The 60,948-nt window shown below is 26.0% G+C and overlaps 3 protein-coding genes across 4 annotated transcripts; 1 reads left to right on the forward strand and 2 right to left on the reverse strand.

Annotated features, from left to right (window-relative positions):
* Positions 1-24,313: 24,313 nt before the first annotated feature.
* On the reverse strand, positions 24,314-27,714 carry LOC112599862 (eukaryotic translation initiation factor 2 subunit 2). Its single transcript, XM_025346941.1, has 7 exons — positions 27,657-27,714; positions 27,023-27,173; positions 26,476-26,618; positions 26,297-26,414; positions 25,477-25,684; positions 25,136-25,409; positions 24,314-24,441 (listed from the first exon to the last, which is right to left on the reverse strand). Exons 1-7 carry the CDS (start codon positions 27,672-27,674, stop codon positions 24,397-24,399), a joined length of 957 nt encoding a protein of 318 aa, XP_025202726.1. The 5' UTR covers positions 27,675-27,714; the 3' UTR covers positions 24,314-24,396.
* A 398-nt stretch (positions 27,715-28,112) lies between these two features.
* LOC112599847 (disintegrin and metalloproteinase domain-containing protein 10) lies at positions 28,113-39,624 on the forward strand. 2 transcript variants are annotated; one of them, XM_025346924.1, is made up of 16 exons: positions 28,113-28,368; positions 28,427-28,699; positions 35,061-35,261; positions 35,335-35,588; positions 35,655-35,801; positions 35,988-36,183; positions 36,303-36,487; positions 36,547-36,721; positions 36,780-36,957; positions 37,028-37,205; positions 37,275-37,508; positions 37,575-37,691; positions 37,818-37,982; positions 38,045-38,141; positions 38,198-38,279; positions 39,185-39,624. In XM_025346924.1, the coding sequence occupies exons 1-15, from the start codon at positions 28,311-28,313 to the stop codon at positions 38,275-38,277; spliced, it is 2,538 nt and encodes an 845-aa protein (XP_025202709.1). In that variant the 5' UTR covers positions 28,113-28,310; the 3' UTR covers positions 38,278-38,279; positions 39,185-39,624. The 2 variants fall into 2 exon arrangements, with proteins under 2 accessions (XP_025202709.1, XP_025202710.1); XM_025346925.1 differs by having other exon boundaries at positions 38,045-38,108.
* A 1,858-nt stretch (positions 39,625-41,482) lies between these two features.
* On the reverse strand, positions 41,483-60,014 carry LOC112599819 (collagen alpha-1(I) chain-like). Its single transcript, XM_025346880.1, has 55 exons — positions 59,921-60,014; positions 57,200-57,967; positions 57,068-57,108; positions 56,716-56,797; positions 56,385-56,587; positions 56,205-56,294; positions 55,907-56,005; positions 55,105-55,150; positions 54,471-54,532; positions 53,423-53,486; positions 52,929-53,005; positions 52,661-52,699; positions 52,447-52,510; positions 52,197-52,250; positions 51,904-52,001; positions 51,776-51,830; positions 51,574-51,636; positions 51,379-51,432; positions 51,236-51,280; positions 50,989-51,033; positions 50,888-50,923; positions 50,725-50,819; positions 50,445-50,519; positions 49,512-49,557; positions 48,685-48,729; positions 48,359-48,429; positions 48,209-48,263; positions 48,072-48,134; positions 47,782-47,861; positions 47,633-47,686; positions 47,342-47,396; positions 47,239-47,274; positions 46,786-46,902; positions 46,590-46,661; positions 46,481-46,516; positions 46,314-46,403; positions 45,856-45,935; positions 45,732-45,768; positions 45,559-45,648; positions 45,303-45,381; positions 45,091-45,154; positions 44,696-44,740; positions 44,588-44,633; positions 44,388-44,459; positions 43,540-43,592; positions 43,377-43,466; positions 43,214-43,295; positions 43,004-43,066; positions 42,840-42,893; positions 42,705-42,767; positions 42,507-42,640; positions 42,267-42,453; positions 42,021-42,208; positions 41,745-41,966; positions 41,483-41,659 (listed from the first exon to the last, which is right to left on the reverse strand). The coding sequence occupies exons 2-55, from the start codon at positions 57,957-57,959 to the stop codon at positions 41,513-41,515; spliced, it is 4,863 nt and encodes a 1,620-aa protein (XP_025202665.1). The 5' UTR covers positions 57,960-57,967; positions 59,921-60,014; the 3' UTR covers positions 41,483-41,512.
* Positions 60,015-60,948: the final 934 nt, after the last annotated feature.

Raw genomic sequence — 60,948 nt, forward strand, 5'->3', positions numbered from 1 at the left:
ACTGATAAATTATTAACACTTTTGTATTGAAACGAAAAAAATACAATTGTCAGAAGTACACATGGCGCGAGTGACACAGGTGAACTAAATAAATGTAGACTCGACTTATTTTTAATTACGATTATATTGAAAAACTTATAAGGGATTTCATATTAAATCTCCTTATATTAATGTTTTTAATTGAGTGTAAACGCTTATAGCTACGTCTATAGAAAATGTCCATATATCCAACAATATTTATAGACTATATTAAGATAATGTTAACATAAATATTTGGTGAACATTTTAAGAATTTATGGTTATTTATTGATTTGCGATCTATTTTTTCATATTTTATTTTATATTTCTAATTATTAAAATAAAAAAGAAAATACTTACTATATTTAATTTGGTATGAGAAATCACCTAAAAAATTAAAATTAAATGTCGTAACTGTTATTCATTATGATAATAAACTGACATATTGTCATAATATTTTAGACCACAATAGAAGTATGTATTTATAGTTTGTATCATTATATAAACGGTGGAAACATTTTGTCAAATATAGATTTATTTTGATTAGGTAGCCATAGTATTTACTCTTTAAACATATTTCGAATTCAAATATAAATTATTTATTTGGAATTCGGACACTGGTCGACTTTTAAATATACACTTGAACTTTGAAGTTTGAAGAAGTGCCTTATGTTTGACAAAATAAATTATAAGCTGGTAAAAACGTTGGTATTTAAATAACACAAATAATATAAGATACAAGTCCATCACGTATTTAATTTTTATATAAACCATATAAATAAATATAATTATTGTTATTTGTTTATCGGGGGGAAAAAATGTTTTTTTTCTTTAATTTAAATACCAGTATACAAATTGCACAGATTAGCAAAATAATTATAATGTGTCATGTCGATGAAATTTTTGTAATTCACACATTTCCAATATTTTTCTTGTTCCTAAATCCACCATTGCCTTTATTCTTACTAGTCAATATTTTTTAATATACAAAATGGTGAATGTTATATATTTATACTTATTTATTCATTTGACTAAATTATTATTTTTATTATCATTACATATATTAAAAAAATATTAATAATAATAACAAATATTGTGTATTACATCATATTTAAGTTTAATGACATAAATTTAATGCATGATTTTTATTTCATTCGTTACACGTAAATTAATAATTTGGAACAGGTTCAGTTTTTGCTGGTCCAGTTCATTCAAGCCTTAATGGCTTCTAAAACAAACAAATTAAAAATTAAATACTAATTTTTAGTATTTTTTAAAAAAAAAACCAAGTATCCTAAAATACATGTTAATACTAACAAAACAAACGTGGAACATGGTTTTAAATTTTTCTGTTGAAGTCCATTTTGGCTTGGTTTCAACTTCATAGAAATTCAACCCAGTCCGAATTTTATTATCAAATAAAAGGTCTTATCAACTTTGAATTTAGGAAATGTCCGAACCGTTCTTGACTCGTAACTTGTTTAAAAAAGGATCTGATCAGTGATTTTGCTTGGCTTGGATTTTATAGAATCTGACCCGGTGTATGTGTAGTTATATATGTTTTTCGTTTTAAATATTTTTTAATATTCCTTTAATATTATTAAAATAATATTCAACAGAAGCAATAAGTTCAATAACGATTCAATAAATTAATTTAAAATATAGATATATCTATATATTTTTTACTTATAAAAATGTAATGAATTTGAAATATTTATTATTTGTATTAAATATTATGTATATACAAATGTATATAGGTATGTTGACTTTTATAACCATAAAAGTATATGATAGGATAGGATCAACTATATTGAACGTGAGATGAAAATGTTCATACGTATAAGTTATAAATATAGAATTGTTTTATGAATAAGGCAGAAAAAATTATAGGTAATGAATAATTGTGGAAAATTATTTTTAAAAACGTTTGAATAAATTAAAAAAAATTAATTTATATAATGTTTTTATATAAAAAAAAAAACTAAAGTAATAATTTATTTATATTTGAATAGGGAACAATCCAATTATGCGTAATACATACATATATAACAATTTACACATTTCTTGTCGCGTGATATTATTTAGATAATTTATCTTAGATAACCCTTTATTATTCAAATAAAATAGAAACAAATATATAGTTTACAATATTTTAATCTAGATGATGAGCAATACTGCGGTGGAATAATATAATAATAACATAATTAGACGGGAAACTTTTCGAAATTATTTATTATTTTTTCTTCGTGTTTACTATATCATGTCCACGATCTATTACTCATATCTACTGTGGGGTTTTGAATAACATGTGCTTAAATAATAATATATCAATTTATTATGTATGATAAAGTATAAAATTCAAATAAATCATTAGTGCTTTATAGATACATACATCATAAAATTAACATATGTGAAAAAGATCAAAAAAAGTTTATTAATTACATAAAATACTAAAAAATGACGAATCCTCCTCCTCATTTCCCAATTCCACACCATTATAAAAATATAGAGCGATTAGTTGGTTGGTCAAATAATTACAATTTTTAAAATGAACATAGAACACGGGAAAAGGTTTTGGGAACTAAAAGCTGGAAGCCTAAATTTAACTTTAAAAATGGATGATTGAATTAAAATTTTAATAATATATTTAAAATAATTGATTATTGACTTATTAGGTCAAAGTAAGTATAAGTACGTAATATGCATATTATTATGATAATTTCTTGTGTAAAAAATAAAAAAACAACTGAGGTACCTATTATAATGTTTAGTTTAAAGTTTAAATAAATGAATTATATTATAATTTCATAATATTTTTTAAAAACTACATTCATACAAAAGTTTATTTTAAATTCTGAGTGGAGCGGAAATTATATCGAATTTTATAATGTGTGTTTTTTATTTCTCTAGACACTTTTATAACGATATCATTCTTCGATTTTCAACTTTAGGGGTATATTTCTAGTAAGTAGCAAATTAAATCTAGTTGATACTTCGTGGAGTTAAAAGTAAAAAATTCCTAGTACTTTCTAAAATAACTGAGGAAAACTAACATAATATTAAAAAAAAAATGGAAAATTTTACTCAAAACCAGTTTTCAACATAATCGAATTTGTTTATTTGTATAACTCAAAAACGTATTACTGTTTCTACTTCAATTTACCCCAAATGTATACATTATCATTTTATACACGCAAAACAGTTATATTTAAATATTTTGACTCTTTGAAAATTATTTATAAACATGGTAAATATCGATTTTTTTTCATTTACCATCGCTTGAAATTTTCTAATAGTATAAATGTATACCATTCTAATAATTAAATATTAATTATTATACGATAAATGCAATGTTTTTGGAAAAATTAATTACATTTATTTATTTTAAAATTCAAATTTAACATCTAGTTTACAGCAAAGCGGTTTCATATTTTCTTCCTTTACAAAAATATCGAGTTACTACATTACTATAAAAAAAGGACAACTAAATAAAAATAAATAATAAATAATTGTAAAACTATAATAATTTTTTTATCTTTCTTAGACTTTCAAATTACTTATATAATTATGTATAAATACTATTTATATAATTTAATAATATGTATAGTACATATTTTATACAATATACGCATAATATATGTACCTCCGATATTTCTATGTGGCAGTATTATGTAGTATAATATGTTTGGTATGAACACGATAATCTTCAGTCAAATAGTATATAATACTGTAATGAGTTCAAAAAACACGATAAGCAAACACATAGTTTTATTTTTTTTACTACACTATCATATTTTACAAGATAGATCATCATAGTAAGACCTATTATAATATTATCGATAATAAATTACTATCATACTTTATTTTAAAACTACGATGCTCGACCCTCGGTCATCATAGGCTACAAAACAGACATGGCCCTTAAATATGGTCTTAAATAAAACCAATAATGTATTTTTAAATTAAACACAATATATAATATTTTTTTTTACGATATTTCATAAAATTAAAATTTGTTTTTTTTTTATTCAAGAATGTTGTTCATCAATTTAAAGATGGCATTTTTATCTACAAAATTATTTATAAGTACTTATTTTATAAGTGATCCGTGTAAAGATATATTTTTGCTTATTGAAAACACTAACTTAATTAATAAACGTATTTGTTATTCACTGAGTATAAAATTATGTATGTTTATTGATTGGCGCCAAAAATGATAAAATTATAATACTGTCTCTAAAAAAAATGTAAAATACCTATCGATTTTGGGCGGCCATTATTGTATTGGTACATTACCCATATAATATATTATACCTAGAAATGAAATTTATTTTATAGAAATTATTAACTAAAATACCAATTAATTATTATATTTATAATTGGTAACGACAATATGTATAACAAAAGATATGGTACATATTAGATTTCGATTTATTTAAGTTTCCGTATGAACAAATTTTGAGGAAGAACTTGTATACTTCTTTAATCGAAAATGTTGAATATATCTTTAAATGTCTCGAAAAACATTAAAGAATTTGCATAGCTTCATACTTTGAAAGACAATAAACTGATAAGCAGGCCTGTCGTTAGGGGGGAGGGAGGTAAGATTCCTCCCGGGCCCGAACGTTTTAAAGGGTTCGAAAAAAGATAACTAATAATATGTAATGTATGAATACATATAAAAGGTGTAAAATTATTTAAAAAGCAATTTAATTAAAAAACTAATATTGTTTACAAATATGTGCTTTTACTTTGTTACTTGAAATAGAAAAAGTATAAATATTTGAAATTTATTTGATCTTGTGAGAGGTTGCGGGAAAGAGAGTGACCGTGGTTCCTGAAACCACCACTAATAGGGGCCCTCAAGCATTTTCCTCTCGGACCTGAACTTTTCTCTCTACGGCCCTGCTGATAAGTGACACGTACAAAAAAAAAATCATTAATATAATATTATAATATAGTAAGGCTAGGATTAATATGTAACAATATGTTTTTTTTTGCAACTTCTGATTATTACTTTTGTCAGTTGTGTCCACAAATCACAGTGGTGTTTTTATTTTGCACATTTTTACACTTTTTGAACAAGATGCATATTATTCCATATTTTGAATAAAATTAATATTAGGTATTGCATATTTCAAAAATCTATAAAAATGCAAAAAAATGAATGTTTTATGGTATATTTTGTTATTAGACATTTTTATCGTGTGACACTTGTGACAGTATCTATGTATTTGACGGCATTAAAAATATCTGTATATAAGAACATATGAAAGTCTAACAGATGATCGTTCAGTTTTGAAAATTTAAAACACTATGTACGTTTTGTATAATATATTTGAATTGCGTAAGAAGTTACGAATATTATTTTATTAACTTTAAAAGTATTATTTTTTTTTTTTTTAATATATTTTTTATATTTTTAGCGTATAAAATATTAATTGCATATTTTTAATAAACCTTATGCATATTTTACAATTTTTATTGCATATAATTCCTAGCCCTAAATATAATCATAAAAACGTATCGTTGTAAAACCAATAATACATATTCCACTCAGAATTTAAAATATCTTTATACATTTATGAAGTATTAACAATCAAGAAAAATTTATAATATACTACAATTTTTTTTTTCTTGAAACCCACTCGTATTTATAAATAGTTTTAAAGTCGGCATATTTAATAATGTACAAACGTATAGTTTTTTTTTTTCATGTATATACTAATTTTTCAGAATCAGCATTATTAGATTTATAAAATTATCAGGTCATAGGTTACTTAATAAAATAAAAGATCGAGATTGCTGTTTGTTCAATGAATAAGTATGAATAAAATTAACGAAGAAATGTTTTTTCTATAAAGAGTGTTAGAAAAATAATCTTAAATATCAATAAAATACACATTTTCAATTCAAAATCTTTCTTACTATACTATTGCCAGTCGCCACATCTCCGTAAGTTTCCAATGACACGATTTTTCCGCACTATCGGTGAAATAGCCAAACATCATAGTCCGTAATGTGTAATAATATAATTATGTATTTATATATTTGTGCATATTATGTTTATTGACATTTCGTTCTATTCGATTCCAAGTTTGTTATTTTCCTTTTCATTTATACACTCACAGCCACATTACTAAAACATTTATTCAACTTTGGTAATGGAAAAGTATCAGTTAATTCAGCAACAGGTTGTATTTTGTTTTCGTTACATTTTTGTATAATTATTTCATCCATTAAATAATTAAAATAGAACATTTTTTTCCAAAAATTGTTATCAATTACAAAATTTACCAATGGTCTAGTGGGCGTGCTATTTTAGCACCAAAATAATACTAACTCTAATGCAAATAACTACGCAATTCAAGAACAAATAACCGGCATGTCTGTTATATAAAAATGGATTAATAGTATCATGAATCCCGAGAAAGTCCTGATGAATTACCTAACTAAATTTTTAAATTCTCTGAATCTTTCTAGAGTGGCACACTGCCACTCCATAGATTGATACTCAAAATCGGAGCGCCAAATTATTATTTGTACAACATTAATCCATCTCGATTGAGCAATGGAACTAAACTTTCTATTAAAAATTATAGCCAAATGTCATAGCCATTAGATTTCAAACGACTGCGATTTCTTATTTGTCTCTTTTTTATAATGACCATCAATTGGTCACAAATATATTCAATTATTTAAATTTTGATTGCATTTCCTATTACAAAATTACAATACGAAATCATAACTCTAAGTTATTTATTCTAATTATTATGTTCTAGGATAATAAAAGTTATTTTTATAAAGATGTACGTATGACACACTCAACATACAGTTTATAGTATTTGTATAAAATTGAAATTTCTAAGTATATATATTGCCTAAAATTAAAGTAATCATTAAATCAAATTAATAATTAAAACATATTTTTGATAAATTAATATTAAAGTTTGAATTTATTTCATTGTACTAAGAATTAAAATACCTATGTACGAGTATTTTATTTTTTTACTTATTTAAAGTAATTTTTCGTTCCTTTACATTGTTTTTATGATATATATTATATTAATTTTGTAAACTTAAGCTATAAAACTGGGTAAGTCACTTCTTATTCTGAATGTAAATACAGACATACTGTAGAATAGATAGAAATATGTGAATAAAACAAAATAACTACAGTTTTAATTTTTCATTTAAATGTCCAATTTCGTAAAAAATAATTAAAATATCTTTAAATAAAAATTATTCATTTGTATTTTTAGTGTTTTTAAGTACCTGTAAGAACAAAATTTTGTGTTGAAACCTAACTTTAACTAAATGTCTTTGTATTTAATTGAAAATTATATATCTTTTTAAATAGCTCAAAAGAAACAAAATATTTTTAAAACTATATCATTATTAATAGTAGTAACCATTAATATAATGCTAATATATAGATTATATAAATAGGCATTTTTAAAAATTTAAAGTATTTTTTATTACTTTCGATAAACTTTTTAATTAAAACAAAACAATACAATCAATTAATTTTAAAAACAATGTTAATATTTCAGGTTATTTTAAGTTAGGTACCTAATCAATACAACAATTTACTATATCTATAAATATTAAATATTTTTTAAATCTTGTTTAAACTTTTAATATTTATTTAATTATTCCTACAATATAAGTTGTATAAATCCTAACATTCTTTTACAAATCAGTCAATAATCAGTATTATAATCTTTAGGCAGCGACATTATAAATTTCTTCTATATTTCAATAATGAACTGAATGAACCCGTTTGACTTTACTCAATATTTTATGCTTTTTACTGTTCCCATAAACACTCACAATAACAAATGATGTATTGCTAATCAAACACAGTTGAATCAATAAAAAACAATATAAAGAATATAATAAATGAATACGTTTTTAAAAGCACGAGTCGCATTAAAAACATTAGCTATAATGCATAGAAAAAGATTTGCTTTAAAGTTTAATATACCGTTTTATAATTAAATGTATGTAAATACTTATATCTTTACACTATATATCTATATAATATAGATATAGTAGTTACTATTACCAATTATAATTTATAATAGATTATAGTTATTTATGATATTATAATGATAATATTTTATGAATTAAATTTTCCATTTTCATATAATCTATATTTTAATTCATAACTCGCAAAATGGTATTGTTACTGAAAATAGTATTACAATATTATTGACGATTAATTTATTTTTACAATCAGTATAATTAGGTATTTATTCAATATAAATTATTAACCGAGGTTAACCCAACTTAACCTTACTTATAAAATATTATGTTGCCAATAATTTGGTTGTATTAACTTTTTTTGTAATTTTAATCTTTTATTCTTACCATTAATTTATTGACAATTTATGCATATAATTATGAACCATAAGTTATAATTATACATAAAACTTATATTGTTTTAAATTTTAAAATTATATAAATAAGTGTAATAAGTAATGACTAATAATCGATGAAATGTTAAATAATGTTAAAGACATTAGCTAATTACATATTTATTAATTTATTCTTTTATTATTTTACGTCAATAAGACTTTTGTGTTTTATGTTATGAACGTCATTTAATATAAAAAAATAGGTTAAAAAATAAGAATTATTCCGGAATGAACATAAGGATTAAACTAGTACACACTGCAACTTATAATGTATAGATATAGATATTTTATGATTTAAAAAAAAAAATAAGTAAGTAAAATAAGTACAATATTTCTTAACATCTATTAAATGAGTTCACGTCATATTATATAAAAACTTATTACTAAAAATTATCAGCTATTTATTTGTTTACTTACTTAAATTATTGTCAATGTATGAAATAAACTATTATACATATTATATAATTATATTACTATGAACCAATAATTTGCTTTAATTTATAAATAATTGTAATAGCAATACATTATTACTAATATTCTAAAAGGAAATGCAAGATAATAATTTTTATAGTAATATTATTACTAAATATATTATTAATAATTTAATGATTACTAATTGCATTTATGATACTACAACTTCTAATAAAATATATTCTTCTACAGTACAAAACGAATGATCTTAATTCATATTCTAATAATTTATTTAATAATTAAATAGTATAAAATATATCATTATTATAGGTTGATAATAGGAGTACTGTAAAATTGCACACACTTTAAAAAAAACTTAAAATCGATCAAATTTGCTACCAAAAACCACTCTCATTATTAAAAATTGAAAAATTTTAACTCTAAAAATTAACGAAAAACTCACACACACAAATATTTAGGTATAAAAAGAAAAAATCTGTCATTATAAAATTAATCACTCCATTCGTTATTTTTAAAAGTCCTGATATTTTTTTTACACCTTCGAATTATCTACTAACTTGATCCAATTTGCTACCACAGACCATTTTTCAAGTTTAAAATTGAAGTATTTTGACTGTTTTAAAAGATGCAGGTAATAAACACAATATCACATTCATTAATTCACTCTGTTCGAAAACCCCCTTGCATATAACGATATAACTCTGGATAAAAGTACTCCGAAATTCTATGTAGGTTATTATAACTTTATTAAAAAATTGTATTCCTATTACCTTAAAGAAGTTAATTTTTTTCTTTACAAAAACTAAAACAGGCATTTGTTCAAATATACTTGAGGTTCCACGAAGGTTTCGACATAGATATACAAACATTGCGCATTATACCAGTTGCACAATCATAAAACGATACAACATATATGTTTAAAATATACCTATGCAAAGCTACATGAAAAGGTTATTGGTAACTATTAAAATATATGATAATATTATAACGAAATCGAGAAAAAACATTTTGATCACAAAGTTAATATTATTAACAGCGAATAATTTACTACAAATATTAAATATTATTTTTATAGTAAAAAAACTTTACTTTACTATCAATATAAAATATATAATAATTAATATGCATGTATAACTATTTTATAACGAAATACCACCAATTGAAGAACTTCAATACTTCTTATCAGTATTGTATATAATATTTTAAATCAATAAAGCTTTTTTTCAATGTGTGTAGTGTGTTACAGATATAAGATAGGTGGCTTGTAGTAAAAAATATGTTTAAAAAAATCTATGAGCAGACCTAACTACTACAAATATAACGTACATATTATTAATTAGCTAGTCATTTTTATTTTTTTGTAAAACTCAAATTCTGTAAGTTCTTAATCAATGATTATTAGAACCTATATGCATGATCATTGATCACAAATCATAGTAATTATACTAAACAATTAAAAAATTTAAATACTTTATAATTTATATTAATATTATTATTATTATTATTTTTATTAATTTTAATTTTATGTTTTTCATTTACATTGATGTAACGTTATTAAAATGGTATACTTATGATATGGGTGTGATGCTAATAATAGATCGATTATCTATAATTTTATTATTTACTATTTTAATTAAGTTTTTACAAAATAATTAGGAATTATAACATTTTAACAATATTAGTATTTTATCAGTTAATTAATAATTTAGGAGAAGTACTGGTACCATGGTTCCTCCTCCAGTCCTCGATATCATAATAATAATAAAAAAAAAAGTTAATTAATAATTTGACTAAATAATAGGCAAGATTATAATTTCTATATACATATTACATACTTATAGACACATATCATACTTAAAAAAATATTGCAATTCAATATTCTAATAAAAATAATTTTTAAGTAAATAAAATTCGGTTTTTCAATATATTATCTTCAAAAGTAAAACCACTAGAAACACTTATTAAAATTGATCTATATTAATAGGTAGTTTTAAATTTTAAGCAAAAAAGAAAAAAAACAGATTTTATCAAAATTTTAACAATAACTATAATAACGTCATTTTAATTTATAGTAGAAACTTTGTTGAAACTAATTCTTAAAAATCAATATTGATAATAAAACAGAGATAATGTCTTAAATTTACGACAAGGACGATTCAATGACAATTATGTATAATACACATGTTTTACACAAATCAAAAAAAATAATTTCATCAATAATTTCAACACTGAAAAATAATTGCAGAATTTTAACATTCAATTTAATAGTTGGTTCTTTAAGTAAATTTTTGAAATAAAATTAATTGTGGAAAGTATATAAATATAACCCTGCGATTAAATAATCTTAATCATAAACTGCACGTAGTAGTCATATTTGTCGGTAATATTTTAAGAAAATAGAAACATATACTAATATTTTATCTTGGCATATTTTATTTAATACCTCATAGATTATGATTTTGATATATTGTGTCAGCGTTGATCGTATATTTACACATAGTACCTAGATAATATACGTATCTAAATGTGACTATATAATAAAATAAAATAATTTTTTTCTTTGGAAAATTCTATAAAACGTTTAAAACTCTATAATGAAATCTATTAGTTTTTACTTAGTAAAGATAATTAACAAGTAAACACATTCACTCTTTAGATAAATCACTGATAAATGTTTGTATCGTCATGTTTAAAAATACTTATATTTTAATATTTAACATTTCAATTTTGCTTATCACTAGAGGTCGGAATAATAATATTCTTTTGCATACTTTTTTTAAGTCTGTGCAGTCAAATTTCGGTTTGAAATCTATAAAAAAATTACGAATTATACAATTCAATAGCAAAAGTATTTTATGCATATTTGAGAATATTTTAAGATAAAACAATGTTTCATACAAAAAAGAATATTAGAAAATATATCGATTAATTTTATAGAATTTGGATATTTTGTGTTGTAGGGACGAAAATTATAAATATTATTAAATAAGTTTTTAGTCTGTTATTATTGAGATAACTTTAAATGGAATAACGATATGGAATAAGTTAATAAAGAGTTAAGTTAAAATTGTTTTAAAGCTAAATTATAAGATATTATATAATTAAATAAATAATAATAACAATAAAAAAATATTTCAGTAAACATATAGAATAGTATCATAAATAATGACCTTTATATATCAATTAGATTATTTTTTTTTTTTAATATAAAAGCATATTTTTAATTTAGAAAAATATATTATTACTGTAAAAGCATATTTTTGCATATTTAACTACAGTTTTTAAAGAATATTATCAATTTTTTAGGGGAATATTAGAATTTAATTTTGTCTATTTTAAGAGAATATTATTCTGACCTCTACTTATTACAGTCATTTTGTATACCTACTATATTAGAAAAAACTGCATAACGAAATACAAAGTATAACTGTACAGCACAGAATTCGTATACCTACCTCGTCATTGAATAATAAGCCATTATTATTGTGAAGTCCATCATGGATGTGTTATATTTGAATTCAATCCTAAGTTATTGCATAGAAAAAATGATGCTGAGTGGAAACGACAATCTGTCAGCCTATTATCATATAAATGTATTAGTATTGATATTTTATTAATTAGTTATTATATTAATTTATTATATTACTAGTAATGCGATATAAATTATGATTAGGCAATAATATACAATTAATCTAAATGTTTTGAAAATGTCACTATGCATTAAAAATAAAATAATAGGCACATCTAAAAATTACATTCATTGTTCATTAAAAATATTTTTAAATTACAAATAAATAATTAGAATTGATAAATTTGTTTAAATAACAGATTTTATCCATAATTAAATTTCAAATGTATAGTATAAAGAAAAAAAATCATGAAAAATACTTTTTATATTTTTTGATTCCAATAAAAACTATAAACTATACGAAAAGAAAACTTGTATACAACTTTCAAGCTTTAGCTATAAAAATTGAACACTTTAACTACAAAACAATTTTAAAGTTATTGTGATATTAATAAATTTGGAAATTCAAATACTCATAAAAATAATCAAGCCTACGTACCTATCTTTAATATTTCTAAATATTAAAATAGATGAGCTTTTTATTATATTTTCAAAAATGTTGATCAAACATTTTAATAATTGAAAAAAAAGTTTTTCATCATGCTTATAAATAGCTTAAAAAAGTTAAAATATTTTTAAAATGTCATCATGTTATCAAATGTGATAATAAAAATATTTGGTGATAATTACACGTAGATACGATTATTTATTTTTGAGTTGCACCAAAAAAACGTAAAAATTATACATAAATATTTTTATTTATCCTTAATTTTTTATTTTTACCGGATACTAAAGAAAATCTTTAGAATTACTTATTTACATAATTATTTTAAGTTTTATATCATTTTTGTATTGTTTCTTTTCCGTATCACTTTTTGTCTCAGAATTTTTTCTAAACCTTTTTCAGTTTCTAAACATTCCCCAGTATGTCTGTAAATGAAATTAATCCCAACTAAATATAATAGCAAGTACTAGAACTCCTTGGGGGCCAAACTGAAGCCATTGTGCGCATCTATGTTATTATATAGGCTGTAGTGTTGTTCCAATGATGAAAAACAATATAATATGATAACAATGCGGTTCCTATTTTATATAGAACATACTTTTATTGAATTTTATGACAAGTTCTCCATCTTATACCACATGGTTTCCAAAATATTAATAGTCTAACAGATGGGACCAAAACTTTGTGAGATACATACTATGAGGTGTATTTAATATGTGTATAGCGTGTGCATATAATAGTGTAAAAAAATAGCATTTAAATTTTATTTATCTAAAACAAATTTATGAGATACCTAAATATGTGAATAATCCCAATTTCCTGAAATTAATAACACCACCCTGAAGTTAGTGCCAAAAATTAAATTAGAAGTAAATTTTTTCTGTGACAAAAAAACTTCCTAAATTATTAAACTGATGTCCTTCATTGGTTTTCTACAAGCATAATCATGTTTAGTGAGTGGCTTGGGTGGAAAATTAAGCCCAGGCTGATTACTTTTTAAGGGCGCCATAAAAATAGTAAAAATAAAATAAAATAATAAAACATAATTATTATTATTATAATTACATGCATGTCGGGTAATTTTCAAAATATTTTTCATACATATTGTATTTTATCACAGTTTATTTATTGTTTTACATTTACAATTAAAACTAAAACATAATAAAAGATATCCGTTCGTTCCGGAATATGTTGACAGCAGTTGTGTTGTTATAATCAATAAAATAATATATGAATATACAAATACTCGAAAATAATCTCTTGTTTATAAAAACAATTGAGTTATTATCAATACTCGTCACCATGTGGCTAGTTAAATATTGAATGTGAGTTAACACAAGTTAACTGTGCAGGCACTATCCATAATCCATATATTCGCCACTCATTTAGCAAGCAAGAAGAAAACATTTATAATTTTGTTTTTAACATTTAAATATTTAAATAAACTTTTATACCTAATATGTATAACTTACGATATATTATAAATATGAGTATATTATGCGTATGTTTGTCATTATATCAATGCAAACGTTTAACACTTTTTAAAGTTAAAAGTCAAAAAATGCAATGAAAAGAAAAGTATGTTTTTTTTAGTTGTAATGAGATAAAAATAATTTTGAAATGAGTCTTAACATAGATAGTGACGAAAAATGATAGTAATTAAGTAAATTTCTAGTTCTAGTGCCGCAAAATTGTTTTTGACAAGTCAATGTAAAAATAAAGGTGAAGGTGAGGGCACTAAAATAATTGTAGCCCTAGAGCAGTGGTCTCAAACATACGGCCCGCGGGCCAAAGTGGCCCGTGAACCCCTTCTATGTGGCCCGCAATAAAAATACATTTTGAACAAAAATATGAAAATAGAGCAGCTCAAAAATAAAAATTATCAAATAATCAAGCTATTTTTAAATTTTAATTATAATTTTTTTTTAAGTTAACGATCATTATATTTTTTCAATGATAATTTTGTAGTAATAAAAAGTAAATAAATGGATTTTGTATGTATTTTTGCCTTCATTTTGTCTTTAGTTTCTAGTGTATAAGTATAAAAGTGACACTTAAAATTTGGCCCGCGAATTTTTTTTGAAAAAATATATGGCCCGTAGGTAATTTGAGTTTGAGATCACTGCCCTAGAGCATCAAATCATTAATTACGGTCATGCCTACATGGTATATCGTCGCCATTCAAACCTCATAATAATTTCAAGTAAAAATATGATATTGTTAATTTTTTCAAATAAAAGCTTTGTACTTTTGTCTAAAACGTATTTATTAACACATTAAATAAACTTTAAAAAGACTAATATTGTTTTTATATTAAATCAATACTTAACTAATTAATAAGTGTAGTAATATTTAATTTAAACGTAAATACCTAGAATACCTATACAATACTATGTAGAATTCGTGAAGCTCACACAAATACAATACACCTACGTATTAACGTATTATATGTCCTCGTGTCATTATAAGTATCATGCTGCATGTGTGGAGACTGAAAGCTCAGCTACCATCTATACGGTTCTAAAATTATTACATGTCATTTAAAAGTGGAAAAATAATAACCTCAAAAATCATTAGGAAGTTTATTAAGTAGATTTGAAAACTCGTAGTGCTAGGCCCAGGTATTTCCTCCATTCATTTGCGTCAGAGTGCAAATTATACAATAATATTAATGTAATATCCATAAAAGATATCTGATGAATCATGAGAATGTATTATTTTAAATACTGAAATTTAATAATTGCTTTAACTAGTGCTAGTCTATCACTTTAAAAATCAATTTCAGTTGCATTATAGGGCACATTGTGGTTACAACGTGTAATCACGTATAGACTACATAATACGCAGTATAGAGTATAAACTTTTTTTATACTAGTTATTTTATATAAAAAAATTAAAATTTTTTTAATTATATTGCATAAGTAGAGATACTTAAAGAATGAAGACGCATAAAATTCTGACATATGCCATTAGTTATGAATACACAATATCAATTCAAATACCAAAGTAATAAATCGCTAATGAAATTGTTACATAAGCACCTTTAGAATTATATAGGCTAGTATAAATAATAAAAATCAAAATCATATAGGTATTTTTTCAACAAATCTTTATACTATCAATTAAAATCAACTACAATTTAAGTAATAAATAAAAGAATAGCGTGTTGGCAATGGAAAATACAAAAATAATGTCAATGAATAGTACATATAATATAATATATTAGTATAATACAGTAACAGACTTATCTATTAAGTAATAAAGCTCTGATTTATATATATTTGCATGTTTTTCTGGATGATTTATATGACCGAAAGGACATTATTCGTTTCATGAAGTCGCGTTTTCATTTAAAATACTACATTCTCTTAGTGCACATAAATATATATAATGTATAGATAATAAAATCAGTGGCACTGAATTGAATTTTTTAGGAGTGGCAAAAAAAATAACAAATGCCCACCAACCCATTAACCCTTAATTCGTAGCCCATAAGTGCCCTACCCATTATTATTCTAGACTTCTTAAACTAAAACAAGAAAGTACAAAAAAAGATTATTTTCACAAATTATGTGATTTATTAAATAACGGCTTATATATTTGAATTTTTAGTATTAAATTATATTTAAGTACCCATATAAGCACAATACGATTAGCATTGTAATTTCTGATAATACAATTATTGTATAACTATTATATATAATACCGTCTGCAAGGTTAAGTTATAGGACATTATGATAGTAATTTATATTTTTTTTTAATACTTAATCACCTTCATAAAGTAAAAATATCAATATTAATATCAAAATACCAAAAATCGTGAAAAATGTCAATTTTTTTCATTTAATATTTTTTGTAATTATTGACAGTCACATCGCTTGATTTATGTATTTTTTACATAAGTACATATTTATTATTTATTTAATTTCATGTATCATTATAATAATTTTAAAATGTATTAAAGTACTGCAGGTAATAGTACATCTATTATATACTACTCAACTATTGAAGAAACATTTTTAATAGGGTTGACATATTTTATTTTAATTAAACCAGAGCAAACAGTTTTGGTATAAGTTTTAAGGAAAATATCGTACCACCCTTTTGCAGTCATCCATCATTCGTTAAAATATTCTACTTTTTCATAACTGAATAATCACACATACAATATCAGTACTACATGGCATACGTTTACAAGGAATATACTAATGCAATTTTACAAATCGAATTTCAGAATGTGTAACCTACAAAATTATCAATTTGCAATAAGTGATAACTAAATATACGTGAAAGAACAGAAAAATATGTCGTAAACAATTGTAGCTATCAAAATAATTTTAAAATCTATTTCGTAAGACATTAATCTATTAAGTTTCAACTATTCATCATTTATCAAAATAATGTTTTTTGTCTACTAGAAATATTTAATGCCAAACAAAATTTTAACATACATTATTGAAGTTTATTTCTAGAACACTTTATTGGGACACTAGGACCTTATAATCTAGTTCAGTCTCAGCCAAAATGAGACGCATGATAATCTTAATCCAGTGACAAGTAACCGATACATATTTTTATCTATTTGTTAGTTATTGTGGACGCTATAGTGCATTTATAAGTATATTTAGAAATCTAAACTGGAACTAGTATCAATATTTAGGAGAACGAAAAAAGTTTCAAAGGAAGAAAAAGTTCAGAAAAAAGTGATATGGAAATTGCACACAACAATTTTATTATAAATGTAAAAAAAAGCTAGCCAAAACCAAAAATAGTATATAAGTTTCAATTCCAAAGAATCATTGCATAAATGATTTTTGAATTTCACTACTACCTAGTTTAGATTCAATGGTCCTAAATTGATTCATAACCATAATAATTTAATAAATGAAAATTTAATGATCGCTAAAATGAGAAAAAACCTAGTATTAAAAGCAAGCAACAAAGTCTACATAATTATCATGTTTAATATTTTCTGAAACGCTCATAAATAAGCCGAAAGATATACTGTATAATATCAATTACCACCGTAAAAAAATTCGAAAAAATATACTTTATAATGATGAAAGAGTTCAAAATTTTCCAAATGATAAAAAAATATGATGATTTGAAAAAACCTATTTAAGTTAAAGATGAGTTAATTTATGAATTAAAAATTTTAAATTAATGTATATTAGATATATCTATATTTGCAGTTTTCATTAAAATATTTAATTATGGCTAGTAAAAATGTATAAATCAAATTCAAATAATACAAAGTTAATTTAAATAATAGTTCTGGTGATAACGTCGTGAGACATTGATAACTAATAAAATGATTATTAAGATTATCAGATTATGAAATGAATACCTATTCATATTTTATACACTCAATATTTATTGATACATCTATACTGATAAATCATTTATAATACAGTTAACTGTTGACTCAATAGAGTTGTTAGTATTATGAGTTGTGACTGTTTACAATGTAATGTGTTACTTTAAAGTCACTTAAACGAATTAATAAACATGTACATAATATAGCAATTAATATTTTAATATAAACATTATAAAACCTGTATTAACGAGTATTTATTTAATAATTAGATATTCCTATAGGATTAGTTAGATAGGTTAACAAGAATTGTATATTGGTAGGTTTATAAGTATATTACATCAGTAATTAATAGGTATTAAGGTATATAACTATATCTAATATCTATACTTTTTGTCAAGTTTTTAAAAAAAAAATTACTATTTAAATTTGTTATACATATAATGTATTTATGTAAGTATAAATTTCAGGTATATTTTATTTTCATATATGGAAAAAAATTATCTGATTTTCTACTAAATTAAGTTATATTTTTTCTTATTAACCTGCAACTTTTACAAGTTAAAAATAAAAAACTTTAGACTTTACATTTAACTTGCATTTTTCAATATTAATTTAATAATCTAAAAAAGTTAGTTATAACTAGTACTGCCTCGACTAAACATTTAATATTGAAGTATTTCGTCTCTTATACACGATTTCATGTTTTAGTAGCCCATGTCTGGTCCATTAAAATTTAATGAACCGTAATAAATTAATCAATATTTTATACAGCTCAGTGTTAAAGTATAATTAAGATATCAACATTTGGTTGATAAATTAAATATTTATAGTCTATTTCTATAAAATAATATATATTATGTATCACGCACGACGAAAATATAGAAAATATAAATGTTTTATTGACATTTTATAAGTTTGTACGACTCGTATAAGGTTTATGCTTCTATAGGTAGAAATAAAAAAAATCACAAATTCACAATTAAATTAAGAATTATAACATGATATACTACTAAACCAAAGCCTTTAGGTAAACGGTATAGACATAATGTACCTTGTACAGATTTGAAGGTACTAAGAAAGTTATTATATGATTCCGTGCAAAATTGATTAAAGGTGAAAAACAAAAAAATAAATGAATATCAAAAATAAATATTCCATAGTTACGATAAATCGTTTGCTTATACTTGAATAATATTTTTCAGTAAAGGTGTCTTCAACCCCGTTGCTTCCAACAGAACAAATACCCAAAAAGAGGTCACTGTCACATGATTTTGATATATGCACTTCAGTGTCGAAAAGACAATTACAATTCAGCATTATATATATCTATAATAATATTAATAGGTATGTTAGTGGGTTACTACCAAATTCCGATCATCAGGTAAAGCTATAATTTTTTTTTTTTTTTTTATAAGTAATAGTTATTAGGTACTTGAATGTATTAATTATAATCAATTAAAGCTGAAAAGCATAATTTTACTACCTATATTTACTAGTCTAGAAGCGTTTTATATAACTTAAGATAAGATGTACGTAATGTACTAATATCATGATTTTATTTTATAAGCTAAGCTAATAAACCAAAAACTGATAACATAATAATACATATATATAGATATAGATATTATGGTTATTTACAAATAATTACAAATTAAAAACAATAAAAACCAAGTTATTATATTAGATTAAATTTAAGTATATTACATTTAATAATTGACATAGGTACATTTCTTTTGTTTGAAAATTATATAATAATTGATTTTAGGTATTCAAACAAATTATTGATATTTTATTTAAATTATTTATAAAAAAAAATAATAAAATTAATACAAAAATATAAATTAAGTATTATCATTGATCTTAAAACTAATGATATTAAGTATTTGCGTAAAATGTTGGTACTTTATTGTGATGGTACCTATACTGACTACTGCTACACAGTTTATTTAAGACATAGATGTGAAAACCCAATTTACTTTGTACAAAGAATATAGTGCTTCAATATCGTGTGTTCCAAATTAAAATACAAAAATAAATATATTATACAATGAAACTTCCCTTTACAAAACCTCTAAATAGTGGACATTTTTCCCAGAACGAAGATATTTTCATTGCTTTATTTGTAGAAAAAACCGCTAAATACGGAACACTCTAAATAGACTGTGAAATAATAGTGTCCAACCATAAGATGATTAGATTTTTATCGTAATTACTAATTACCTTAGTAGGCCTATCTTATTACAATTTACTTACATTTTACTTATTATCACTTTTTGGATTAAACAGTTTATTTTATCCATTGTAGAAAATGGCCATCTATTTCGGTAACTGATTTTTTTTTTTTTAATAATAATACATATGCTCATAGGCGCAATCTAGGGGAGCTTGGGTCTGTTTAGCACCCCCAATTTTGAAATTATCATTCCCAAATTGTTTCATGTTCATTTAGATTTTAACAGTAACAAGTATCCATAACCTTAAAATAACATAATAAAAATAGATAAAAAAGCATATCACCCCCAGTTTTTTCATTGAAATTGCGCTCCTGCATATATATACCTAAATATACCTATTCATAAATAGGAAATTAAGTACCTATACGGCTATACACATATGTGTAACATTTTTTTCATATATTTTAATGTTAAACATTTTTTCATTAACTTCGCCCTCGTCTACATAACACACGCCTTCAAATAGCGCACAAAATGTAAACAACCGAGAGTGTACAGTATTTAGAGGTTTCCCTGTAGTTACATAAAGCCATTATTGTTTAATTTTCATTGTCAACAGGACAAGGACTTAAGAGACGCGATTGTTAGAAAAAATGTACATAGGTACAATCAAAAAAAGTAAGTTTAATGTCGTCAATCATCAAGCAAACAATAAATATGTGTTATGTAACGGTAACCTACCTAGTAGCCAGCGGGTAGGACAAAAAGTACGTTTTGCGCAATCAATTAATAATAATTAATTTTCTTGAATTATAATTACCTATTTTTTTTTTTATAAAAATTATTTAAACATCTCTATAAAAACAAGCCATTGTATTTTGTTCTTTTTTCCAGGATAATCTTATAAACTTTTGAACGGAGTACTTTTTTTAAAAGACCATAATATGGATCAAATTGAAAGAATGTAAGCACTAAGCATAGTTTTATGGACCAACTCGTATCCGCGGAACATCAAGTGATAAAATACGATAGGAACATTAGTAGCGCCATCTGTTAAGTAAAATAAAATTTAAAAAAAGTTAGCATGTTAGTACTGACTACCGTTCTGTAGACACTACTGCAAGTCTGCAAATGCAGACGTGCGTCGTGCAGTAGGTGTGACTGTTGAGTAGCGAGTAGTGAGTACAGTCTTCGAGTGACCCACTCTGATGGACGTGTAACGAGTTAAATTTGAATTCAATGATATAAAAACGATTATAAATAACATTATTATTTATTACGATAATTGAGCGAAGACTAGGTCTGTCAACAGTGTTAACCTAATCATTAATCAATATACAATGAGTTTATTAATTCATGATACTTTTTTTTTTTTTATATTGCTATTAAAATAATTTATTTTATTGTTTGTATTACCACCACATCACTCTCAGCTCTCCCTCCAATTATTTACTCATGGTACGCATATTATAGATTGTAAATATTCAATAGACGTCAGTAACAAAAAAAAAAAAACAATATTGTTTGTATTACGGTAAGGTTGATTTAATTTTTGCTAAAAATTTTTACGTTTACCTATTATATTTTTGTTATAAGCTTTCGAGTCAACACCGACTTACCGTAAAATGGTGTGAATAAGCTCGTGGTTTAAATAAGAAATAGCGTAAAATTAATCTAAATGTTTTGTAAATGTCGTGACGTCATGTACATAAAATACAATATAAATATTAGTTTCAAATCCTAAAGAATGTTTTATTTGGATTAAATAAAATAACTAACATCATTATTTTTTGTTTAAATATTGAATTTCGTCCTCTTGGAATTTCATATGTCAATAGACTATAAAAATAAATTGTGCTTACATAATTTTAAGTTTACAATATGAAACTATAAGTAGATTATTTATGAGTATAACAATGTTGAACATTTTTTAAATTGTTATTTGCCAATTGTAGAATAATTTTCAAATTTTCGAGATTTTGTCAAAATATGAAATTATCAGTTTAAAAATAAAAACATTTTTAATGTCACGGTATATTGGTATTAAAATATATCTTTAGAAAAAAAAACAAACAAAATTATCAAATAATCAAGTATCAATCACTTACAGTTTCTAATCGATAAATTTTACTTTTAAAATACTCTTCAATGAAAAAATTTCAAAAAAGAAATATAAAAAAAAACTCTTAACACCCAAAATCTTCTACAAATCAATAACATTGAATTACTGAAAAAGAAAATTGTTACACATTCATTATCTTTACACAACTGAGAATCTAACGCTATAGCTAGTAGCTATACAAATAAAATAAAATAATATTTAACATAATGACTATAATAACATACTATGGGATAAATTAATGATTTTGAAGAAGGGCAGACTAATATTAGATATTTTAATAAATAAAAGTAAATTATCTAACATAAAATTTATTATACTTTATTCATAATAAACCTTTTTTTGGAAGTTTAAAAACGAATGCAGTTTAATTTTTTTCTTTCTAAGATTTACTCTATATAGTATTCATGTACACATTATTTTCTTTATGAATGTAAATTAATTAATTTCCTATAATGAAATATTGTTTAAAATCAGATGCAAATAACTAGTATAAAGAAAACAATTGTGATAATCGTTTTATTACTATACTTAGCATAATAGTAATTAATTCTTACACAAAAAAAAAAAAATAAAAATATTCAACACTTTCCGAATATAATTGTTTATAGTTTAAATATCTCAAGAGGACATTTTACCCATGCGTTGAAACAGAAGTCTGATTAACGTACAACATAGCAAAGTTGTTAAGCAGAACTCATTTTATATTGTTAGCTTTAATATTGTCAATTTACCTATTATCTAACTTAAAGGTAAGACTTTTACTAATAATTTCATTTTAAAATGAGTTATAACTATGTAAAAAATTAAAACTTTAAAATACCTTTAAGTTTAATGATAGGTAAATCGACCCTAATATTAAAGCTTAATAATATAAAATGGGTTCTGTCTAACACAAACTTGCTACAATGTATGTTACTAAGATAGAGATAATACATGCAGGTAAGACATCCTCTTAAAAGGATGCTACACTTGTTTATGTTGAATCTGCATTACAAACATACAACATATTAAATATTTGTTCTGCAATTTCAATTTAGTGCAATAGTCTTTTATAGAGGAAATTGACATAACCAAGCTTATAGGCAGGACTATTAACCCATCTTGTAATTTTTTTTTTATATTTTAATTTTTGAGTTAGTTATAAGAATTTTAAAATTATAATATTTGAAATACTAATAAACCGCTTAAAATTCAGAAATAAATAAAAATGATTATGCATGTTTAATTTTCTGATCTTTAATTATTTTGATAAAAAGTTAATTCACTCCATTATTAAAGCTTACTACATTCAATTGAAACTGTTGAAGACAAATTTTCTAAGGTATCTGTTGTACGTCTGTAAGATGCATATATACAAGTGTGTGTCATTATTAAGCTATTAAATTCCAATAAAAACAAAAACAAAAATTATTTCAAAATGATCTACTATAATTTTCACTCATGATACAAATTTTAATTATTTCTCTGTTATTAGTTCAGTCCCATTTACATAACTTTTAACAATTATAATGTAATGTACATAAATATTAAATATAAAAGTGTTTTTTTTGAAAGAAACAACCTAAAAAAGCATTTAACTATGTTTAAATTTTTTATATAATATAATTTTAAAATTATTTTAAAAAATTTGTTTTAAAAATGTTTTAATAAACAAATGGAACTAGGCAATATAAACATTGGGAAAACAAAATTTAGAATGGTTTTATATCTGTAAGGTTATTATAATGAAAGTATATCATAATAATAATAAAAACATATTAAAGTTTGTAAAAATGTGTAATTTATTTTATTGTACTTTGCTGAACTAGTATAGCACGCAAAAGAAAATATATTATAGTATTTATGCAGTTTTTGCTCTGATAGCTGCACGCTTTCCAGTGACGGCCTGTAAACAAAATAAATAAATTAGAATAAATATTTAATATATGGGCTATTCTAATAACATCTTCCCCCACACTCAAAACAAAAAAATAATTATTAGCAGTAGGTAGAAATGTTCCAATATAAAATTAAAAAGATTGGAATGATTTAATGTTTTAATTGATAACTATTTTGTAATGAAATTGTTGGCATTTTTCTAGTTAATGACCTACTAGTCATTGACTATAATAATTTACTACATCTTCATAAAAAAAAACAAGATAAAAATATAGAAAATTTTATTATCTAAAGTAAAGTTATGCCAGGAGTATTTTATTCTCTAGAAAGTGATTGAAAATCATACCAGTCTGAAAGGTATTGGCTATATAACACATTTATTAAACTTTTAATTACTCAAAAAATTTTGTAAATCCTATAAATGGAGCTAATAAAGAAACACTATTATAGTCAATATTATAATTCAAGATTTTAATAAAAATGAATAAAACGAATATAAATCTATGAACATGTCTCGTTAAGCTGAATAGCACAACTTATTCAGTAATAAAATATGCTACTATGTATTTTGTGTTTCATAATTTTAATATAAATTAGAGCTAAGCGATTTAATTTTATGAAATAAGCTTAAATGTTGAACAATATAAATCCTAGTTATCTATTACTAAAAAATATATATAAATAATATTTTCACTTCTTACCTGGAAACCAGATTTAATACTGGCAACAGAACATCGTGAACCACAAGTTTCACATTGCAAGAAAAACAAACGGGTGTCTTTCTGCAAAATAGTTTCAGGTGAACGACATGTATGACAGGTAACATATTCTTTTATATATCTCCTGAGTACATTTTCAATTTGTTTTTGCTGAAAACGACCTTTGATTATAAGCTGGCTATTACCGTCCACTGAACCACTAGTACCTAATTCAGCTAACAAAAAATCTAACAAATGTTTGGGCTGACGATGTAACCTAAATAATAAATAATTTATTAAAAACATATCATTTGAAAATCAATTGGTCAAAAATATATTCTTACGTTTTGCATATTTCTGTAAAGTTTGCAAAAGATGTTTTTTTAGTACCTATCCGAACTACTTGTGGAGGACGCATAACAAATTTTTGTTTTTTACCCGCAACCATATCAGGATTTTTTTCTCGCATTATCTCAAATACTCTAGTTAAAAGTTCATCATATGTATAATCACGATCAGAACCAAACCACGTATGGCTTTCACCATCAGTTACTAGAAAGAAAAAAATATATTGTTAAATTAAACAACAGTAAAAATGTATAAAAAGTGTTTTATAACAGTAACTGATTTAATTTATCACAACATAAAACTAAATATATTTGAAAATTATGTTTTCGTTAACATTATGATTTAATAATACATGAAAATATGCTATATTTATTCAACAAAATAAAACGATATATATAAAAAATTATCATTCAATTACTATTGTTATAAATTAGACCTTATGGGTTTTTGAGCCCAATTGGTCTTTAAAGGTTTTTAAATTAAGTGTAGAGTATACCCAACTAATTAGTAGTAAACTAAGCTATTTATTATTTATTATGAATATCACAATTTTGAGATATTGATTGAGAATATATCTACAGTTTCCAAATGAGAAATAAAATTTGAATTATATATAGAAATTATTATAGAAATACTAACAAGTAACTGTTTTAGATAAAATTAAAAAGTTCTCTACACAATAACTTTAACCTTATCAAAACCCTTACCAGACTCAAAATTCCACTGGCCATCGTTAAAGCATGTAATTTGAATAAAATTATATAAAGGATTGTCAACCTTATTTTAAAAGAAGTGTTTTCCACTTTTTCCACTTACTGTCGTCAAATTTGTCACCTTTCTTATCCATTTCTTCAGCAACTAATTCATCTATATCTTTCTTCTTTTTCTTTTTCTTTTTTGTTTTTGAAAAGTCCATATTTAAGTCAAAATCATCCTGAAATCCCAACAATAAAAAATAAGTAAAATATCAATGAAATTGAAAGAGAAAAACTTACATCCATAGCCTCTCCTTGGCCATCACCATTTTCCATTGCTGATGATGTATCAGGTAATGCACTTTCTAAATCATCTAAATTTATTGTGACCTTTTTTTTCTTTTTTTTCTTCTTACCGAAGTTATCCAGATCCAGGTTTCCATCTATAAATATATATTACATGAGCTTTTTAAACAATATAAATACAGTTATCTATTAGTTAAAACAGTATAAAATAAATTTATAAATGTTCGCAAATAAAATTGATACAATTATTAGATTAAATATAAAATAATAAACACTGTCAGATCAGAAGACAAACTAAAAATATTAAAGGTATATAATATATACATATATCCATAAATACAATTTAAAATTAATTAAAAGGATAAACTAATTGATAAATTTGACTCGATCTTTAATAAGAGTTAAATTTATTTAAACACACAATGAACACAAATAGTTTCAAATTGTTATGCATCATGATAACTCACTAAAAAAAAAGGTACTAGATGTTCTCAATAACAAATGACAATACATTTAATATGCTATATAACAATATAATTACCATCAAATTCATCAGGATCTGGCCCAGGTTCCTGATTTTCTTTATCTAATGTTTGTTCGTTTATGCCATCAAGACCAGCTTCAGAAGCTAAAGCACTGTCTAAGTCAAACTTCTTCTTCTTCTTCTTCTTCTTAATGGAAGGATCAAATAACTAAAAATCATAAATATATTTAATGACAACTGTATTAACAGATTTACTTTCAATGATTATCAAATAATTATAATATGATAATGGACACAATACAACATACTTCTCTAGAAAGTAGTACTTCTCAATTACATTTGAATAGTAAGTAATATACACTATCTTTTAGGGGTCAATAAAATGTAAATATGAGTATGCATTCTGTTAAAATTATATTCTAAAAGCATTTAATATAATTTTAAATGTAATTGTAGGTAAAACACAAATGGATTTTTGGTCTTTATCTATAATTAAAAAATATTTAAATAGCAATTATAAAGACAAAATGATTAATGTCCTAATATTATATTAGATACATGAAAAATAACACTCGTGTGGTAATTTATATTTTAATAGTTTAGATTTTTTGGCCAATGATTAAGTTATTGACAAGGTTTAACATAGAGAACAGAAAAATTTTAAACAAAAATATTACTAAGATACACTTACAGCTTCTTCTTCAGTCATTTTAAATTGAATATTTTTTACTTCTTTAATACTATTTAATATAATATAAAATTGAGATTGGTAAAATATTGGACAAGTTAAAGAAAAAATGTGGCAACTAAATACTGATGTGTGTAGAAAAATGTTGCATCAGCCCAACTAGCCAATGTGGCCAATGGACGGAAATCGTACGATATGTTTTATCGATACAACTTTAGAGGTATTGATAAAAAATATTTATAACATGCATTTTAGATTAAAAAATTTTCAACACATATGATTTAAATGATAATTAATAAAGTTTAAATGTAAAAAACATTTAATTAAAATTAAATATTGTAATAAGTTTTACAATATTAACTAAATAGAAACTTAACGGGATAACATTGTTATTATAGTGGTTATACTGTACATTTTTATCTATTTTTTTTTTGTTATTATCTCGCAAAAAAAGAATAACAATAAAACAAAAGAATATTTTTACTGGAGGCCAGTCAAAATGGAAATCCGGAAATTGTCATTTTCTTGATCATTTTAATTTTATTAACAACTTAAAAAAATCCATTTAATTGGTTCCATAAAATTTTTAACTACTTAATAAATGTAAAAAAAACCTAATTTTATGCCTGTGATCAAATATTTGATAATTCTAATAGCATGTATACACTCAGCTATACAGCCGTTGTGCTCTTGATAATCACCAGTAATATTCAAGGTAAGCTGTTCACATCTGTATCTACTTATACTATACTTAAATTTCTTTTTGATGTTAGGTGAGCGTCTCAGCCAATATGTGACACATTATGAGCCTGTTACATACGATCATCAACACTTGGCCCAAAGTCATGATAGGGCCAAACGATCAGTGACTAATAGTGACAGTAATGTGCATGTAACGTTTAAAGCACATGGCCATCACTTTCATCTCAGACTTCGTCGAGATACGGAAACATTTTCTAATACCATAGAAGTGTTAGATAATTTTGGCAATCAGATACATCCTAATGATATAGATACTTCACATATATATCATGGACATATTGTCGGTAAGTTTTGTTTTTGATTGTTACTATTTAAAATTAATATGTATTTCACAATACTCAACAATAGTGTAATAACTTATTTTCAAAATGTCTTTTTAATTAAAGAATTGTCTTAAATGTCCAAAGGATTTCCCTTTACAAAAACCACACTAGGTAGATAATAATTAACTTGCATAATATACCTACAAAAATATAGTTACATAGAGACATTTTAGTATTGCAGGAAAGGCTAGTCAAAATATGTTTGGCTTAAAGTTAATAGGTTAAAGTTTTACCATTCATCTTAAACTAAAATTATTTTGTTATTATTAATCAAAAAATTAATTTTTTTTTTCATGAATTTATAATATTCCTTTAGGTAAAAAGTATCCCTAACTAAAAAATGTTTATCATATTATCTATAATCTCTTGAAAAGTTTAATCTGGAAGATAAATATTTTAACAGTTTTCTATAATTACTAAATTTTTTAACTATTTTTTATATAATTCGTTGTCAAGATGTCGAATTTTGATTTTAATTATAATAAATTTGTGTATGAGCACTCATAAGTAAAATTTTAGGCAGTAGCAAACTAAAAAAAATGTTCAAATGTAATATATAAAAGATTTAATGTTATTTGTTATTTTTACATATAAATGTAAATATGCTGTTATGCTAAGTATAAGTATTAATAAAAAAATTGATATTTATATTGTTATACAAAATATGTTTAGTTAAAACACATTTTTCCTTTCAATTTTTTAATATATTAACAACTATTGTTACAATTGTATTCGTTTATGCTTAGTCATCCAGTATGTGTTTGGTGCTTGTTAAATGTGTGCACATTTAAATTTTAGCGTTAATTTGAGTTTTTATGAAAATGAGTTATTTAGGTAATTAATACAGAAACATTTTTTTTAACAACGAATCTTGTGTCAAATTTTGACAAGAACATGGGTTATTAACTTATTGAATCCAAATGTATGTACTAAATTAAATGTAGTAGATGATGTGTGGAATGGTGATATGAAATTTTAAAATATTAGTTAAAACTAAATAAATGCGAATGCCAGTAAATCGAGTATATGACATGTGTACTAATTTTAATAAGTATGTATAAAAAAAAAAAAAAATAGAAAATAGAAAATCAAAATATATATTGTTAGATATTAATAGTCTAATAAGAACTGGAAATTTCTTCGCTTCATTCTAAACATATTAATGACATCCTAAATGAAAATATACTTATTTATGTTCACTATTTCACCATAAAAGCTAATCATACACAACCCATTTAAAAGATATTCGCCGGTAGTCGACTGAAGCCACGTTTTTACTCTTCTTAATGTACTAAACAACCTCTCTATTGTGCATGTTGCCAGAGAGAATGATTTAAAAACATGGAGTATTTAACAAAACTAAAGATAATATATTTGCAATGAGCCAGTAAATCAATAAACGAAATTTCATTACACTGAGATTCAACCAAATTTTTATCAACTCAATACTGATATCGAATATTAGATTTCTCTATCATATTTTTAAATTTACAATAATCTCTAATCAGCTTAATTTTTTTTATTTGAAATCATTAATGGTGTACTTTTTAAATATTTGCAATTAAAAATTGTTGTGAAAGAGATAATATTAGTGAATCTAAATAAGGACTAAAGATAGAAAGTTTGTTATAACGTTCAGCAGAATCAATTTTTTAATTTGATCTATTTTTTGTTTAGATGTAGTGTGAGAAATTTTAATTTCTACCGTGTATATAAATCTTGGATATGATTTTGGACTGAGTATAAATCAACAGACTTAGTCTGAAGTTTAGTTAGTAGTGGAGTTTATTTTTAATTGGTTCTAATTGAGCTGAGTATTTTGACATGATATTTAAAGATATAATAAATTGTGAAGTTGATGTCTTACATTATAGTTGTGAGCTTTTGTGAAAGTAGTGTTGTTAATTTAACAATCTGAATTATTGGTAGTTTTTTTTGGAATTGATTTAATGTTGATAAAGTTTTCAGCAAAAATGCCAATAGATTTATACTTAGCAGCCTAACAAATATCACACAAAATTAGTTTATTTGTAATAAGTTTTCAACAAAGTAAACTTTTACAAAAAAAAATTAATTACCTCTTTAATTACTCCTTCAGTATTTTGTATTTTTGTTTTTGCATTAAAATCGTTTATAACCAAATTAAGTCTATGCGATGCATAGGGAAAAAAATGTTGCTTTAGAATATTTTCTGACTCTGTTTTCCTTTCTAATCATTGCTAAACACTCATCAAAACTCAAGCAATTGGCTTATATCCAAACCATATTTTTTAACAGAAGCTAAAATAAAAGTAGCTATTAGTAAGTAGTAACCAACTGCATCTAATGTTTTTAGTGCACTAAATCCTATGAATTTTTTTCTTATAGTTTTTCAATTATTGACAAAACGAACGTCAATCAATAGTTGTTTAGCACCAGCAACATCATAGTTTCATCAGCTAACAATGAAAAACTTATAAGCTTCTATTAACTTTTCGAACAATTTTACCTCATAACATATTTCCACATAATACAAATAATTAATTTTGAATGCGATGTGAGATATTAAGTTTAGTATGGCATGTTGATAAATGTTTAAAAAAAATTACTGTATCCAGATTCAACTCGAAATTTTAAAGGATCATGAAAATTTCCGGTACAACCCGATTTACCTCTAATTGCTACATCATTTATTGTACCTAATACTATTGGAGACAAAATTGGGACTAGCCTTTTTCTATTTTGTTCGATTTGTGAGTGTTCTGCACTTTGCAGTATTTAATTGATCTATAGTAAATTCACTGAGAGATCGGACCTGCGCGACGGACGAAAATTCATTGTTTCTCTCTACTACAACACTTGACGGCTACAGTCTGCCTACTTATCACCTGTTGCTTAAGACTCTTTAAACTTTAGAGTTGTTATGGACTATGTAATATTTAGTATATTTTAAAACATATATTCTACGGTGTGGTGGCACATGTTCCGATTATTTAATAAGACAAGACAATGTATCTAATGCAAAGTCAGGACGAACGGTGTGAACATTGTATTGTTTAATTTTTCAATTTAGGTATTACACGTTGCTCATTTCTCAGAAAAATCGAAACTATGAGATCGTAAAAGTCGACAAGAATAATAAATTAAATACGAGACCCCTCGTGTCATTGGAAGTCGCCACCATCATAATCGATTCTTTGTCAATTAACTATTTATAAAGGATTAACTTGGTCAAGAGCTCGATAGACAGTTAGGGATATCCAAGACGTTCAAAAGCCGGTCGTAACACTACTCGCTGTCTTGCTTATCAGTATTTCTGAATCAGGTTGTAATACCACTCACCAACATTTTGTACTTGCAATAGTGTAATTTTATATTTAAATTTAAATTAAATAAAGATTTACTTTATATTTAATATATCAAGTATTTTCATTCCTGCGTTGATATATGAATCGACATTACTGTCGGGACGCAACAGAGTAATGGGAAATTGTAGTGTTTGTGATCACGAATATGTTCGAACACATTCCATATTCCACATAGCAGATTATTTGAACTTACTTTGTATATAAAATAAGTTTAATTGGCGGAGAAGGGATTTTTGACGGAGTGCCCGTATTTCCGTCAGTCGGGTGTATGAAATGGTTTGATCTCTCAGTGAACAGAGTATACCTTTAACACTTTTTTCTTTGTTAGTCATAATTTTAAAAAAATCTGTTGATTGAGAAACCGAATCTCGATGCCATTTAGATTGCATTTTGTTTTTTGTATGAAGATAAAAATTCACGAACAATAAACGCTCCTAAGAATCATATTTTATCAATAGGGTGAAAAATAACACAATTTTTGTTTAAGCCACCATTTTAAATATCTGGAATAAATTAACTAGCGATATTATTTCAGTCATTCTATATTAAAATTACTTTTTTGTGCAATACCATTATTCTTAAATTCATAATTATCTGATGAAAAATATGGTGTTGGTAGTATAATTTGTTTTTAAGTTCATCTGATAAATTTGATTTATTAACATAAAATCCTAAAACTGGATATTTCTCACAACAATTTTACATATAATTAATACGTTAGGTTAGATTATTAACTATTGAATGTACCATATTTATTGACGTAGAACATGACGAGTTTGAATTGACTTGTACAGAAACTCTTTTTCGATACACGTGGTTCAGATACACATCGAATGCACTATTTATAAAATTGAAAACTTAAAAAAGAATAATTGACACATGACGCTTGGTATTTACTATGTTACACAGACAGCGGAAAACTAATATTGAGTATGCAAAGATGCATGTATTTTGTAATCACGTGCCAATTCGTAAATCGTAGTTATACGTATTCAATTAGAAGTCAGAACATTTTATTTTGTCTTATAAAGTATTTAAAATATGTGATTTTATTGAGTTAACTACAAATTACAGTCGACTCTCGATAATTCGAAACCTTCAGTAATTTTGGGAAAACTGGCCACTAATACTTGACAATTCGAAGTATCATTCATTCAATGCTCGGAAATTCGAAGTACATAATATATTCACCAAATGTATTTTATCTGTATTCTTATAATCTTTTTATTAATAATTTACTATACAATCGTGTATAAATTTAGATTATTATTGTCGATAACTATAGAATATTATCGTTAGAACCTTATCGTTTTATTTTTTAATCGTCTCTAATCGTAATTTTATTTAACTCGTCGAGTTGTCGATAGCCGTCAGCCGAATGTAGTTTTATTTTTGAAAAAATGTAACTAAATTCAATGAAGCATAAAACCATTGCAGATTTCTTCAAAAATAATAATCTTTTATAATAATAATAAAATTAACAATAAATAACTCTAATATGTATATATCACCTAATTTACTGAAATAACTAATATGTATGTATGTACATATGTATGTACAATAATAAAAAACAAAATTTTTTTCTTAACTCTCTATAATTCGAATTTTTTTTTGCCTTCTCGTTATTTCGAACTACTCAACAATTATCTTGGTAATTCAAAGTTTTTCAACAGTCCCGTCAATTTCGAATTATCGAGAGTCTACTGTATATGCGATAATAATACGAAATACGAGATCTTCATTTTTTGTACTTAAAACCTGTGATGTTATTATACGATAGCAATTGTGTATTATATCATAGTATACTTTTATATTTATTGAATTACAATTTACAAGTGCATATAATTTTTTTTTTCCCGAGGGGAGGGGCAAAGTGTCCATGAATTTGTGCTATTTGTTATTAGATAATAATTTTTAAAGTGCATTTAAGTACATTTAATTAATTAAATGTCATCCATTATTTATTGACAGATATCAATTGATAAATATTTACTTTTTATTTCTAAAAAAAAATAGCTTAAAAAAATTATAAATATTTTTAAATATTCAGAATGTTTACAATCAGCAATGTAAATAATTACACATAAAAACAATAATATACTTATTATTAATTACTTTATGATATTTCATAATTGTGTAACTTAAAAGGATGTCACACCAAAAGATGTTGTTTCTATCTTATAAACATACAACATGGCAAATTTACATTCAGTAAAACCAATTTTGTGTAGTTAGTTTTAATATTTGATTGAATTTATTTATTATAAAATTTAAAGGCAAGAAAATTATCTGTGCATTTGTATTGTTTCAATTTTTGAGTGAGTTATAAGTAAAGTATAGCAGTTTAAAATTAATCATAGCTTGCTTAAATATCAAAAATTTCAAAAAATAATTTAAAAATATAGTTATTATTCTTATATTTAATTTTATAGTAAGTCAAATCACCTTAACATTAAAGTTGACATCATTAAATTGATTCTGTTTAATGCAAATTTCTTAAACTTAATACAGTGGAACCTCGATAACTCAAATAAATTGGGGGCGAAAAAAAATTCGAGTTATCGAAAATTTGACTTACAGAGGTTACACATATGATATGTTATTAAGTAGGGGCCAAGACATTCTTTTGAGTTATCGAAAATTCGACTTATAGAAGTTCGAGTTATCGAGGTTCCACTGTATTATTTGTGGATATTACACATGAGTATAATATATCTTTGAGTTATACACAATTTTAATATTTTGATGGATATCAAGGTTATATACTTGTATAGTAGCATTTGATATAATTAAAAAATTTAATTACTTAACAAAGATATGATTCTTATTTGTTAAGAATCTAGACAATAAAATATATGTTTAACCTTGAATACTAATTGTTTATTTTTATTGATTCCCAAATTCTACAAACTAATATTTTTAATGATTTAACTTGATTGTTATTTTTTAATTATTAAGTTTTTATTTTTTAACAGATGAAGCTAATAGTATAGTATTTGGTTCAATAATTGATGGAATTTTTGAAGGAAAAATCATATCACCAAAAAAAGGAAATTATTATATTGAAAAATCTAGAAAATATACTCATCCGCATGGTCACCTTAAAGACAGCGATAATTTTCACTCAGTTATTTATAAAGAAAGTGATGTTGATAATCCATATCATAACTCTTCTAGTAAGTTTTACAAATTAATGTTACTTAATTTGAATATTGATATGAATAACCTTGTAATCCTAAAATATTTCAGGTCATTTTAGTGGATGTGGAGTTACAGGATCTACAAAACAAAGTATGGAAAATATCCAGTATTCTGGTAGTCCCTGGAATGTTCAACAACAAGATGAAGAAAGGCCTGCATATAAATATACAAGACAAGCAGCTGACAAACATCATCATGGACCTGTTAGAACAAAACGTGCTACTAAACCTAAAGAAGAACGCAATACTTGTTCATTATTTATCCAAACTGACCCTTTATTATGGAAACACATTAAAGAACAAGTATTTAATTAAACATGATATAATTTATTTATATATGTATTTTTTAAATAAATTCATTTTTTATAGGTTGGCTATGATAAAGTAAAGACAAGAGAAGAGATATTATCATTAATAGCACACCATGTAACTGCAGTGAATTATATCTACAGAGATACCAAATTTGATGGACGCATTGAACACAGGAATATTAAATTTGAAGTTCAAAGAATTAAAGTAAATATTTGTATTTATATGTGCTTAAATAGTAATTTTTCTTAAAACTTATAATATTTCAACAAATCATAAAAGTCAAATATTTTTATTTATTTTTATTGTAAATGCATTTTTAATATCTTTTAAGAATGTTTCTAAAATAAATAAATTAATATGAGTAAATATTGTATTACTATTTTTATTTAGATTGATGATGATGAACCTTGCGATCACAAATGGTCTGGAGAACAAAATCCATTCTGCATGGAAAATATTGATGTTAGTAATTTTTTAAACTTGCATTCTTTGGGAAACCATGAAGACTTTTGCCTAGCATATGTTTTTACGTACAGAGATTTCACTGGAGGAACCTTAGGTTTAGCTTGGGTTGCCAGCGCATCTGGTAATTACATTTATTTATTAGTAGAATAATAATTATGTCAACAACAAAAACAGTTCTTTTCCAATTAGTAAAGAGATCTAGAGTTGTGATTAAGTAATATTTATTTTATTTTTTATCAGGTGCATCTGGTGGTATTTGTGAAAAGTATAAGACTTATACAGAAACTATCGGTGGTTTGTATCAATCAACTAAACGTAGTTTAAACACTGGTATCATTACTTTTGTAAACTATAATAGTAGAGTTCCACCCAAAGTTTCACAGTTAACCTTAGCCCATGAAATTGGTCACAATTTTGGATCGCCGGTTTGTAAAGCACATTAAATGAAAAATTTCTAGTTTTTTAAAAATGTTTTTATTTACAGCATGATTATCCTTCAGATTGTCGGCCAGGTGGTTTGAGTGGTAATTATATTATGTTTGCATCTGCAACTAGCGGTGACCGTCCAAACAACAGTAAATTTTCTTCATGCAGTATAGCTAATATCAGTAGTGTATTAGATGCTATACAAGATAATAAAAAAAGGAATTGCTTTAAAGGTTTGTAAAAAAAAAAACATTTATAATAATTAAATATTAACTATAAATATTTATACAGCCAGTGAAGGGGCATTTTGTGGTAACAAAATTGTTGAAAATGGTGAAGAATGTGATTGTGGATATGATGATGATGAATGTGATGATAAATGTTGCTATCCCAGGCAAGTCGCTGATCGAGATAGATTCCGCAATATCTCAGCTAGAGGCTGTGCTAGACGTGCACAAACTGAGTGCAGGTATGTGCCAATATAAACTATTAATTATTAATTAATAACTAATTTTATTTTAATAATATTTAATTTTTAGCCCTTCTCAAGGACCATGCTGTTATGCTGATACCTGCCGTTTTATTCCATCTAATCGATTAGTTATGTGTCGTGGTGAAGATGTTTGTAGTTATAGTTCTTATTGTGATGGTACTACACCAGAATGTCCGGTACCACCTCCTAAACCTAATAAAACTCGTTGTAATGAAGGAACACAGGTTAGTAAATAAAGTTGATTATTAACTGGAGTTAAATTTAAAATGTTATTGAAAATTTTTTTATTTAAGCTATGCATCAATGGCGATTGCACTGGATCTATTTGTTTGGAGTGGGGTCTAAACGAATGTTTTTTGACATCACAAATTATACCTAATATTGACAAACGCAAGTTGTGTGAGTTGGCTTGTATGAATGGTACTGATTTACAAACATGCAGGTCAACTAGTGAATTTGCTGCTGCAGTTAATTTACCACTTGGTGGCATTAGTCTAAGGCCTGGATCACCTTGTGATAATTTCCAAGTAAATTATTAATTATCATAAATTACTTTATAATTATGAAATTACTTAATAATATAATTTCTTTAGGGTTACTGTGATGTATTTTACAAATGTAGAGCAGTTGATGCCGAAGGTCCATTAGCAAGATTAAAAAATATGCTCCTCAATAAACAAACACTTCAAACTCTTCAACAATGGGCTTTAGTAAGTTTTAATTTATAGAAATCATATCAAATATAATATGTTAACATTATTTATAAATACTAGTTACAATATTACAAGATTAACTAGCAATGACATACAATATATTTAATTTTTCTTTATTTTTAGGAAAATTGGTGGGCTTGTATGCTTATGGGTGTTACATTTGTAATTATAATGGGAGTATTCATAAAATGTTGTGCAGTACACACGCCATCGTCAAATCCTAAGAAAACTCCTGCTCGAAGATTTAGTGAAACATTAAGGCGGCCCATTACCACTTTACGTAGAATGGTAATATTTTGATATTACAACTTTGATAATGTACTTAAAACTAAAACTATGTTTTTATACAGCGGCACAATCCTCAAACATATGTATCACAACCCAGATCAAGTAGAGTTCCAGCTCATGGATATGGTGAGGGTAGAGGTCATTATTATGCACCAAGAGGTAGTACATAATTGAAATAATTTTGTATACCGGTTTTTTATTTTTTTATTTTTTAGCTTCTGCACCCCCTGCACATGGTCATTCAGATCGCCGAAACGCATTTCCAATGAGGCATCAGCCACAGCATAAAGTGTGATAGTAAGCTTAATTCTATAAATCATAACTATTTTTAAGTTTTATTAAGAAGTGGCTTGATCAAATTTTAGTTAAAATTTTTATTGCACATAAACAAATTTTAAAAGAAATATAGGTAACCTGATTTTCTTATATATTTTTGAACATATTAAGTCTTTAGGTTTATGTGATACTATGTATTAATAAGAGTGCATTATCCATCATTTTATTTTTGTACTGTATTTTTGGCTAGCCCAATTTACTTATTCTCCAACACTTATCTTTATCCTAATAACAGATGATTTCTTAATTGTGAAAATGTGAAATTGACTATTGTTACATTAGCTAACCTTACATATAGTTAAATCACTAAATTACATTTTCTTAAGGCACTTGAAATATAATATTATTATTGTTTTTTTTTTCAATTTATAAGAGCATAAATTTAATTAGGGACTAATTAAATAATTCAATTCTATATGAAATAAAATAAAGGTTAAAAGGATTAACCCATCTATAATTACTATTTAGAAAATCTTTTTGGACATTTGTGAGAGAAATGGGTGATTTGAAATCAATATTTTATTCAAAAAGAGAACATACCTATTGCACACATTCACACATAACATCCTGCTATCGAGTCGTAATTCCATTATGACAGGGTGTCGCATATGAATGCTTAGAAAATCTGATTTTTGTCAAACTATGGCATGTTCTCTCGTTAGACAGAGTTTACTCCAGTAATAATAATGATTAGTAATAATTTCATTATCTAAATTCTGATTAGAATATTTAATACTAAGTTTAAAATTTCATGAGTTTGAGGTACTTTACAATTTTTCTGTGTGTATATATATATATATATATATATTATAATCATATTATAATTAAAATACTTGATCAATTAATATATTTTTTTATTTTTTTAGTTGTCAAGTAAATTTGGCAGCCCTAAACCAAAAAGTTGATAACGGCAGTCCGAAATATTCGGTATTCTTATCATCGTGGTTAGAAACTATTAAATTTATTTATATATTATTATTATTTTTAATTTTTGTACATAGCCGAATGGAACCAAAGTGATTGAATATATATAAAACTTTATAGTTGTACAATCACCCTATGTGAGGTGCTGATCACAGACAAAGGCAGAATATAATTTGACATTTATATATAATATTTTTTTCATTCCATACTATAAGCATTTTTTTTACAAATTTCTATGACTTGTGTATCTCATGTTTTATCAATATTGCACATATTATGATATCTCTTTCTTTATAAAGTTCCTTAATTATGAATCTAAAATCAAGTAAATTATTATGACACTTATCAAATTTTTTTTTAGGTTGGGTTTTTTTTTAATAAAAATAATATATATTGTTTAATGTATGAGTAAAAATTAATTGAAAAAATTAATGAAAGTTTAATTTTTTTTATTTGACATGTTTTCCTTAATATGATTTTTGCTCATTATTTTATTATTATATATCATGTATATTTTTATATACCATCTGCCTTTGTTTGCATGATATTTTTTCCCACCAAATATTTTATTTATATAGAACAAAACAAATATTTATATAATTATTAAATATCTTCCTAATATTTATGTAACACTTGAACAAAATATTACCTACTTAAAACTATTTGTTTCACAACTACTCTTTATTTTATCATAATAAATTAGTCTAAAAGTATGAAAAAATATATGTTTCAATAAAAAAAAGACATTTTTTAATATATAATATTTACATATACATATGCATATATATAATTATGAATTAAATGTGTAATGTATAAAAAAAAAATAATATGAGGCGTCCATAAAATATTATGGTTGTTTATCAAGTAATTTATTTATTAAGTTAAGTTATTTCTAATACTTTAGTTAAAAACTATAGAATTTACTCAATTTAGTTATTAAATATTCTTTTTTATGGGCGCCTTAAAAATTTGACCATAGTTTAAGTTACTTTTACAACATTTTGTTTTCCTAAATTCATAAGCTTATACATAGTTTTAAGCTTCTATTGTTTCATTGACCAAATTTTAAAAAATGTTAACTGCCCTACCATTTTAGTTTTTACTTTATTTTTACTATTTTATATTATAAATTAATTTTTTTTTTAATAATTTTATGATATAAAAAATATTGTGTTTAACTGGTTTGTTGTGCTATTTAAAGAAAACTGGCCAAATAATTAATGTTTTGTTTTCTTTATACAAAAAACACTGGACTTAAATATATACTCAAACCTTGACCAATACACGTTCTCATAAAATAACATCTATAATTGGTAAGTGAAATGAGACAATTTAAATCAGTTGTTTGTGAAGTATAAGTTTAAATTTTCAGTTTAAATGTATAAAAATAAGCATTTATTTATTCTCTTGAAGTAATACCATATTATTATCCTTAAGTTAAACCTTATAAATTTGTATTGAATTATAATAATAGGTAATAGAATCATTTTACTAGAATAGATTTACCATGCAATTATGATACACGGTTTGTGGTAGGGATGAAAAGCAAAGCCATCCTACAACCAAAGTGTTCTAAGTGAATATGATAATATGTGAGTGATGCAATTAAATTTTTCTTTGACAAATAAAGTTTGCTCTGCCACAGTATTTGAGTACCTTTTGAGTACTTAACCATTTTAAAACTCGAAATTCTGAAAAAATTTTAATTGTTAACAATTATAGAATTGAAAGTAGCTGATACCTACTCTGCTATTTTTATGGAAATTTTTGTACCTCTTGATGCAAGTGTAAGTACCTAAATTACATTTTACCCTGTAGTTATTTATATTTTGTGATATAATTTAAAATTCAAATGATTCAAGTCATGACATATGACTTTTCTCATTCTTCATCATACATTCATACCACATAGAAGTCTGTTAACTTGTTAATTTTTAATCATGATTCATGACTCATGAGTGATAAATGTAAAAGAAGAACCCTAAAAGATTTTGAGTAACAATAACAATTTATTGTGATTGCTCAAAATTGTCTTTGTTTTACCACTAATACCACTTAGCATCATGTTTTAAACTTCTACTGTTGTTTTATTGACCTAATCAAAAAAACTATGTTAACTATCCCATCATTTTAGTTTTATATTATTTACTTAACTATTTCAGTTCTAGACTAATTTATTTTTAAATATTATTGTGTTTAATTAATTGAATGTGCTAAGTATTTAAAGAAATCTAACTGAGTTATTGTTTTTTATTTTTTTTTATTATTATTTATACAAAACACACTGAACTTAAATGTATGCTAAAACTTTGACCATTTTCATTAAAGTCTCGTAGAACAACATCAACAATTGGTAAGCGAGACGGGCGATCAGTTGTATATGAAATTGTTGTTTTTTTCCATTCGTCTGACCGAGTCTACAAAAAAAAAAAAACAGAAATTATGAAATATTAATTGTAAAATATGTATAGTATAACTATCATTTACAAAATATACAATTACCTTGCATTCATCTTCAATAGCAGAGTATTTCATTTTTGGATTCCCTCTAGGAGTAATATCGGCATCGTTAAATCCAACTAGTTTCAATCCTTTTTTGTATGATTTGTTTTCCACATCAAAATAGCCAATTGATTTTTTACAGTGATATGTTAAATTTTGAGTAGCTGATTCCGATAATAGTTGTAAAAAAGTGATTTGATTGCTATCAGCTTTATATGATATCTAAAAGAAGGCATTTAATTAGAATTGGCTGTGATTGTTTACACTATTTACAACCTGTCCAGTATTTCCAAATTCAGATAACCAAATTTCAGATTGATGATTTCTATTTCCAAAATCGGCAAAATCTATTGGTCCTATATGATCTGGCTGAGGTTTTATACATGTACTCTTTGTAATGTGATCACATCGTACGAGCACCGCGTCACGAACATCTCCTTCATTGGGATCCACCCAATATTCTCCTAAAATCGTTTGTATTTTATCAATCGTATAAAAATTATTAAAAAAAAAATTTCCTACCGCTTTCAAGAGAAGGATAAGCTGCATATAAATCTTTACATGTCTTGGCTGGGCTATCTTTTTCACCGTTTGGTTTCTTAAACTTCTCAAATGACGTTTTCAATTTTTTATACGCATTGAATATTAATTCACGTCTTTCCGTTTCTGTCATTTCGGGTTGATCTTGATGTGTACCATCATTTGGTCCCTATTCCAATTATAAGTTAATATCTTAAAAAAAATAATTAATTTTAATTCTACCTTGTTATGTCCTTGAGTTAATAATGCGGAAAGCGCAGCCATATCATAAGCCAATGCTTCACCTGGAGGTCCGGGTGGTCCAGGTAAACCAGGTGCTCCTGGTATTCCATCAGAACCTCGTTCACCAGTTAGTCCTTAAATATTTATCATGATTTATTTTTTTACATTTAAAGAGTCAAATAACAATGATATTCTTACCCCTAGGACCCGGTTGTCCTGCTAAACCTGGTAACCCAGGATTTCCATCTTGTCCCGGGGGCCCTAATAAAAATTAAGAATTATTTTTAATTACACAAAACCTATTATTCTAATATTAAATAGAGCTACTATTACCTTTTGATCCTGGATCACCAACAGGTCCAGGGGGTCCAGGATACCCAATATTACCTAATAAAAATAATAAATTATAAAATATATTTTGTTTTAAATAGCATACAGCAATGTTGATCTAGTTATGGCTGTTTTTTTAAATAATCTTTAATTGTTAAAATTTTTACCCTTTTGACCATCAGCTCCTGGGGCACCTGGTAGTCCTTGTAAGCCCATTAGGCCCTTATGACCTGTATAAATCATAAAATCATAAATCATAATGCATTATCTAAACTAAGCAAAATATATTATTTAATTGCATGTCATGAATATATTGTTTTAGAAATACTAATTAATGCCTACTACGTGTAATATAGTATTCTAATGTAATACAATACCTTTCATCCCTTCAGGACCTATTTCTCCTTTATCTCCCTTTTCTCCTTGAACTCCAGGAGGGCCTGCTTTACCTCTTTGACCCTAAAATTAAAGTATACTACAATAAAAGCTTACATATGCGGATGTGGAAACTAATTAAATGAATTAGGTACTTTAACTTACAGGAGGTCCTTCTACACCTTGAGGGCCATTTTCACCACGTAAACCTCGTTCGCCTGGGTTCCCGATTGGACCAGGTAATCCTTGTGGACCCTACATTTTAATGTAATAATCGATAAATAAATACGTGTAGGTATATATTTTTTGGTAATAATATATAACTTACAATCATTCCTGGTGATCCTGGACTACCTAGATTACCAGGTGATCCTGGTGGACCTGAAATAATATTATTTAACGTAAAAATTAATTTATTGAATAAATAAATAGGTTAATAAAAAAAAAATTATTTTGATAAATTTTATATATTTTTTCATGCAAAAGTGATAGATACAAATAAAATGCTGAAAAGAAACTAATTTCTTTTGTTGTTCAACGATTGAAAATACGTAATTTTTAAATTGCATTTTTCATATTTTTATTTACTCTCACATAATAATACCATGTATACCTAAACTATATATTTAAATATAAACTATGTTAATTTTTAAAATTTTTAAATTAAAATAGATTTCAGATTCTAATCAGAGAAATGAATGTATTGGTTTTATAATGTATTTTTCGTTGAAATTATCAACTTTTTAGTTTTTTCTTACAGGTTAAAAAAAATATCGAATATACAGTAACTAATATATTTTTTAAATGCGTTAAATGTAGTTGACAATTAATAACATTTTTATTTTGATACCGAAGTTTAAAAAATAGTGTAACTTAAATAATGATATGTTTTATTTTTTATAGATATTTTAAGTTCTTATTTTGAGAATATTTGATATTTAATTGAAAAATAATGTATAATAATTATTAATTAATAATAGAGGCAATTAAACCATTGACTATTTTTAAATGAGTATTTATAATCAATAACTCGGCCGTAATGTAGTTATATGTATGATTTACAAAATAAAATTGTTATTTTTTTCTCCAGTTTTTAAGTAATGTTTAGTGAATTTTTAAATCATTGGTACATTTTCTATCTTAAGTTATAAGATCAGAATTAATTAAGATTCTAACCTTTATCTCCTGGTCTTCCGCTGATTCCTGGTGCTCCAGGTAAACCAGTAGCTCCATCTTGACCTCTTTCACCTACAAAATATATAAATAGTATATAATTATTAATTCCTAATTTTATTTACAGATAACAAATAACTGTAAAACATCATATTAACATATTATAGTATTAATAAGTATTAAAAATTTTATAAATTACAAACCTTGAGGTCCCGGTGGACCTGGAGGACCGGATAAACCTTGAATTCCCTAAATAATATTATGCAATTTATTAATTTAAATTCAAATGTAATATTCAGTAGATATAGTACCTGTGAACCATCTGATCCTGGTTTTCCTGGAGATCCCTTTTCGCCCTTTTAATAAATTTAAATACATTAGTATAAAACAATAAATAATAAATGATGATAACACGATGAATATGAGTATTAGATTATAAACATATATAGAAAATATATGGATTTGTAAACCAAGATGTTCTAAATTTTTATTCAAATGTTTAAATTAAAATTATTTCAAAACCATGATTATCTATACCGCTATATAGATAACGACGATTAAAAAAATGCAAGTATAATTTTTTTAAATACCTTTTAAACAGAAGTAATAATGTTAAATATTTTAAAAGAAATAAAGCAAGAAAAAATTACAGTTCAAATGTTGTCATCTATTGAGCAACACAATAAAATATAATTATTATACTTACTGGTAGTCCTTGTGTTCCTCGCATTCCGATTGGTCCTTGACTGCCTGGAACTCCTGTTAATCCTCTGAAATAATATAGTAAAAATATGTTCAAAATATAAAAGGTTATACTTAAAACCAATTTTGTTTTTTATCTTTGTACGAGATAATTTTTTAGTTAGGTACCTTCATGAAATAAAAAATGTAAAATAAATATAAATATACTATAATCACCTTTCTCCTACAGCTCCTTGGGGACCAATTGGTCCTGGGGGTCCAGGAGCTCCATCTGCACCAGTTTCACCTTTGGGACCTACAATTTTATTGTATTTTATTTTTCACTATCAAATTTAACATTAATTATATGTATTTATTTTGATTGAGTAAGAATAGCTGGTACATAATTATAAAATTTGAGCTATTGTTATCAATTTTATTAATTTTTTTTTTTTAGTATGTTTATTAATTATTTGCTAAAATCGCATATTACCATCTAATCCACGTAAACCTGGTGCTCCAACATTTCCTGGCATGCCCTGTTTACCCGGTTCACCTTGCCATCCTTTTGCTCCAACCAAACCTATATTGAAAATAACATAATGTCTGCTTTTAATATGGAATCTAACAGTTTTTATATCATGCTTCACTACTATTATGTAATACCTGGTGGTCCTGGAGGTCCAGTTGGCCCAGGATATCCCTAAAGTGTTATAATAATATAATTTATGCAAGTTATTAATAAATGTATAAATAATGAATCAATTTATAGGTAGGTAATTATTTTTACTTGTGGCCCTCGTTCTCCAACTCTACCGGGTATTCCCATTAACCCTATATCACCCTTACTACCTTGATCTCCGCGACTACCTAAAATTAAAAAAAAAATTTAAATAATCATAAATTGGATAAATTATATTGCTATGCATTTATAAAAATCGTATCCGCTTGATGCCAATTCTTTTCATTAAGAGTTGGGTGGTTTATTGTTAGGAAAATATTTCACAAATAATCGTTACCATTATAAAACGTAGGTACGATATGTGTATGAACATGTTTATTGTATACCTTTTCTATTTACAATTAATCTATTGTAGTTAATTAAAATATTTCAATTTAAGAATGGTCTGAATCTTTACAACTATGTATATTTACGAGTACCTATATATACAATTATACATCTAACACTAAATAAATAGATACGTTTTAAGAAATAATCTTACATTCTTATTCAATATAAATAATCACCTTTTGGACCAATTAAACCCACAGCACCGGTAAGGCCAGGTTCTCCCATTTTTCCAATTGGTCCGGGATTTCCTTGCTCGCCTTTCATTCCTGTATTCAATACATTTTTTTAACACTGAATAACATTGTAATTATAATTTTTACTTGTAATTAATTAAGATACTAACCTATATCTCCTCTATCACCTTTTGGACCTGGCATACCTATGTAATATTTTAAAATAATGTATTTTTAATAACTTTCTTTTATATGCTATAATATACTCAATAGTCATACCTACTGATCCTGGTGATCCAGGGAAGCCTTGAACACCTTGAGGTCCAAATGGCCCTCTCTCGCCAGGTGTGCCTAAAAAAGTATTTAATGAAAATAAAATAATTTTCAAATTTTCTCTGTAGATAAGTAGATATTAAAGTTGTTATATAATACATGCTATTTCACAATTTTTAATTTTGATTTATGTTATACCAACCTGGTGCACCGGGTTCTCCTGGTGGTCCTGTAGATCCGGGCTCACCTCGTTCAGCTGGTTCACCAGGTGGACCAATTGGACCAACAAACCCTTGAGGCCCTCTTTCTCCGGCAGGACCTTTATTAATTAATTTTTAAATTGTTAGTTATTAGTTTTAGTAGATATATTTTATTTTAACAACAAACTAGAATTTAATTGAGACAAATTAAATAATTATATAATAATAATTTATTATACGTATTTAGTTTCTATGATTTGATAATTTAAAAATAATTATTAATTAATTTTTTTATCCAGGTTATTAAATGTGAGCCAACTGTGTGCATTTTACTTATTAAATAATAAAAATTTAGTAATATTTTAAAACAAATAATGTTAACTCTACATTACCTAAATCTTTTAAATTTGAATTATTACAATATTAAACATTAATAAATAATTTTAAACATTTACCCGGTGAACCTGATGGTCCTTGTGCTCCAGTAGAACCTATAATAATAGATAATTAATTTTAGGATTTAAAGTTTACAATACATTATTAAAATAAACTACACACCTCGTTCCCCTTTCAAACCAGATGGTCCTTGATCACCTCTTAACCCAGGTATACCCTAAATATATATTATGTAAAATACATTTGTGTCATTTATATTTCTCAAAAAAAAAAAAAAAAAATAACTATAGTTATAAATTATTTTACTAGTATAATATACTTGTACCAAATATTCATTACTTTTATTATAACAAATGAATAATATTTGTAATAAAAAAAAAAAACTATAGTCTATACATTTATACATTTATGAATAAAAAAATTTGAATGATTAGAAAATGTATTTAAATTTACCATTAGTCCTGGTGATCCTGAATGTCCTTTGTCACCTTTAATTCCTTGTAGTCCCTAGAATGTACAAAATATGTTTAATTAAATTTAGATAGCTTATTATATTGTTCATATTTAGCATTAAGTGATAAATTTTCAAATAAAAGACTTACGGTTGGCCCATCAGGACCAGCTATTCCTGGTTCTCCTTTAACTCCTTGTAGTCCTGGATGACCAATAGGGCCTCTCTCACCTAAAATTTATTTTTAACAGATTATATCAAAATATTATATAATAAAAATTAATCACTACTTCTTATTATTATTTGGTATATATTTTATAATCAAATATTAATAGTTTTTAGTTTAAATAATTTTAACACAAAAACTTAATATGAGTAAACTTATAAAACTAAATAAATATTTTTAGAATTATTATTATAAAATAATTATCATATACTAACCGGGAAATCCACGTTCACCTCTAGTTCCTGGTTCACCCGCTTTTCCTGCATATCCTTGTTGGCCTATATAAAAAATACAAAAATAAACATAATGTGTTATTAAATTCGAAATAAAATTAATTATTCAATAAATTTACCTTGTTCTCCATCTTTACCAGGTTGGCCCGGATTACCAGGTACTCCTGGTACACCCTAAATTAAAGAAATGTGCAATTTAAGTATTGAATATATTATGTACATAGTACATATTTAATCTCAATTTTAAGTATACTCTAATCAGTACTAACTTGTGAACCAATAGACCCGGGTGGACCAACTGCTCCTCTCTCACCATCCAACCCTGGCTTACCAGGTATACCTTCAAATATCAAATATGTATTAAATTATGCAATTTGATAGTAATATAACTGAATGATATGAATACAATTAAAAAAAAAAAGTTAAAATATGTTATAAATATCTTATAATTTACAATTATATAATCTAATAAATGTTGTTACTTTTTTAGAAATATGTACTATTGAGAATAATAATATATATAACTATTTAGAATTTTAGAGTTTACTATCTAGTACCTATACATAAAATAGTAAAATTATGGTATTATACTTACCAGGATTGCCTGGAGGTCCTTCTTTTCCTAAATCACCTTTGGGTCCTATAAAATAAAATATTAAATTCATATTATACAATTTAATTTTTAACTAGCTGAATAATAGAATTGAACCATAGTAAAGTAATTTTTCTTACATAATTGTAGACAATTTACTCAAAATTTTCAACTGTATAAACTTTTAATTAAATGCGTGTGATTAGAGCTAACTATGTAGTATAAAAATAGCATAGTCAACGTTTAATGATTTTCCGACACACTAACACTTAACAGTGATTCTCAAAATATTATGCTATTTATAAACTAAGCCCCTATAATAATTTAACTATAATATACATATCTAACACGGTACTGTTAAATACTATGACGTTAACTTTAAAGCGCGCTTTATAAATGGTAAAATGTATTGTTTTTTTTAATAAATACTCTAGTTAATGTACAAGTGGTTTGTTTTTATATCAGTTGTCAGTTAATGGGCAGTTATCGGGCTGAATAAATCAATTACTCATAAATAGCAATAACACATTGATATTATACTAGAATAGTACACTATGAATTATCTGACAATAATATTATTATTAAGTATTATTATATAATTATAAAAATGAGTAGTAGACGGCGCTAAGAGTAGGCATTTTAGCTACATTTCGGTATAGGTGTTTTAATGCACATTATGAGTATTAATAAATTATTTTTGTATACGTATAGGTACAAATAAAAATTATGACGAATAAAAAAAAAAAAAAAAAATGTTTTTATTAAAGGTTTAGGATTTCTATTTTTTTACTCAATTGTCATTTTTTATTATAAATTAAATTCATACAAACCTGGTGCTCCAGGAGGTCCGACTTCACCAGCTGCTCCTGGTTCTCCCTGTTTTAATAAAATTAATTATTTCCATAGGTAGTATAATATATTTATAGAATATAAGTATGTTTTATATATTGTATTATGTACAATTTGTTATACATTTATACAAAACATAGTGATTCTTTAATAAGAAAATTGATATGTTTTTTAAAACCATTTTTATCACGTAATTTAAATAAATTCTTCACATTTTGGAAACAAGTATATATTTTTAATTTTTTAACATTTAACTTTTAAATATTAAATGATAAAATTTTTATATTGAAATAACTTGAAATAGTGTGAAAAGTTTATATTTTCTGAAAACACTATCATTTACATAGACAATATACCATACATTTAAAAAAAATGAAAAATAACTTTTTATAATTTTATATATATATATAATATATTTATTACCGTTTAAACTTAAAAAGGATATAAAGTTATTAAAAATAGATAAAATATCTGATAACTCAGATGTTGATTTTATAGGTATTGATTTTGTTTTATCGAATATCTTATTGATGCAGAAAATGTCAACAATATTAAAGATATTTAAATAATTTTAATATTTTTTTTAATTTATCATTAGTTTGTACTTAATCTTTGCCATACAGTAAATTAACACTCATTGTTTTTCTAAAATAAAGTCATATATACTTAATACTTAAACTTCATAACAGATACCATTGTCTATTAAACAATCAAAAATATTTAACTAATTATTCAATGCATCAAAGTACAAAATGTTCTGATTTATCAATTTATAAATATATGCTCTTGATAAGTTAAATAACCAACGTTCTCAAGTATTATATTATTTGACTAGATAGTTATCAATAATGTCAAAATTTACGATTTTGACAACAATAATTTTCAAACAATTTTTATGCAATAAGTATACTTACAGTTAAACCTTTATCGCCTGGTGGACCTATTGGTCCTGGTAAACCTTGCAGACCTGGTGATCCTGGTTCTCCAATCTAAAAATTAAAAATTTTTTAAATCAATCATTACATGATATATAAATTTCATAAATATTATAAGTACATAACATTTATTTGTACATTACAATTCGAAATAAAATAAATTGTTATAATTTTTATGTACATGTTATTACGAATTATCAGTAATGATTTATATTAGTTATTTAAAATGCTTTATTGTGCGATAATGCAATAGTTTTACCTTTCCATCTGCACCAGGTATACCACGTTCACCTGGTGGTCCAGGCTTTCCTGGAGGTCCTGGCTTACCTATAGATCCACTCAATCCTTGAAGACCTAAGTATCATTTTAGATAATATATGTAAATATATTTATAAGTAGATATAGATTATGAGATTTCAAACCTGCCATGCCCGGTCTTCCAGTGTCACCAACAGCACCTACAAAATTTACAATTATTTTGAACTTGTTTATTCATACAAATCCTATATCCGATAAATAATACCTTTTGGACCAGGAGGTCCTTCTGATCCTCGATCACCCATTGATCCTAAAAATCATCAATAGTAAATTATTTTTTTACATAGGTCAAACCTATTACAAAATATAAAAATATTGTGTAATGCTGACTACATAAATATAATGTATATATAATAATTATATACTTATATATAGTAAATTTAAACATAACTGTTTGTCATTATAATTTTTACATTTAATATTAATTAATATTATAGTATCCAAGTTAATACCTTTGGTTCCTGGTGATCCGTCTGGACCAGGTAATCCACGTTCGCCTGAAAATAAAAATATATAGGTACATATTATTATGTATAATAAGTAGAAATATATTTTTTTAGATAATAAAATATAATTAATCTAGTTTTTAAATTACCTGGCAAACCACGTTCACCTTGAATTCCAGTTAATCCTCGAGGACCTTCAGAACCTAAATAAAATAAAATAATATTTTCATAAATATATTATGAATACCTGATGTTTTTTTTCGATTAAAAATAAACTTGATATTTTATTAAAATAACACATATTTATCATCATCATTTTAAATAAAAATATTTATTTAATTTACCTTTTCTGCCTCGTTTACCTTCCGGCCCATCAATACCAGGCAATCCTCTTGGGCCAGGAGCTCCTAATCATAGATTAATTTCAATATATTATTTAAAATTTTATTTTATAACTAAAATTAGTTATTTTATCAAAAATTATTATACATAAATATATAAACAAGAAACATTTAAATATAATACTAAAAAAAAAATGCATCTTACCAGTTTCGCCCTTTATTCCTGGTTCTCCCTTATAACCACGTTCGCCATTTAATCCCTTAAAGAAAAAATAAGTAATATAATTAGTACTAATAATATTTTTAGAATTAATTATACGTTTTTTAACTTACGTCAGCTCCTTTTATACCAGGTGGTCCAACACTACCTGGTTCCCCTGGAGCACCTCGAGGTCCCGGAAAACCAGATGGACCAATGGGCCCACTAGCTCCTAAAATATATATTTTCCAAAATTAGGTTTGTATTGAATATTACTTTTAATTTAATTGTATAAACTTAATTTATGAATAACTAATATTAAAATCTGTGTTTAATAAATCATAATATCTAATAATTTAATTTTTTTAATTATACGAAATATGTATTGATAATTTTGATACTTTATCTAAATAACCATATATAATACCTGGACTGCCTTTTTCTCCTGGATTACCATCTTTTCCTGGTGTTCCCGGAATACCTATACATTTTATTTTATATTAATCAATTTATTTTAAGCTTATAATTCATATAATATTTATTATCATTTCATTTATAAATACTTGCTGGTTTAAAATTTAAAGATTAAAGCAAATATAATAAATATGAATTATTTATGGCTGAAATGTATATATAAGTTATGATAATACGCAATAAATATTGTATTGTTTACATACCTGGTTCGCCTGTTTCACCAGATTTTCCAGATTCACCTCTTGGTCCTTGCAAACCGAAACTACCCTGTAATAATTAAAAGACATATTTTTTTATTAGTTTTAGGTTTATAACAATAATAATAATAATTTGATTTTAAATAACAATATCCACCATGAATGATATACCATAGTATAATTATTATTAATTTCTATAATTTCTATGAACGTCACATACCTTTGGTCCTGGTAAACCTATATCTCCTTTTGCACCAATCTATAATTAAAAATCTTTACATTAAAAATATGGGTCTATTTAATTTTTTAACTTAAAAACATATTTATATTTATAGAATTATGAGACGAGTATACTCGTACAATTAAATGTAATACAATTATTAGTTCTATTAACAATTTTAAAATAATATAGAATATTTGATAATAATTAAATTAACAAAAAAACTTAATATGAAAACATTTATTGTAATATGAGTATAATAACATACCGAACCCGGAAATCCTGGTGGACCAGCTTTCCCAATATTTCCTGGAGGACCAATAGCTCCGGGTAAACCATCAGCACCTAAATTTTCAAATTTAGTACGCATATACGTAGATAATAATTTACTTTATTATATATTTAAATATTTAATTTATCGAGATTGATAATTAATGATTAAATAAGAAATAATAAATAAATATAGTAAATTATGTATTATCTTCATTACTATATATATATCAATTTATATGCCATGTTAATATCATTAGATTTGGTGGTGTTACAAATTTTTAAATAAAAAAAAAATATTGAAGATTTTTAACGTATTGTGAAAACATATTAGTTTTACTAAAATAATAAAATTCTTTTATAATACAGCATGTTTTGGAAAAAAAATATTTAAAACATTTTTTCTTGTAAGATTTGTACTAAAACTTCATAAGTATTACAAAATTTTTAGTTTTTATTAATTAATTATATTATAATTAAATGTAAGCAGACCTCGAATGCCTGGTGGTCCAGGAGGTCCTTCTCTGCCTCTTTCTCCTCGTGCGCCAATAGGACCCTGCATTAAAATTCGTAAATAATAAGACATCTATAATGACAAATTGCATAGAAAAACTTATACATAATATTGTATAGTTAAAGTTAACATATTTTAATTATTATTTCACTGATCAAAGTATTATAAGAAACAAAAGTTTTAGTAATCGTTCAAATTATGTAAATTGTTACACTTTGATTTAATGATTTTTCTACAACATTTAAAAAATAATTATCATACTGAACTTGAAATAACTCATAAAACTTATTAACATGATAAATATATTTTTAAATTCTGAGCGTATAGTAATGAATAAACGTAATGTAATAAATATTCTTGGTAACTTAAGATCATTTTGCGTATAGGTGCAAAGTTTTATAATTTAATTTAAATTTAATATATCTAGTTTGTGAGGTATCAATGATGAAGAAACACGATCAAAATTAAAAAATAAAGAAAAGTTTCTGCAGCTCTGGTGTGAAAAAACTATACTTTTGTGAAGCACAAGCTTATAAAATACCTACCAAACGGCCGTATTAATATTATTCACATGCACAAAATGTATTTTTATTATGCTACGCCATAACGACAATCGTCAAAATAACAACACACCATATTGCATATTATACTATTTTTCTAAATTTATTTTTATTTTATTATTCTAAATGTTTAAAAAAAACCCAAGTACATTATTATTGATATGTTCATAAAAAATTGTGTTCATTGACACAATAGGTACATATCGAAATACGCTTATTGTGCACCACCTTATGGAAATCCCATGAGTAGCTACTGTTTATATTATAAAATTATTATAAATTATATTGTACTTATGTCATATAGGCACTATTAATAATAGTTTAAATTGTTAATCTCAAATGAAAATAATTTATTGTTATTGGAAATCTAATAAATTTATAAATTATTAGATACCAATAATTACAAGTTACATATATTTTTAAATTTTAGTTTATATTACCCAAAGTATTAGATTATAATACTTACTACTGATCCAGTAATGCCAGGTTGACCAGGAGACCCCATAGATCCTTTTTCACCGGTTGCTCCTGCAATAATAAATACAAACAAAAATTACCAAATGTATTTAAAAAAAAGTTAAACGAATATACATATTATTTTTTGTTGATAAAGGAATGTATTCGTAACAGATATTGTGTATTATTTATTATCTTAAAATATAAAAGTTTTATATAATGTGTAGTATGCAATCATTGCATTTTACTAAAACTTTTAAAATGAGTATAATAAAAATTTTAATTCCAGTAAAAAAAAATATTTTTTAAATACTATGAAACATGGTGATGTATGATATCGAAAACATAAGCCATTTTAAAACAAGATTCTTGGTTCAATAAATCATTAGGTATATATATATATATATAAACATATTATAGTTTACTTTATGGCCATATTAATAATAGTATAAATATATAATATCATTAAAAATTCAAAAGTAATTATAACATTAAAGTAGTATAGCATATACCTACATAGTATACATATAATAACGTTTCCGTATAAACTAATTTAGTGATAATAATAATGTAAATAAAAAAATTCTTTAAAAATAACAATAAATTACAGCACGAACAATAGTTTTAAGTTACTCATATATTACCTTGTTCGCCTTTTGCACCGTCGACGCCAGGGTAACCAATATGACCCTATAATTTAAAAATATAAATAAATACAATACAATTCTTTTTACTCACTATTACATAATTAATTTAAAATTTTTATGTAAACGGCGTATCGCATTTTCACCATGTTTTTCCCTGTAAATATCTTTCTTTGCAATCAATATTTTTAAACTGATTTAGAGAAACTAATTTTTTAAAAGCCCATATAATTGAATCGATTATTTTAGAAACCCGTTAAATGCAAATTTTAAAATTCCCAGTTTGCTGCAGAAATTCGTCAAATGCCATTTATTAATAGGTTTCTGAACTAAACACATTATTTGACCAAAAAACCATAGAGTTTCGATACTTGACGGGTTTTTGCACTAAACAAAGTGTTTTATTTAATAAAACAATAATCTGAATCTAACACATTTTTCATTATTTTGGCGTTTGACAAGTTTCTGAAATTATAACTTATAGACGTTTTGATTTATTCATTCAAACTCAAAATAAAAAAAAAAAATAACTTTTATTATCATATTTTTTGTAAAATTGTAAGTGATTACTGATTTTGTAGATCGAACATGAAATGTATGTTAATATTTTAAAAGTTAAAAAAATATTTACATTTTAAATAGATTTAAGTATAAATAGATTTTCAGGGTGTAGTTATAGAAGTTTCTTTAAAGTAGAAATAAAAGTGCAATAAAAAAGCATAGTTGGATACGTTGAATTTAATAAAACATTAAGGTAATACGAATACATATATATATATAAGTGTGTGTGTGTATTAAATACCTTCATTCCGGGTATACCTGGCATTCCAGGTAAACCTCTAGGTCCAGCAGGACCAATAGTGCCTGGTTGTCCTGGTTCTGCATCATGGCCTCGCTCGCCCTAAGATAATTATATACAAACTATTTTAAGACATTTAATATAACTTACACATAATTTACCTATAGTCAACTCATACATCTAACATATAAAATCTTATAAAATAATAATATTAAATGCCTTTAAATATTTTCAATTTTAATAAAATATATATTTATTATGAATTGAGCATGTATTCGGTATGCTTGCAATGTATACTTACATCCCTACCGGGTAATCCAGGAATACCTCTGGGCCCAATTGGGCCAGCAGGGCCTGGAGCACCTATATCACCAGTTTCTCCACGAGGACCCTTATAAAATATAAATCATTTTTTAAATAAAGAAAATTCGAAATAAATATTTTGTTTAATAGTATTAAAAAGTTAAAAACTAAATCATACTTGGAAACCTTGGGGCCCAGGAGGTCCTGGAGGACCAGGAGGTCCTCTCATTCCAACCGGACCAACTTGTGCTTGCATAGTGTGAAATGCTTCTGGCGGATAACCACTATTTATAGGACCTTTATCTAGATTTCCGTGAACTTGAGCTAATTGCTGGTAATATGTGCTAACATCCGGAACAGGTCCGGGAAGTCCAGGCATTCCTTAAACATATGTTTACTTTTAATTAAAGGTCTATTTCATAATTTAGCAATATAAATCAAAGGATTTTAACATGAAAATAAATGATAATGTTAGAAACGTTACGTATATACGTATATTAATTATTAACCTGGTACTCCCGGTGTACCCGGGACACCTCGATCACCATGTTGTCCAGGTTTTCCTGGTTCGCCTTGAAGGCCTGGTTCTCCCTAAGCAATTATATCATACAAATGTAGTTAGATGTTATTTACTATAGTTCCGTAATGACACTAGTTATAAAAAACGAACATGCATTTTAAATTAACGACGCTATATTAAAATATAACTATGATTACAGGTAATGTAAAACATTCTTTATTCTTTAATCATCACCTTAAACCACATATTTCGTTTCAATATTTATAAAGTTAATATTTTAAGTGTGGTATTTTTAGTATTTTAGGTATAAAACTATTTAACTATATCATGCTGGTACTTACTCGAGTAAGTGGTACTGAATAGAATGGCGCTATTGTTGTTGCTTTAAAAAAAGAAATAAAATTATAAAATAATATACCTATATATTTATATATCATACAAATTTGAAATTATAGTTGTTTTAATGAACTTACCTAATACTTGTTGGAAATTACTATCTATGGAAATTTGAGATTCTTTAATAAACTCTTGTTTTCTGTTCGTGACGGTTTTATTAAATGACGACCCATATGGTGTAATTTTCATTGGTTGTTTAAATGGCGGTTCACTAGTAAATTCTTCTACAGGTCGGGGTGGAATATATGAATTCCTAATTATTGTACTATATTCTGGTGTTCTAGTTGTATACGGCATTTCAGTGATATCAAATCTTTGAGATTCTTCTGGTATTTCTGCAGGTTTTTCTAATTTTAGGGTAGGTTCTTCGGGATTTTCAACTTGTTTTTCAAGGATTTCAGTACGTTCTTCTGGTATTTCCACGGGCACTTCTGGTATTTCCATTGGCTCTTCTGGCCTTTCGATAGGTTCATCTGGTCTTTCTGTGATTTCATTTGGACTTTCTGTAGATTCTTCTGGTCTTTCTGTTGGTTCCTCCTGTCTTTCTGTAGTTTCTTCTGTTCTTTCGGGAAGCTCTCCTTGTCTTTCTGTTGGGTTTTCCGACCTTTCCAGAGGTTCTTCCGGTGTATCTATTGGTCTTTCTTGAGGATTATCCGGTATTTCTGTTGGATAAATCGGTGTTTCTGGTTCTTGATCAGATCGTTGAGTCGTTAGATCGTCTTTATATCCATCTGGATACAGTTCCGGTTGATCGGGTTCTGTGGGTTGAATATCGTAAGGTGACTGTATAGGTGGTAGCGAAGTTGGAAGATATGAGTCCAACGAAGATTTATTCATTGATTCACCTAAAACAACGTTATTTTAATACACAATAGTATTTTCAATTTTTTTCTTCTTATTACTCATTAAATACTAGGAGATATTACTCAAGAAAATTAAATATTTAATTAACGATTCAATAAATAGTAATTATTTGTAGATATGAAAATAAATATTTGATTTCGTGTCCAAGATTTATACAGAATTCAAGAAAAACACAGAAAAGTATTATTTTTTTTTTCTGTTATCTTATCCTATTCATTAATTGTAAACTAAAAACAACAATTTTTTAAATACCTATTATAAATTATCGATGTATAATATTTATTGTTATTATTCTCATATTATTTATAATTTTACACGATGTTTTATAAATAAGCATAAAAGTGAACATTAAATATATGTTTATTAGTGTAACCTAATAATCATTATTTTATATAGGTAGTAACGATTTTTTTTAATTTTTAAACATGCAAATTAATTCAAATACTTTTTGATTAAGTAGCTATTAATTTATCTAATATTATACGATAATAGTAGATTTTATGTTTTAAAATAATACATTTAAAGTAAGATGTGTCACTCCAATGGAAAACTAATAGATAGGTATATAAAACTTTAATCTATTTCATTCAAATGACAATTTAGATGTTTGTGTCGGGATATATTTTATGTCATCGACAAAAATCTAATGCGTTCTTGCTTTATTATTGTTAATTAATATTATTCAATATGTAATGAGAAAAGAAATAATAATATTTAAAGTAAGGGTGTCTTAATTAATATTCCTCATAAGTTTAGCACGAAATTCAAATGAAGTGATAATCTATAATATAAAACAATTCAGACATCGAGTACATTATCCGTACGTAAAAATTATTACAATTTGAATACATGGTTGCATCTTACGTAATACGTCTACAGAAAATCGAAAGCATTTTTAAATTTTCCTGAAATTTCGCGGAAACCTGCAATTCCCATCTAGCCGTTACACCACTACTGCCGTGTGTACACTTTAATATTTATAGTAAAGCACACGCTGTGTACCTATATATTTTATGTCACGGGCGCTCTGTTTCAAGACGTCATCGAGTCACAAAGTCACACTTTTCTAAATCATAGGTAGGTACAGGAGATCGAAAATAATAATACTAACAGTAATAACAACAATCTCTCGTCTCGTATTGTGCAGCATAACACAACACACGTATTGTGCGTAAATTATGTACAATCAACTCTGGATAATTCAAACCTTCAATAATTCGAAACTTTCGGTAATTCGAAGTAAGTGCTCGTTCTCTTGAATACCTCGCGGTAATTCTTATAAATACCGTTCTTTTAAGTACATTCGGCAATTCGAAATCAGATTTTGTGAAAACTGGCCACTAAAACGCGACAATTCGAAGTTTCATCTGTTCAACGTCCAGTAATTCGAAATTTCGAAGTTTACTCGACAAACACATTTCTCATAACCTTTTTGTTGATAATTTACTATACCACCCAATCTGGTGAAATTTTATGTGTAAATATACAGCACGTACAATAATAAAAAAACAAATTTTTTTTCTCAACTCTCGGTAATTCGAATTTATTTTTCGCTCTCGATATTTCGAACTGCTCGGCAATTTGAACTACTCGGCAATTCGAAATCGTTCAAGTCTCGCCAACCTCGAATCATCGAGAGTCGACTGTAAGTATACATCGCATATTTCCGGAAATCGTGCCGTTGCGAGAGACCATTTTTTTCTGATATGTATTTCACTCTCCCCCTTCCCCTTTTAAAATCACAAAATTCGTGAGACAAACATTAAAACCGTTTTGCACGGAAACCGTTGTGATCATATTATAATTATATAATATAATCGTGACGTATGCCTTTTCGGCATTTTCCCCCACCCCAAGGGGTCGTACCACTCGAAATCACAACAATTTTAATATCGCGAGTCATCAAATAAAATAATGCGACGAAAATATCGTACGGCGGTGGTCGGGAACGACTGCAGACGGGAACGTTTTCGCCGTGGTCGTCGTCGTCGGCGGCGGCGGCGGCGGCGGAGGCGGCCCGCTTCGCGAATCCCCTTCGTATGCGCTCTGTCTCGCGCGTCGTCGAGTCTTCGGCGGCGCCGGCCGCGGCCGTGGCTTTGGCCGCGGCGGCGTCCGCGTCCGGCGTCGGCTGACCCGTCCGCGGCCACCGTCGACCCGGGCCGGACGCGCAGTCTATCGTGACGGCGGGCCTCCGCGTCGGCCGCCAGCAGCAGCAACAGCAGCAGCACCACCGTCGCGCAGGCCAGCCGCGGCGCGCGGGCCGCGGCGGTACTCGTCGGGCCGCGGCGCATCAGGCGGCGGCGGCCACGCGAAAACACGCAAACAGATGCGGCGGCACGCGCGCGGGACAAGTCGAATCACCGGCAGGAGCACCCGCAGAAGCACACGGGCGAACCTAAGCGGCGGAGATGGAGCGCGCGTATGCGGCGTGGACGACGACGTTGCGGTAAAGCGCGCGGGACGACACGACGTGCAATCGGTACGGCGGTCCGCGCCAATGTGAAAACTGAAGACGTTGAAATACAAATCGCCGGCGCGCGCCCGACACGCGCCGTATGTGCGCGCACCGGCGCATCGATGCATCTGATTATCGTTTGATAAAATTTAATAATATTATAATATTGTGTGTTCCGTTCATATCGAACTCCGTCCGCAGTCTGTACTGCGCCGCCACCCGCCGCCCGCCGTCGTAACACATCATTTAAACATATTCAATCTATGAAACTGTTATGTGATCGCGCGGATCGCGCCCACACGGAGCCGGCGACGGTCCAATGACCCCCTTCGGCCGACAGGGCCGACTCCCGGCCGGTAGACTCGCGGCCGTCGGTCCGCAGCTGCGTCGGCGATAAATGTAATATTTTACGCGAGCGCTACTCGTTGCGATCGTAATTTATTATTATAAATGTGCGATTGACGAAGACGACACAGATGCATAAACCGTTGAAACCATAAAAACTAT

This window comes from Melanaphis sacchari, unplaced genomic scaffold (genome assembly GCF_002803265.2).
Source record: "Melanaphis sacchari strain LSU unplaced genomic scaffold, SCAv2.0 Contig55_pilon_pilon, whole genome shotgun sequence".
Classification (NCBI taxonomy): Eukaryota; Metazoa; Arthropoda; class Insecta; order Hemiptera; family Aphididae; genus Melanaphis; species Melanaphis sacchari.

What these genes read in the sequence shown, in the direction of transcription:
- LOC112599862 (XM_025346941.1), bottom strand. An exon ending in AGGTGACAAATTTGACGACA is followed by an intron (nt 25,685 to 26,296) that starts GTAAGTGGAAAA and finishes TTTTCTTTCTAG; the next exon opens with TAACTGATGGTGAAAGCCAT. An exon ending in GTATTAAATCTGGTTTCCAG is followed by an intron (nt 24,442 to 25,135) that starts GTAAGAAGTGAA and finishes TTTTGTTTACAG; the next exon opens with GCCGTCACTGGAAAGCGTGC.
- LOC112599847 (XM_025346924.1), top strand. Translation starts at nt 28,311, where the DNA reads ATGTATACACTCAGCTATACAGCCGTTGTGCTCTTGATAATCACCAGT. An exon ending in AATCACCAGTAATATTCAAG is followed by an intron (nt 28,369 to 28,426) that starts GTAAGCTGTTCA and finishes TTTTGATGTTAG; the next exon opens with GTGAGCGTCTCAGCCAATAT. An exon ending in TCCATATCATAACTCTTCTA is followed by an intron (nt 35,262 to 35,334) that starts GTAAGTTTTACA and finishes AAAATATTTCAG; the next exon opens with GTCATTTTAGTGGATGTGGA.
- LOC112599819 (XM_025346880.1), bottom strand. Translation starts at nt 57,959, where the DNA reads ATGAATAAATCTTCGTTGGACTCATATCTTCCAACTTCGCTACCACCT. An exon ending in CTGGCATTACTGGATCAGTA is followed by an intron (nt 53,487 to 54,470) that starts GTAAGTATTATA and finishes ATTTTAATGCAG; the next exon opens with GGTCCTATTGGCGCACGAGG. An exon ending in TAGGTTTACCAGGACCAAAG is followed by an intron (nt 52,511 to 52,660) that starts GTATGTGACGTT and finishes TAATTATTACAG; the next exon opens with GGTAGTTTCGGTTTGCAAGG.